Genomic DNA, 72,051 nt, shown 5'->3' on the forward strand with positions numbered 1-72,051 from the left:
TTTAATACTTAAATCATTGGGTGTTCACATAAACCCTTAAATTATTACAGAACATATTGTAATCGATAATGTCCGATGGATGTTTTAATATCTGTACGTTTATTTTTTTTTAAATTTATGTTGCTCGAACTCAGACATTCAAATACACACAATTACTATGGGTATAGATTTAAAGATTGAATTCGTAAATAAATGGTGCTACATATAGAGTAGATATTATTTTAATTAATAAAAGTTAATTCTCAATAAACACCTTAATATTTTGTACATTATTTGGTATATTTTTTCAAGCTATGACAATAGTTATGCACTCTAATTAGTATACATAGAAATTCATGGTATTAATAATGCGAGAAATTTTAATATATGCATTAGCATGGTTAAAAACACAATTACCCCTTAAAATCTTTTCTACATTCTTTTCATTATATTTATGCAAGGTATAATTTTTGTAAATTAAAAAAAATTTATTCAATGTATATCATTTTAATACACTAAATCAAATAATGCATAAAGATAATCTCTACATAATTAATATCAGCATAACTAATATTACTAACATTACTAAGACACCCTATTCAACATTATTCTTATACATCCTATCAAACACCATCACAAGCCAAGAATGCAAAAAATCATTCAACCACTCCTTCCGTCCCTTTTTAGTTGTCATGTTGCACTTTTCGAAAGTCAATTTGACTATTTTTCAAAGGTACATTTAATTACATTAGTTCGATATTTTAATCTAAAAATTTAGATATTCAAAAACTTTACGAAAAGTACTAAAAATTACAAGTTTTTGCATATCAATATGATAAAAAAAATACATAATTAAATATTGATCAAAGTTTTTATTGTTTGACTCTAAAAAAGTAAATCATGACAACTAAAAGAGAACGGAGAGAGTATATGTCATGCATCCATTAATGTGATATAAATATTTGCGGCCTGAGAGGAGTTGGTCTTTAAAATTAAAAATGCTATAATGAGAATCAAACCCGGAGACAACAGATGCAATGTAACTTTGAGCACCCACAAACAACCACTACACCAATCAACTACTTGTTGCTTGAGTGCTCACTGGTTAAATTTAAACCATTTGTAATTTCTATTAGTTCAATACAAAATTAATGAATGTTCCAAACACCCCAAAGCTTCAATGTGGATCCGCCCCTACGATTAAATATTTACTTAAGATAAATAGAAAAATCACCCAGTTTCAAGTTGAAAGGGAAGTGGTCCTTCAAATCCAGGAAGATACTTGACAGACAAACCAGCTAGAGCAGGCTGTAGGCATATGATCTCAAATGCAACTATTAAGATGAGAATTGGGAACCAACACATCTTTTTACAGCGACGGATTTAGAATATTCGTTGCGAGTTTATCAGAATTCAGTATCAATCACTACTGAATTAACAAATTTTAAATTTTGAATTCGCGTTTAATTTTGGAATAAAAAATTATTTTCTGTCAAATAGATTGTGAAAACAAGAGCAGTTATATATGTGGATAATATAATGTGTAGCACCAATCATATGATGTTACGTGGATATTTTTGGCCATTTATTTACTAACCTAAAAGTTGGTCCATCTGAACAGGTTTATTTAACACGTTTTTTTTTAAGTAAACTAGTTTTGAATTTATCATTATTATAAATCATAATGTTATACATAAATATAAATATAAATTTGACATAAAATCATTATTTCTGATAAATTAGATAATATATTATCTTAAAATTGTAACATAATTTTTTTTTATAAATAACACGATTAGTAATTTTTACAATTCGTCAACTTACATTTAGCTACAAAAATTCATTGATACAAAATAAGAGATTTCATACATTGGCAAGGATGAAGAACAATTTATTCAAATCAAGGAAAAAATAAATCTGAAGTACATTTATACAAATCAAGCAAAACAATTATATAAAGTAATAGATGAGTTTTTTTATATATATAAAATAAAAATATTTGGGGAAGCAAGTTTTAAAACTTTAAAAAGAAACCAACGGTTATATATATCTTGACCAAAAAATAGATTAAGAGCAGATTTTGAAATTTAAAAATTAATTTCTCAAAAACTAGATAATTTCTATAGACAAATAGGTATTTGACCAAAAAAAAATTAAAATGCTTTCAAAATTTATTGTCAAACGAATCCTAAAATTTGGAGAAAAAAAATCTCGAATATTATAGCTTGTATGGAATAATATGCTAGATGAAATTAGCAAACTAGTCAAAATCACTAACATAATTATTAAAAACATCTACACTTTAAAATAATTATTAAAAATGTCATAATGTCATTATTTTAGCAATATAATATATCCTAAAATAATTAATTTACTATTCTTTAATTTCTCAAATTAGTTACCTAGTTTAACTCTACTACCTGTTAAAAGTTTTTTTAAAAAAAAGACTCACATTCTAATATTCTCTCTAGGTTTTTACCCCAAATTTCTCCACTCTCTCTACTGTTTCCACCATTGTGTATTACGATTTTTAATTTGATATTCTGATTGATGCGATTCGTATGTGGTTGATCACTATACAGGTGCTCATGGATATATTACCTCTTTATTATTGAACGGAACGTCATTTGTGCATGGGTGGGAAGAGAGGTTTTTCATATCCACAGTGTTACTCATACATTCATAGGGGTGGTTTTGTTGATAATCCGTAAGAAATTTCTTCGACTCGTAAGATTTCAACATCTGGCAATTCTTTGTGCAAATTGGGATATAATATCCTATTTTGCTCTCTCCTACGTTTTATCTGGAGTCGGACCTGCTCCATAACTTCTCTGCTCATCGGGCTCAGGCGGTTTCCCTGTCGGGTTCCAGATCTCCACCGCCGCTTTAGAAAGCGTGAAGACAAAACACATTGTAAGGAAACAATTTCTATCACTTCCTCTCTAAAGTACATATTCGTTCTTTTGATAACTCGGTTAGTTGATAGTACAAATCTCAAAGGGAGTTGAAGAGAGATTTATCCAATGCTCAAAATTCACTAGCTAAACTAATTCAATTCTTGTAATAATAGGCTTATCATGGAAAATGGATATTATCAGGGATGACAAATGAAGTGGGACAATTGAAGGGCAAATTCACATAAACTCGCAAAGATTCCAACCCATCCTATCCCACATCGCTTCACATAGTACAATTATTATTTTCGCCCCACTCAGTGGCGTAGCCACATGGTAGTCACGGTGTCCAATTGGACACCTTTTGTCGGAAAAAAATATTGTATATACAAGTAAAAATGATACACGAAATGATTAAATAACATATTTTTGGACACCCTTAACACAACAAGTTATTTTAGCCTAGTGGTTTCACCTCCTTGGAATGAGGTAGTGCTCGTGTGTTCAAATCTCACTAGTTCTACTTTTTGAAAAGAGCTTTTATTGTGCTATTTCTAGACACCTTGGCTCCGCCACTGGCCCACTCCACCTCATACCACATGAATATTATCATTTGTCAACTTCATTTCCTTTCATGTTTTTTTTTTTTGAAGCCTTTCAAATTAAATTAAAAAATAAAGTGACAGTACGTGATTTCAAATTATTTTTTATTTAATCCATAAAAACTTTTTTTAGTAAAAATCATTCTAGTTTTGATAAATTCTTAATGTTGAAAGAGGCCCAAAAATTCTATATCTTTATTCATGTTTATAAATATTATATAAATATATAAAATAAAAACAAACATATGATATATCTATAATTATAAATATAAAATAATTACTATTAATTATGCTGTTTTGTTTTTCATGGATTTGATTGAGGTAACTATGAATAGAAGTGGTAGGCAAATAATCGAATTTGCACTTTTATTTTAATTTTACCTCCAACTTGAATGCACTTTTATTCTAGTTTTAGCCCCCACTTGAATTTTTTTTTCAAAAAAAATAAAAATTGTATGAATTTTCTTTCAAGACTTCTTTTGACACATCTCAATTTTATTTTATTTTTGTTTTTACCCGGTGTCTGAATCCCACATTGGAGCTTCACTTTCTTTTTTTTTTCCACCGAAAGAGGTCCATAGTTTTTCGATGTTTCAATTTGGGAAAAAAGATCAACTTCAACCAAAAATGGCAGCAAGAAGATTCGTGTTCAATGAGTCCAATATTTTGGCACGGGTTTCTGGTACAGGATGTGTCTCCACGATTGATTTGTATACCATGCATTTTACATATATACTAACAGTTGATATGAATATCATATTTGGTATGGAGATATACATTAATGATCGGCTCAGATATCACGCCGGTACATTAATAATAGTTGGCTCGGATACTACACCAATACACTAACAGTTTGTGTGTACCAAATTTACTTCTTTGTAGTGGGATGGTTACATGTTTGTCCATGAATGGCTAGATTTGTCTTTGAATGATGGGATAGTTCTTATGCAGACCAATTTTGCATGTGAATGATGTTGTAAGGATCTTTGATGGTTTAGGTTACTTGAAAGGTGTGATGAATCATGTATGACTTGTTATGATGATGTTGTTCACGTTTATTATGAATATCAACTAAGAGTGAAGACTTGGAGTTCATGCTATGTTACACTTGTGATTATAATTATATGTTATCTGTTTTGCTAAGTTGTGGTTACTAGGTCAAATTGATGACCAAGGGTCTAGTGCATAGTTTAAAAATTGGAACTAATGTAGTTGTTCAGTATTTAGAACATATCTGATAAGGAGGGATTTGAGTCAAGATGGTTTAGTAGAAATCTTGCATGCGGTCTACTAAGAGGGCTCAAGGATTAGGGTGATGACATGAGAACTTGAGGAAGAGTAATAGGTCGGTTAACAGAGTTAGGGGCGGATTTCTATTTGAAAAATCTCTATGTGATAGAAGGCCCAAAATTTGACGAGCACAAACACACTATAAGTTTAATGCTTCGCTAGTCAAAGATAGTATAGTATAAAAATCGTTTCCACAGGGATTGGTACAAATAATAATTCAATCAAATCTTGCTAATTATTATTCAGGTGATCAAAAGAAAAGAGTTGATTGTGGTTATGCACCACTTTTATAGACTAAATGATAATTAAAATCAATTGGTAAACTATGAAGATTAATATCAATACTAAAAGATAGGGTACAAGACTAACAAGTGCATAATGATAGTTAGGATTTGATTCATTCATTTACCACATCTAAAGTTCTATCGATTCTCTCGAATTCGATAGCTTATTAGAGTATCCTTTAAGCCTTAGATTTTTCTTCCGAATAAATCTCAAGTTAAAGAATAAACCAATTATACCCAAGTGATTCTAATATGCAAAAACATGTTAATGATTGTTCTTAAGGAAGTAACGTCCTTCGACTATTTTTCCTTTAGATTTAATCAATAATTATCAAGAAGCTCCTTCGATTACTTCAGAGAAAATATATTGATTCAATCCAACCAAACTATGCAACAATATTCACCAAGATACTCCTCTTTCGATTAATTAAAATAATGAACCAGGTTGCAATTTAATTCCAATTTTCATAACAAGTTCAAGCATAAGAATGAAAGTCAAAATCCCAACAGATTCATCAATACAACATGTTTGTCAAATACCCTATAAGAATCTACTCCATGGATGAGATTAAGTTTACTAAGAACAAAAGAGAAAAAGAAAACATAGTCATCAAACTTTGAATCCCAACTTCCGTTTTGGATTCGAGTAGTGTACCGCGGCTTCCCCTTCCTCTTGCTCGTCGTTGCTCTTTCCTCCTGGTGCTCTCCCTGCCTTGGGGAAAGCTCCCACCTCATATAGCATAGGGTTTCTTCTTTTCCAAATTCCAAATACACCCTTACTTTTATGTTTTCACGCCGCAACTCCACGCAGGCGCGCTATGCAGGCACTTGGACGCGCGAATGACGCGCGGAGAACCAGTATGCAGCTCAAAATTCACGCAGGCGCGCGAAAAAGCTGTTACTCCAATTTTTGCTCATTTTTCTCTGATCATGTTCAAAACTTGAATTGACCACCTTATATACATGAAAAGTATACCATAAATTGCAAAATTCACATTAAAACTTGTCTAAACTTTCTCATTTTATTCTCCCATCAAATACCCCCACACTTGGGCTGTTGCTCGTCCCGAGCAATTTTGAACATACTTGACCCCTTCTAGACCTTGACAAAACTCACTAGAAATAGTAATTGACTTCAACCATCTCTATTGGCGCATGCAATGCTCATCGTTAAATGACTTGGTTTTGCTTCCTTCTTTTGCAACAAGTATTTTAAAGCTGAGTGATCAGTGTGAACGACCACCTTGCTTCCTATCAGGTATGATCTGAATTTGTCGAAAGCAAAAACCACCGCAAACAGTTCCTTCTCAGTGGTTGCATAGTTCACCTGTGCATTATTTAGAGTTCGACTGGCATAGAAAATTGGTCTAAACAATTTGTCTCTCTTTTGTCCCAACACTGCACCCACAGCAAAATCACTAGCATCACACATAAGCTCAAATGGCTGACTCCAATCAGGAGTAACCATTATAGGGGCACTCGTGAGCTTCTCCTTTACTAGGTTAAATGCCCTTAGACAATCAGTTGTGAACAAAAACTTAGTATCTTTGGTGAGCAAGGTAGTTATGGGCTTAGATATACTAGAGAAGTTTTGAATAAATCTCCTATAGAATCCTGCATGACCCAGAAAACTTCGTATGCTCTTCACAGATGTTGGTGGTGGTAGTTTAGAAATAATCTCCACCTTGGCTTTGTCTACTTCTATGCCATCAGCCGAAACCTTGTGCCCCAACACAATTCCTTCTCTAACCATAAAGTGACACTTTTCCCAATTTAGAACCAAGTGAGTCTCCTCACAACGCCTTAAAACAGCTTCAAGATTCATTAGGCAATTGTCAAAATCTTCACCAAACAATGTGAAATCATCCATAAAGACCTGTAAGCATTTCCCATTCAATTCAGCAAATATAGACATCATGCACCTCTGGAATGTTGATGGTGCATTGCACAAACCAAAAGGCATTCTTCTATATGCAAATATTCCTGACGGGCATGTAAAAGTGGTCTTTTCCATATCTTCAGGTGCAATGGGTATTTGATTGTAGCCAGAGTACCCATCAAGAAAACAATAAAATCCTTGGCCAGCTACCTTCTCCAACATTTGATCAATGAAAGGAAGTGGGAAATGGTCTTTCCTAGTTGCATTATTCAGCCTTCTATAATCTACACACATTCTCCACCCAGTGACAGTTCTGGTCGGGATCAATTCATTATCATCATTCTTCACTACAGTCATTCCTCCTTTCTTTGGTACCATATGAATTGGGCTGATCCAAGAGCTATCAGAAATTGGGAATATAATTCCCCCATCTAGAAGTTTAAGAACTTCTTTTTGTACTACTTCTTCCATTTTCTCATTCAGCTTGCGTTGTGGTTGTACCACTGGCTTGCTATTTTCCTCCAACAGGATTTTGTTCATGCATAATGCGGGGCTAATCCCCTGAATATTTGCAATAGACCACCCGATAGCCTTCTTGTATCTTCTCAACATATATATCAGCTTTCTTTCCTGTTCTTCTGTAAGATAGATTGAAACAATTACTGGAAAACTGTCAAATTCAAGAAATACATACTTCAAGTGAGTGGGCAACACTTTGAGCTCTGGAGTAGATGTTTGCTTCTCTCTCAAAAGTTCATTTTCAGTGTCTTTTGGAAAGGATTCTCGTTCCCTTGCTTCTTCATTATTCGATTCAGTGATGCATCCCTCCAATGTCTCCTCCATAAAGTTTTCATTCTTATATTCTTCAGCCAGATCAGTCAATATATCTACTTTGAAACAGGAGTAGACATTTTCCTCCTCTTGAGGAAATTTCATCATCTTTTTCATATTGAAAACTACTTTTTCTTCTCCAACTCTGAGCATCAATTGTCCTTCATATACATCAAGTATTGCTCTACCAGTAGCCAGAAATGGTCTCCCAAGAATTAACGGAACCTCCTTATTTTCTTCCATGTCCACCACTATGAAATCCACTAGGAACACAAACTTGTCCACTCTAACTAAAACATCTTCAATTATTCCTTCAGGAATGATTGTAGATTGATCTGCCAACTGTAAGGAAACAGGGATGGACTTAATTATTCCAATTTCTCCTTCGAGTTTCTTGAAAATTGACAGCGGCATGAGGTTTATAGAGGCTCCTGAGTCGCATAATGACTTCTCAAACCTAACATTTCCTATAGCACAAGGAATAGTGAAACTACCCGGATCACCACATTTCTGAGGTAGTTTATTTTGAAGGATGGCACTACACTGAGCATTAAGCTTGACTACTGATGTTTCCTCCAATTTTCTCTTGCTAGATAGAATTTCCTTTAGGAACTTTGCATATGCAGGCATTTGCGTGACAACCTCCGTAAATGGTATATTCACATGTAGTTGTTTTAGCATCTCAAGGAACTTTTCGAAACATTTATCAAGCTTTTCTCGTTTCATTTTCTGAGGAAAAGGCAATGGAGACATATGTTTTGTATCCCCATCAACTTTCGACTTGTCCTTATCTTTCTTGGTTTCATGAGATTCTTTTGTCTCCACTTGGCTTTCCCTTGACTTCTCTTTTGGACTCTGACAATTTTCACTCAACATCTTCCCAGAACGCAATGTTACAGCCTTCAAATCTTTTGGATTCCTCACTGTGTCACTTGGTAGAGTTCCTGGAGTTCTTTCAGAAATCTGATTTGCAATCTGTCCCACTTGCTTCTCCAAATTGCGAATAGAAGCACTTTGATTTTCAAACTTCTCATCTACCTTGGTGATGAAACTTTTAAACATCTCCTCCAAATTTGATTGGTTTCCTTGTTGTCCCTGTTGAGGTTGATATTGTGGTCGCTGATAATTCTGATACCCCTGGGGTGCTTGTCCTTGTCCTCTCGCATTGTTCTGTTGCCAAGCATTCAAACTACCATTCGGTGCACTCCATGAGAATCCAGGATGTTTTTGCCCCATTGCATTGAAATTGTTCCCTCTATTATAGTTTCCAACAACATTAACCTCTTCTTCCGCCAGTGGAACTTGTTGACATTCATGAGTAGGATGTCCTCCTGCACAAAAATCGCAGATTATTGATTGTGTCATTTGAGCCTGCGCAAGAGTCAGCTGCTTCACATCCTTTGCAATCGATGCAATTTGCGCTTGCAAGGTAGTGTATGTATCTACTTGATGCACCCCTGCACTCTTCTTTCTTTCAGAATTCTCTACAACCCACTGATTAGCATCCTCTGCAAGTTCATCAAGAATTTCAATTGCTTCTTCAGCTGTCTTCTTCATGATTGGTCCTCCCACTGCGTTATTTAATATCCTCCGTGACGTAGGCGATAACCCTTCCCAGAAATTTGTCAACTGCAACCATGGCTCTATTCCGTTATGTGGACACTTCCTCAACAATTCTTTAAATCTTTCCCATGCTTCAAACACTGTTTCTGACTCTAGTTGACTGAAATTGCTGATCTCCTTCCTCATTCTAGCTGTTTTTGCTGGTGAGAAATACTTATCAAAAAACTTTGTCGTCATTTCATTCCAGGTGCGGATTGATCCTGCAGGTAAACTTCGTAGCCAGATCTTAGCATCATCCTTCAAAGAGAAAGGAAATGCCCTTAAGTATATAGCATCGTCTGAAGCTCCATTGTAGTGAAAAGTGTTCATAATTTCATCGAAATCCATCAGATGACTGGTTGGATCCTCATTCTGCTTCCCTCTGAAAACACAGTTATTTTGTATTGCTTGGAGAACACTATGTTTGATTTCAAAGTTATTTGCAGCAACTGGAGGACATCTTACACTGGACTGCATCCCATTGTAATTTGGCTTAGCATAGTCTCCTAGCAATCTCCCCGCCCTTCCATTATTTTGATCCATTTGATCTTCCACTTCAACAGGAAGGCGGTGGATTCGTCGGTTAACAACCCCAGGATTTTCAGCATCATCTTCAATCCCCAATCGATTCAGGTTATCCGGATTGACTGGGTCATTCAAACCTCTATTACCAATATTTATATCACCCACTGTATTAAACCCTTGAGGCTGCTGTGAAACCCTTTCTGCAAGTTCCTTCTTAAGCAAGCGTAAAGTTTTTTCCAACTCTGGATTGTATTCGATAACTTCTTTTGAGGAAGATCGTGTCATGCACCAAAGTTGTGGTTAATCCCTATTGCCTGCAATAATATGAACTTGAGATATTAACTAAACAAACAATTAAAATAAACCTGAATTAATACACAAAACTCTATGAAAACTACTTGTTGCCAATCCCCGGCAGCGGCGCCAAAATTTGACGAGCACAAACACACTATAAGTTTAATGCTTCGCTAGTCAAAGATAGTATAGTATAAAGATAGGGTACAAGACTAACAAGTGCATAATGATAGTTAGGATTTGATTCATTCATTTACCACATCTAAAGTTCTATCGATTCTCTCGAATTCGATAGCTTATTAGAGTATCCTTTAAGCCTTAGATTTTTCTTCCGAATAAATCTCAAGTTAAAGAATAAACCAATTATACCCAAGTGATTCTAATATGCAAAAACATGTTAATGATTGTTCTTAAGGAAGTAACGTCCTTCGACTATTTTTCCTTTAGATTTAATCAATAATTATCAAGAAGCTCCTTCGATTACTTCAGAGAAAATATATTGATTCAATCCAACCAAACTATGCAACAATATTCACCAAGATACTCCTCTTTCGATTAATTAAAATAATGAACCAGGTTGCAATTTAATTCCAATTTTCATAACAAGTTCAAGCATAAGAATGAAAGTCAAAATCCCAACAGATTCATCAATACAACATGTTTGTCAAATACCCTATAAGAATCTACTCCATGGATGAGATTAAGTTTACTAAGAACAAAAGAGAAAAAGAAAACATAGTCATCAAACTTTGAATCCCAACTTCCGTTTTGGATTCGAGTAGTGTACCGCGGCTTCCCCTTCCTCTTGCTCGTCGTTGCTCTTTCCTCCTGGTGCTCTCCCTGCCTTGGGGAAAGCTCCCACCTCATATAGCATAGGGTTTCTTCTTTTCCAAATTCCAAATACACCCTTACTTTTATGTTTTCACGCCGCAACTCCACGCAGGCGCGCTATGCAGGCACTTGGACGCGCGAATGACGCGCGGAGAACCAGTATGCAGCTCAAAATTCACGCAGGCGCGCGAAAAAGCTGTTACTCCAATTTTTGCTCATTTTTCTCTGATCATGTTCAAAACTTGAATTGACCACCTTATATACATGAAAAGTATACCATAAATTGCAAAATTCACATTAAAACTTGTCTAAACTTTCTCATTTTATTCTCCCATCAATAGAAGGTTAGGTTTGATCTGATATGAGAGTGAAATGATCTAGACGACGGAGTTGACAATGAAAGAAGGTGGGGTGACTTGAGATAGAGCCTATGAATTTTAAGATAGTTTGATTGTAACATATAATTGTAGTAAAAAACTTTATCCTAAAATAAAAGGATTGATCAAAAAATAAATAAATTTTATTATTGTATTGAAGGGCAAACATAAGCTAGTCCACTCATAATATGAACATATTTGGAATCAAATTTATTCTAGTTCTTTTTTAGTTGAGAGGTAATGTAACGACCCGCTAGGTCGTTTATATTCATGTTGAGACTATTGTATGGGCTATGTCCCAAGAGTTTATTCTAAAAGTTGTATTTAGGTTCTAGAAGTTGCTAGGAGTTGAAGATCTTGGTGAGTCCTCATAGCTTCGAGGACAAAACCCACATTTCCTTTGTCTTTTATATTCATGTTGAGACTATTGTATGGGCTATGTCCCAAGAGTTTATTCTAGCTAAAAGTTGTATTAGATGGTTTGAGACAAAGAGTATAGAAAGACTTCCGCTTGCTTTATGAAAATGTTTTCGATTGTATGGTTTTAAAGAAGTTTTAAATTATCCATACTTTTTCTAATTTCTTATGTTAAGATGATGCAACGGGCTTGTATGAGACCCCTTCGGGGTCGAGTACGCCGTGTTACATCTAGGGGGTACCCTTGGATCGTAACAAAAGTTTCTTAAGTTTAACCTATGAATGAACATGATGAGACATAGGAAATTGGACGAGTCATAGATGGGTTTCGTAGAGGCAATCAAGACTTGGTAAAAAAATTGGGTTAAAAGAGAGGTCTATGGATGGAGTCTATAGACAATAGAAAGATTTATGGTCCATAGAATGGTGTTGTAGGAAGTTGGACAATTTTAGGCCCCAGTAACTCCACCTACAGTTGACCACTACAGTCCGTAGGAATTTCTACGGCCCGTAGGTCCAAACCGTAGGGTCCTCTGGTAGTTAGTTATTAAGGGTATTTAGGTCTTTTCCTATGCATTTAATACCTATACTATGTCGTTTTGACCCTAATTTTGAGACCTATATCTACCCTTCAACTCTAAAATCTACCCAAACCCTCTCATTCTCACAAATTCCCAAACCCCATTCAAGTTCATCCCCTCCAAATTCTCTCAAGTCTCAAGCAAGAAAACTAGGGTTCAAGCTTCAAGTCTCATTTTTCCTACATTTATCTTGTGCTTTGATCATCAAGGTATATAAGGTTTCACCATTGGATTTCATTCATCCAATGGGTCCCAATGGTTTTTAAGTTTCCAATTCAATTTCTCCTAAATTGCTTAGGGTTTCATGTGATCTTCATAGGTCTTGGTTGATGTTGATTTAATTGTTCAATTTCCATCTTTCTATGCATGAATTGATTAATCTACATGACTTCTAATTGATTTCTATAAGACTCATGCACTATTCATGATTTTGACTATGAATTTATAAAGATATGCATTTATGAAGATATGAACATTATGAAGTTATGAATACGATCCATGAAAGTTTATACGTGATTTACAAAAATGGATTTTATGATCTATGGCTACTTCTAAGACAAGAATCAATGAAATTGTGAAAGGTTTTCTCACATGCTTATGAAATCATGATTTGGTGAAAGTTTTTCTGACCCGTGCATGATTTATGATTTAAGGAGCTACTCTATGATCATTTAAGCTGGGATTAGTAACTTAATTATTCCATGTACGATGATATATTTATGAATATGATTATTCCTTTGGGATTTTACTTAGCACCGAGAGAACATTGACATGGAGGCTCTCCCGTTAGTAAAGGTCGAGTCTCTAGAAGTAACTCTTTGTCCCTAACTATGTGCCCCCATTATTTTTGTCTTAGAAAGACATAGCTAGCAGATCAACCTAAGCTAGAAGTTTATGGTCCTTACCTTGGAAAGTAGGACATCTCTTTCCGGTGTGGAAGCAAGACACCAGATTCCACATTATAGCTCACGTGGTCTATGTCGGTTAATGATAAATTTCCCACAAAAAGATCTAAGTTACTTCAACAATTTGTATGAGGCGTTCACTAGGATTTTAAGATGACTTGATCATGTTCATGAGTTATGATTCTTCCTTAAAGGTTTTACTATGTTTAGCTTGATCATGCTTATCATATTTTTCTTTATGTCCCCTTATATTCATGTTTTATGTTTTTATACATATCCCTCATACTTAGTACATTTCATGTACTAATGTATAATTGTGCCTATATTGTTTAATAATGTAGGGTTAGATGCTTCTCATTCTCATGCTCGTGGCTAGTGGATTGCTTTATGGATCGAAGACTTGGTGATTCCTTATGTTCCGAGGACCATGTCACCTTTACTATGCTTTTCTCATGTCTTTAGTTTTCAGATGTTGTACGTTGTGTATGGGTTACATCCTGACAACTTCTTTTGATGTATTAGATTGACTTGTCAAGACAATGTGTAGACTTCCGCTCTTATGTTAAACTCATCTTGATATGAGATTTTTTACCTTTAATTCTAATGTTTTCTGTTATATTATGTTGTATGTATATAAAGTGGCTTTTGTAGGGCTTCTCGGGGTCTTATACGTCATGTCATGTCTAGGTGTACTTTAGGTCGTGACAGTTCAAACTTATATTGTTCATACTTTATGAATATATGTCGCGGCGTCTCACATAAATTATGTTTATGATTCCTTCCCTCAAAATATTTTAAGAGTTCCCTTTTTAAGTCTTACAGAGGCCAGTGGAGGCTAAGTCCACCACCTTGTTTATGTTGTTCTGGTATGTACTAATTCTTACACTCTTAGCTCAAGCTTCTAAATTCCTTGTTGTTGTTGTTTGCTAGACCACATATTGTTGGTAAAAATTTAGTATATGCTATTATATATAAATCAAATAGCCCAATGAAAACTTAGTTGATTCTATTCACATGTCTATACTAGATTTAATCTTTATTCAAGGATGAATTATTTCAAGGGAGAGATATTGTAACATCTTGCACCTCTACTCTCAGAATATGAATCGATCATCGTAAGTATATGAGCTTGAACCAGGTGATGTCCTAATTACTCATGTGTTTTAAGGTTCTTTACCAAGTGTATAAAAATTATCGAAAATGATGTAGGGTCATAAGGGACCTCTAACATCAAGCCAAGTTCAAAGCATTCCTACCGTCTAACTTGTTCCCATTAGTTCATAGATACGCTCAAATTATACCTCCTTAAAGAAGTATAAGCGATCGTTGTCAAATAAAGAACCCAACTTGTAGGTTGGGGTCGATCCCACGAGGAATAAGGCTTAGACTTAACTTTAACTTACGATTATATTCATTTAGTCAACGTATTTCAGAGACAAGTAAGTAAATCGGGGGTGTTTGTGTAACAAATAATTGATTGTTGTTTAGAGAGCAAGTGAGCAAAATTCGAACTTCAGTTGTTATCAATGAGAAATTAGGGTGTATGTGTTCCCCATAAGCTCATAACGCGGTAATCCTAGTAATAGTAATCCTTTCCTAGTGTATCATATGCAAAGTGGTAAGTTATGTATCCCTAAGTGCTTAGTCCGCCAAATAGAGAATTTCACCCCACACCTTGGTCCGGCTATGAGTGTATAATTTACTAACCATTACCATTACCTCAAATTAGACATCACATTAATGTATGACTTAGTTTTCACCCTCGCACCAATTGACAATAGACTATAAGATAGCATCACAATAAATCTCCATTGATAATTCTTTTCATATTAACTACCTCCTTGGTCCGACAAGTAGCAACAAGGCGAGTTGTAACGTTGGCCACCGTTAAAAAGACTTCTAAACAAAAGAATTATCAATGCATGCAACAACACTATTCAAGAATTAGTTAGTTACTATTCATATTTTGTTAATCGCTCATGGTTCCTACAACCCTAGTTGTGGATTTAGTTACCCATGCTAACAAGAACATAATTCATATTTTTAGAAGAAAAATTCATGAACTTACGTAATGAGTAGAAGAAACCCGTAATCTCCAATTGAAATTGAAAGCAAGAATCTCTATAAACCGAATTTAGGAAATCAAATTGCTAGAGTTTGCAAGTTAATTCCCAAGAAAATACCAAGAACTAAGAGTTAACAACAATGTCTAACCTCCAAAAACGAGGTTTACATACCCTATTTATAGAAAACATTATCCTAAACAAAATGGAAACGAATAAGGAAATAAACTATTGGATGCGGCTTTAATCGACCAGACTGACCTATGGACCATAGATCGACCTACGGTCCGTAGGTCTCTTTCGTAGCTCAGGACTTAGAATTTTTCCACAGAGGTTGGAACCTTCAACTTTCAGATGCAAACGACGGTTGTGCAGAGTCCCCTTCCGTGGCTCCACACTTAGAACTTCTCATCAGGTACTGGAACTCAAAATCTCTGATACAAACGACAGATGTGCAGGACGGCCCGTGGGTCGACCTAAGGTCTGTCAATGGCCTCTGTTTCCACACTTGGTCAAGACTTCCCTAATGCTCCATCTACGCCACCCACCTAAGGAGCGTGACTGGACCTACGATCTGTAGGTCACTTCCGTAGGTGGCTCCTTCTGCAAAATTTCAGTTGTTGTCTCTCTTAACCTCGTCCAAGCCTATTTCCTATAATTATAACACAAACACATTAATTATAATACAAAATGGCCCTAAACACACACAACTCTTAAGTGAAATGTATTAAAAATAATGTAAACTCACGGTATATCAACACCCTCAACTTAAATTCGTTGTTTGTCCTCAAGCGACGCACTAAACTCTAAACGACACTTGTGTAGAAGCAAACATACAAACTCAAGCAATCACATGGCTATTTCAATCCATCCCACTCTTTCAGTGCAAATATTTTCTCTTAGACTCAACAAGCTAACTCATGCGGATCAAGATATGACAAAGATTGACCAAAAGACACACAACATACACTGTTTCACTATCACCAGGGTACCAACTTTTCGACAATGTAACTAGTTCCCTTACTTCAAACGAAATCCCTTTTTCACACAATGAATAAAATTTTGAATACAAGGGTTCATTCAACACTCTCGCTCAGAAGTAACTTCAAGTACAGTTAGTGCTCAATACCATAGGCTTGCCCTTATTTTCACTTCTTAGACTCTCCAAACTAGTTGCTAGGATCACTATAGGTCTTTCTTCGCTTGTAACGTAGGCTCAGGGTCAGGTGTGGTACATTTGGGTACTTTTTAGTGACTTTCTACCCTACTTGACATTATATTGGCTATTTACCTCTTCCTTGACCTATCTTTGGCATCTTTTCATTTCACTTTCTTTCCCTTAACTATTTGCAACATGGATGTGACTTTTGACTTTATGACTCTTATTTCTCACTTTCTTCTTTTTCTTTCACTTCATTTTTCTTTGATTTCTTTCAACACTTATCTTTTGATTCTTTTTGCACAAAGTCACATCCACTTTCTTTTTTCCTCTTTTCAACACACAACTCTTTTCATACCCTTTTTTCATTTGGTTTCCTCTTTCATAGCCACCCTCAACTTATGCATTTTGCATTAGTTGAGGTACACAATGTCCGATGTCAAACCAAGGCCAAGATCAAGGTCACTTTTGACTCAACCACCCTCAATTTAGGCTTTTGGCCTAAGTCAAGGTGCACATGCCCAAGAAGGGACCGGGGCCAAGACAATATTTTAAGGGAAGGTGAGTTAGGTGAATCAAAAGAAATGGTCAATTTTAGGCTCAAATATTTGGATCATAAGGGAATAATGCTACCATTTGGTTAGATCATTTTAGGATTAAGTGGACTAATTTGAACAATGGCCTATGATCACTTCCCAACTTCTAGCCTAGATTATCCTAGCAGGACCAACGGGGCAAGTTCTAGATTGGCACAAAATTGTCTGAACATTCAACTATCGTGTCACACTCTTGGCACCTTGTTTCATTATCAAATTATCAAATTGCCCAGTTCAAGTTTTTAGCTTAAGTCATGAGGTCAAATCGATTCTTATCATGCCACATTTGGATCCAACACATTCAACTCATCAAGACCATAGATTCAGTACAATTCAACATTTTTTGACAGGGATCATTTTTATCATGCTTTTCTTTCATGCCATCATTCTTTTATTTGTCACTACTCCTACACATACATTCATACACATGCCGGTTCAACAGAAATTAAGACAGTCTCTTGGGGGAAAAAAACCCAAGCAAGAAAACCCCAAGAGAGGATTATGAGTTGGGTTACTCAGACTTCACCCTATCACTCACAATCCATTTACCCCACCCCCAATAAAATAGAGTGCAATTGTCCCCAATGCACAAAAAGTAAAGAATAAAGGATCGGGTGAAGCAAACCTGTGGCGCATAGCGCCGAAGACCTATCAACAAGTGGGTGGGTCCGTTTTCCCGAAGCCCGCTGGATTAAAAATTGGGTCACCCTCAGTAGTGCCCGCATCAGTCTCAACACCCTCAATAGTGTTAACATCTACCCTCACCACACCATCAGTGGTGCTCACACTACTAGAGGCACCAACACCAATCTCTCTAATCCTCTGCTGCCGCAACTCCTCATCAATGATAGATGCCCTCCGAGCGGCCTTAGTCTTCTATTAACGACGAACCACACTATAAAACGTTATTCTTTTGGAATTTTGAAATTAAATTAACCACGTAGAATAACTTAACTTAATGTGGCTGCAGAAACTGTTAAGTATTAAACTAACTATTGCTTGACGTAAAATATATTACCTCAAAATGCTTGTCTCCACCATAGCTTTGTCCATAATCAAAGGAGGAATCCTGTTTGAATAATTTAAGTCATAGTTAAAAAATGATATGAAAATTATAGATATTTTTTAAGATAAAGACACTTACATTTAAAGTAACTTGAATCGAAGGTTGACAATACTTCTTTAGAAGAGTTTCATCATTAGTAAACTCAATAACCTTATAGACATCATCCTTTTTGCTAATGTTTGATTCCTCAATCATAACCTTGAACATGAGTTTTTTCTCAATTAAATCATCAAGCTCACTTGGATAAGAACATTCAACATTTTCAAGTAATCCTTCATTTAACTCTTTCGCGGGCTTTTCTATTAGTTGAAAAACCTCTCTATTCAAAAACAATAATGATATAAATGCAGTTCCATCCGTAACATACATTTGAAGATTGTACCTGAAAATTTAATAATTGGGTTACAATATATTAATTGAAATTTAAATTTGTTAACTGTTTATACAAACCTGTGAATAATAGATATTACTTCTTTATTGCATTTTGAACAATAATATCTGTTTTCCACTTGGTCCACCACTGTAAGACATTTCTTGCAAGCCGAGTGTGACCATCCATGATCAATTTTCAAATAAACAACTTTTGCAGCAATCCAATAGGCAGATTCCTTTGCACACATCAAATTTAGTTTAATATACCAATTAGAAAAAGTAAATAAAGTAATTAATCAATAATATATTAAACTCACTTCAGTGCATTGAATTAAATCACTAAGAAATTTAAAAGGCACAATTCCTTTAGACAACTCATCCCAAATATATTGTTGTGGATTTGTCTGAAATATCATCTCAAATTTTGGACCACATGATGCAACTAATCTGCAAGATTATTCAAAACATATAAGTTGTATAAATTTAGAAAAAAAACAACTTTTGATAGATAATATAAATATGTCGTCTAACCTGTTTTTAAAATCAGTAGGCTGAGGCAGATTAGAATTTATCCAAAGTTTCGTTTCATCCCAACAACTATGAACATAGTAGTTTTCTGTTGATTTTTTTATGCAATGTTAGTCAATTTTTATACACATCAATGATAATTTAAATTATCAACTTCATTATTTTACGATGATCGTACCTCTTAGTTTGCGAACCTGCATTAATTGCATAACAACAATCAATGGTTCATCAGCAGATTCACACAAATGAGGTTGAATTTGATACGCATGTTTGCCCCATAAAATTGTTGAAAGCCTATTTTTTCTGTGTTAGTAGATTGTTAGTAACTTCTATCTAATCAATATACAACAAACATGAAAATTTAAAAAAGTGGTGCAAGTTTGGATAAAATAAGATTAACCATTAATGAAAAAGCTTACTTATCATCTTCTAGTACAACTTTAAATAACCGCTTATCATTATCTCCTTCCTTGTTGGTTTTAAATGGTTTATAAGAGACAACCTGTCCAACAACATCTATAGATAATATAGATTAGTACAATTTTATGCAAAACAAATTATGAATTGAGTAATAGTGAGTGATCGATTACCGAATAGTTCAGTCTCATCCATGTTCTCTTGATTTGTCAATTGATCAAAAGTGCGCAAATTAAAAATATTCATATGAAATAATGAATCATGTAATTCCGTCACAATTGTGTTCTTTGTAAATATTAGGCTGTGCTTGTGTTTTGTACTCTTTCTTCCAAAGTAGTTTGCAGCTACAACAAAATATTCCATCTGATATAAACCAAGTTCCTGAATCTTATCCTTGAAACACTTAATTATAAACTTTCCAATTGATGCATGTATACGATCGCCCTAAATTGAAACAAATTTCTTAGTTATGTTGATATATAATATGCATAGCATTAAAGTAATAATAATATGTCGAGAGATTGAATATTGTGAAATAGGTAAAACAATTATAAAAGTTACCTTTTCATCTTGCAAAATCAACTGTAAAGATAAAGGTAATTTTGGCATGTATTTATCCGGCACCATCCAGTACATTCGAATAACACGGACTTTCAAAATCCATTGCATCGATTTGTTTGAGATTTCTGAGATTGTATTAAACTGTAAAACCATGTTTGTTTTCGGTGTTATTTTTCACGTGATAAACAATATATAATAAATCAAACGTATAGTAAGAAATAGTTTTTAAGTCATTATAAGATTGTGTTAAAGTGGATAGTTAATATGTAGTAAAGAAACTTTTTTTATCGCATGCAATAATTTTAAATCTATAAAGGTACCATCAAAACATATTATTCATATTGTGATTTTCTTTAATCTTTTAAAATATTGAAAACCGATAGATTGAAAGTAATAAAATTTGTGTAGAATTGTGACTTTAATGTTTTTTGAGATAATTTCTATTTAAATTTAAATCACAAAAACAAATTTCATTTTAGGTGCTTAGAATCAATAAGAAATATTTAGTTGGATACTAATATTGTAAAATAACAAAAAATTAAAGAATTTTATTATATCTACAATGTGATTTTTAATAAGTAATATTTTTTTTTTGAAAAAAAAAACTTATTAATGATTATCTTAAACTTATGGAGTAGTAGGTATTTAATAGGTAGTTTTTAAATTGTTTATTTAAATTGATATTTTAAAATAAGAATAGATAAATATTAATTTAATGAAATAATACCAAAAAACAATTAACCCCGTAGAATAACATAACTTAAAATATGTTACCTTAAAATGTTTGTCTCCACCATAGCTTTGTCCATAATCAAAGGAGGAATCCTGTTTGGATAATTTAAGTCATAGTTAAAAAATGATATGAAAATTATAGATATTTTTTTAAGATAAAGACACTTACATTTAAAGTGACTTGAATCGAAGGTTGACAATACTTCTTTAGAAGAGTTTCATCATTAGTAAACTCAATAACCTTATAGACATCATCATTTTTGCTAATGTTTGATTCCTTATTCCTAACCTTGAACATGAGTTTTTTCTCAATTAAATCATCAAGCTCACTTGGATAAGAACATTCAACATTTTCAAGTAATCCTTCATTTAACTCTTTTGCAGGCTTTCCTATTAGTTGTAAAGCTTCTCTATTCCCAAGCAATAATGATATAATTGCAGTTCCATCCGTAACATACATTTGAAGATCGTACCTGAAAATTTTAATATATTGTGTTACAGAATAGTATAATTGAAATTTAAATTTGTTACTGTTTATACAAACCTGTGAATAATAGATATTACTTCTTCATTGCATTTTGAACAATAATATATGTTTTCCTCTTGGTCCACCTCTGTGAAACATTTGTTGCATGCCAAGTATGACCATCCATGATCAAGTTTCAAATAAACAACTTTTGCAGCAATCCAATAGGCAGATTCCTTTGCACACATCAAATTTAGTTTAATATACCAATTAGAAAAAGTAAATAAAGTAATTAATCAATAATATATTAAACTCACTTCAGTGCATTGAATTAAATCACTAAGAAATTTAAAAGGCACAATTCCTTTAGACAACTCATCCCAAATATATTGTTGTGGATTTGTCTGAAATATCCTCTCAAATTTTGGACCACATGATGCAACTAATCTGCAAGATTATTCAAAACATATAAGTTGTATAAATTTAGAAAAAAAAAACTTTTGATAGATAATATAAATATGTCGTCTAACCTGTTTTTAAAATCAGTAGGCTGAGGCAGATTAGAATTTATCCAAAGTTTCGTTTCATCCCAACAACTATGAACATAGTAGTTTTCTGTTGATTTTTTTCTTCAATGTTAGTCAATTTTTATATACATCAATGATAATTTGAATTATCAACTTCATTTATTTTACGATGATCGTACCTCTTATTTTGTGACCCATCATTAATTGCAAAACAACAATCAATGGTTCATCTGCAGACTCACACAAATGAGGTTGAATTTGATACGCATGTTTGCTCCATAAAATTGTTGAAAGCCTATCTTTCCTGTGTTAGTAGATTGTTAGTGACTTATATCTAATGAATATACAATAAACATAATAAATTTAAAGAAATGATGATAAAATAAGATTAAACATTAATGACAAAGCTTACTTATCATCTTCTAGTATAACTTTAAAAAAACAATCATCATTATCTTCTTCCTTGCTGAATTTATATGGTTTATAAGAGACAACCTGTCCAACAACATCTATAGATAATATAGATTAGTACAATTTTATGCAAAACAAATTATGAATTGAGTAATAGTGAGTGATCGATTACCGAATAGTTCAGTCTCATCCATGTTCTCTTGATTTGTCAATTGATCAAAAGTGCGCAAATTAAAAATATTCATATGAAATAATGAATCATGTAATTCCGTCACAATTGTGTTCTTTGTAAATATTAGTCTGTGCTTGTGTTTTGAACTCTTTAATTTTGCGCAATTTGCAGCTACAACAAAGTATTCCATCTGATATAAACCAAGTTCCTGAATCTTATCCTTGAAACACTTAATTATAAACTTTCCAATTGATGCATGTATACGATCGCCCTAAATTGAAACAAATTTCTTAGTTATGTTGATATATAATATGCATAGCATTAAAGTAATAATAATATGTCGAGAGATTGAATATTGTTAAATAGGTAAAGCAATTATAAAAGTGTTACCTTTTCATCTTGCAAAATCAACTCTAAAGAAAAAGGTAATTTTGACTTGTGTTTATCCGGCACTATCAACATTCGAATAACACGAACTTTCAAAATCCATTGCATTGATTTGCTTGAGATTTCTGATATTGTATTAAACTGTAAAACCATGTTAGTTTTTGGTGCTATTCAGAATAATGTCATAATTTGACGTGATAAACAATATATAATAAATCAAACGTGTAGTAAGAAATAGTTTTTAAGTCATTATAAAATTGTGTTAAAGTGGATAGTTAATAAGTAGTGATGAAACTTTTTTTTATCGCATGCAATAATTTTAAATCTATAAAGGTACCATCAAATCATATTATTTATATTGTGATTTTCTTTAATTTTTTAAAATATTGAAAACTGATAGATTGAAAGTAATACAATTTGTGTAGAATTGTGACTTTAATGTTTTTTATGAGATAATTTCTATTTAAATTTTAATAATAATAAACAAATTTCAGTTTCGGTGCTTAGAATCAATAAGAAATATTTAGTTGGATATTAATATTGTAAAATTAAAAAAAATCAAAGAATTTTATTATATCTATAATGTGATTTTTAATAAGTAATATTTTATTTTATAAGAAAAACGTATTAATGATTATTTTAAACTTGTTAAGTTGTAGGTGTTTAATAGGTAGCTTTTAAATTGTTTATTTATTTTGAAATGGTAAAATAAGAATAGATAAATATTAATTTAATGAAATAATACCAAAATAGAACTTAGTAATTGTTTATAAATAGTTAAAGTTCACATAAGTAGTAGTGGTAGTTTAATTGGAACTTGTAAAATTGTCTAATATATAATTCAGATTGTTATTAACCAATTTTTGTTTGACATAAAACAAAAAAAGAATAATATTTGTGGTGATGACACGTTTTATTTATTCTATTTAAAAATTGGGTGCTGACTGCTAACCTTCGTCATTTTTTTTAAAAAAAATATAAAATTGTTATACATTTTAAGAAATATTTAAACAAATTGAAAAATGAGAATTTATTATTTGATGACATTCGACTTTTATTAAAAAAAAGTCTGACAATTAAAATTTAATAAATTGATATTTTAAAAAATTATTTTTTGAGATTATTTGTGGTGCTGATACGTTTTATTTATTTAAAATTATTAAATCACAATTTCTAGGGTGCTGACTGCTGACCTTCGTCATTTTAAAAAAAATATATAAAATTGTTATACGTTTTAAGAAATATTTAAACAAATTGAAAAATGAGAATTTATTATTTGATGACATTCGACTTTTATTAAAAAAAAGTCTGACAATTAAAATTTAATAAATTGATATTTTAAAAAATTATTTTTTGAGATTATTTGTGGTGCTGATACGTTTTATTTATTTAAAATTATTAAATCACAATTTCTAGGGTGCTGACTGCTGACCTTCGTCATTTTAAAAAAAATATATAAAATTGTTATACGTTTTAAGAAATATTTAAACAAATTGAAAAATGAGAATTTATTATTTGATGACATTCGACTTTTATTAAAAAAAAGTCTGATAATTAAAATTTAATAAATTTATTTTTAAAAATTAATTTTTGAGATTATTTGTGGTGCTGACACGTTTTATTTATTTAAAATTATTAAATCACAATTTTTAGGGTGTTGACATTTGGAAATTTTTAGCAAATTACAGTTTTGTAATATTCTAATCAAATTGTATTAACCTACTCCATCGTTACTAAAAACATATGCAGTAAAGGTATACAAATCTCAATCTTCACAGGGTTAGGATGGTATGTGAGTGCATTAATTATGAATTAAGGTCATACACTGCTTCTATCACAAAGTAAGTTTAAAGTGTCCTTACCAAAAACTACGGTCAACTTCAAACGATCATCTCTCTCAACCTATAATAAATTAAGTGGTCCATGACATATCAAATTAAAGGTCTATGAGTTTGTTTCCAACTTCACCAAGTTTACATCATTTCAAATTCGGATTAAAATGTTATGATTATTTTACCAAAAATTGTTCGTGCTAAAAAGTTGAGGCCGTTATAGTGAGAATCAAGGTGCTTTAGCAAGCCACAGAAGCAGGCTCCATGAAATTAAAATCTATTTTCAGACCTAATGTAACACCTCAAATGTTCTAACCCAAATCAAACCTTGAAAATTTTCTGCATTCTGGTGCAACAGAAGGCATTTATGGCCAGTATAAGTATCTATGTACCGTAGAAGAATTCGTGGAACTAGGCCCTAGAAAGTTGGTTCTCAAGTCTAAGTTTCAAGAACCGAAAAATGGATTGTATAAGCTTCTACGGTCCGTAAAAGGCCTTGTGGAATCAAGTCCTGAAATACCTTTCTAGTAGCAGGACAGCCCGTCAAAGTTCCTATAGGGCATAGAATGGTTCCGTAGACCCCAACTTCAGAAATCAAGAAAACTCAGCATGTTCCTACGAGAGGGTTTACGATCCGTAGACTATTGTATGGACCATAGATGGCCTTCCGTAGAAGACTTCTATCTGCTTTTTAAAAGGGGCTATTTTAGTCTTTTCCACACTTTCCAAACCTAAACCCCAACGTTTTTACACCTAATTAAGGCTATAAGAATCTCCTTTGCACAAAATTGAGTTGAAAGTTTCCTTACTGATTGAGTTTCGATATAAGATTTTACTTGGGTCAAATTCAAATAACCATATCTCTTAAGATATTAAGGACCTGTTTGGCCATAGATTTCCCAAGTAATATTTGGGGAAAATTTTGGCAAACAGTGTTTGTCCATACAATTTGCCATTATTTGGCAAATATTTTTTGGCAAATATCCCAAATTCCCAAATACTAGTTTTTTCTAGTATTTGGGTCAAATCTCATTATTTGGGATCTTTTAAAAATTGTAATTTTACACCAAACTTTTATCTTTTATAAAAACACCCTCTATAGTAGTTGTTTGCGTTGTATTACATAATTTTTTACGTGAACACCAAAGTAGTGATGAAATATTCAATGAATATGAAAGTGATGATATCGTTGTTGATGAAAATGATGAACAATCGGCTCAGGGTAACAAAGTCATGTGCTTTGTCTACTTCACGATGTATGGAATGATGATTGTTGCACTCACTCCAAACTACCACATTGATCCAGTGTCATGGACACTACTTGTTATTTGTTGCAACGAAGATCCAATTGACTTGTAATACAAACTTATGGTTAGTTTTGATAATTTTAAAAACTTATGGATATAAATCATATTTTTCTAAAAAAGTGAAATATATTTCCCAAATACTATGGCCAAACACATGATAAAATTTCGTCCAAATTTTCACCCAAATAATATTTGCCAAGAATATTTAAAAATCAAATACTATGGTCAAACACATGGTGAAATTTCACCCAAATTTTCACTCAAATAATATTTGCCAAAAATATTTGAAAATCTATGGTCAAACGCTAGCTAAGAGTTAGGTGGCCCATAACCTATCAAGTTAAAGTTATTTCAGTCTTCTTTCCAACACCACCAAGTTTCCATAATTTAAAGTTTGGAGTAAAGAGTTATGATCATTGTACTAATTTGATGTGTGCAGTGACGTTTTGGCCGGTGAAAAAACACTAAAAAGCGTTGTTTTTGTCTTCTTACCCCTAGGAAAATCCTAAATGAATTTCTTGACTTCTAAAAGGACCTAAACAATTAGATTTTCGTCTCTTAATTCCCTATTCTCTTCTCTCTCAAACCTCAAGGCAAAACCCTAAATAAAATCAAAGCATAATACTTTCAAGCAAGATTCTTTCAAGTCTTATTCAAGATTCTTTTTCAAGGTTAGTCCTTCTCCAATGATTTCAAACATTCCAACTCAAAATCCTTCATACATTAATAGAAAGCATAATTATTGGTCATAGGATTTTCAAGAAACTAATTCAAGAATCTCAAGAAAGGTTTTCTTGATCGTTCTTCTTCATGTTATGGTTCTTCTTCAAGATTTATGGAGCTTTTAAGGTATTCAAGGCTACTCATTGATGGACTAAGTTCGTCCCTATGTCCTACATCTAAATTCAATCAGTAGAAAGTTCAATCTAGGGTTTTGCCCTCAGTTTCATGAAATTCTTGATATGAGTTATGTTCTTGTTCCGGGTTCTAAATTCTCATTTATGAGATTGCAATATTTTATGCATTGCGATTCTTGAATTGTTGTTCATGTTTGTATTTCTACATGAATCCTATTTATTGAGTTTTTGCTAACAATATTCGAACCAGTATTTTCCATGCATTGATTTTGAAATTTAAATAAAGTCCAAGAGTAATTTTAAAGCATCATTGAAAAGGGTTTTAAAGGAACATAAATGGTTCCAAATTTTTTATTTTACATTCACAAAAGAGGCACTATTTCGAAAAGAGCATAAATTGTTTTCTAAAAAACATTTCTGTAAAGTAAAGTAAAGGTCATTTCCCTAAAAAGGGTTATTGAGCATAATTGATATTGACTAATTTGGGAATAGTAATGAGCACCGATTTAGGTAAGAGTACATTTTAACTCAAGCCTAATGAACTACGTAGCCAATATAGGATAGAATTGTACCGACTTTTAGGCTACTCTCCACTGCCTCTTAGAAGGCACATTCAATGGATCCATAGTTTATAGTTGTTGTCCTATACCCCGGCAAAGTATATAATGACTTTGGACATGTGGACAGGACGTTGTATCATCGCTAGGCTCAAAGTGATGGTTGTCGATTAGAGAAACTCCCCAAAAAAGTATATTACATTATTTTTATGTTGCTTCTATTGCATATCTTATATTGTAAAGTTTAAATGACTTTACATCATGTTCAGGCTACACTTTCAATCTCTTTTAGTTCAGTTATTTATTTTATTCAGCCTTAGTACATACCGTACATTCAATGTACTGATGTCATTCGACTTGTATCATTTCATGATGCAGATTCAGGTACTTAGGATCATCAATACGCGTTCCGTTGAGATTACTTCATTTGTTCGTCAGATTCTGGTAAGACCTTATTACTTTTGGAGGACTCCAGTTTATTGTTTGGTTTTAGAAGTACTTTGAGGTGTCACGGGTCTTGTCCTGTCACCTATCTTTAGACAGTAAAGGCTTCATGGACAGACTAAGTTAGATAGTTTTAGTACTTTCTTAGATGTTTTTGTTAAACGTTTACTATTTATATTAAGTATTTTTCAAATAATGGTTTTAAGTTCTCTAATTTTAAATGCCCATCTATTAAAGCTTCCACATATTCTATTGAGTCATATGTATCATAGTTAGCCAGGCCAAGGGGTTTTTTGGGGATCAACAATGGTTCTCGAGTGTTGGTCACCTCTAGGGTGTAGATCCGGGGAATGACAAACTTGATATTAGAGCGTATAGTTTAAGAAACACCTTAGATAGTTGTTTTTTGGCTGGAATTATAAAGAAATATTTGGAGCACAAGTTAATAATATGTTTGTATGAATACTTTACCGGAAAAATCTAAAAACCTGGAAAAAAAAATCGAGGTTTATTAGTTTGGTTTATAAATTTAAAAATTTTACACAAAAGGTTTGGTTTGATATTTGAAAAACCCAAACCTATCCGGTCATGTACACCCTAAAATCACTCCTCCAAGTTTACTCTAGAAGATATCAAATTAAAAATATTGCCTTCACACTAACACAAGTGATCTCGACTAAATAATTTAGTCAAATAAAAAAGACTCACATTATCTTCTTCAACATTTTTTTAGAATCAATAATGGGGTTTTAAGATTTCTAAAGTACTAAATCTCTGGTTAACGATAAACCACACTATAAAATGTTATTTTTTTTATGGGAGTTCCAAAATAAATTAACCACATAGAATAGCAGTGGTTGCAAACATTGTTAATAATTAAACTAAATGAAACTTGGCTTATGATATATTACCTCAAAATGTTTATCTCTATCAGAGCTTTGTCCATAATCAAAGGATGAATCCTGTTTGAACAATTAATTAGTCATAATTATAAAATTTTATGAAGATTATTTTTTAAAAAAAAAATTGTGATAAAGACACTTACATTCAAAATGTCTTGAATCGAAGGATGACAATATGTCTTTAGAAGAGTTTCATCATCAGTAAACCTAACAACTTCATAAGAGAGATCCTTTCCTTTAATGTTTAATTCCTTATTCCTAACCTTGAACATGAATTTTTTCTCAATTAAATCATCAAGCTCGCTTGGATAAGAGCATTCAACATCTTCAAGTAATCCTTCATTTAATTCTTTTGCGGACTTTCCTACTAGTTGTAAAGCCTCTCTATTCAAAAGAAATAATGATATAAATGCAGTTCCATCCATAACATACATTTGAAGATTGTACCTGAAAATCATAATATATTTGTGTTACAGAATATTAATTGAAATTAAAATTAAAATTTATTAATTGTTTATACAAACCTGTGAATAACATATTTTACTTCCTTATTGCATTCTGAACAATAATATTTATTTCCCTCTTGGTCCACCCGTGTAAAACATATGTTGCAAGCCAAGTATGACCATCCATGATCAAGTTTCAAACAAACAATTTTTGCAGCAATCCAATAGGCAGATTCCTTTAAAAGAATAATAATGCAATTTAATATACAAATTAGAAATTGTAAATAAAGCAATGCATCAATATTATATTATACGTACTTTTGTGCATTCAATTAAATCACTAAGAAATTTAAAAGGCACAATTCCTTTCGACAACTCATCCGAAATATGTTGTGAATTTGTCTGAAAAATTCTCTCATGTTTCGAACCAGATGATGCAACTAATCTGCAAAATTACTCAAAACATATAAGTTGTATAAATTAATTGCAAAAAAATTATATGATACATAATATGAAGATGATGTCAAACCTATTTTTAAAATCAGTAGGCTGAGGTAGATTAGGATTTATCCAAAGTTTGGATTGCCGACAACTATGAACATAGTAGTTTTCTGTTGATTGTTTGTTAACCATGTCAGTCAAGTTTTATTCGTAATAAGAATAATAATAATAACCTGAATTATTTATTTTACAATGATCATACCTCTAAATTTGAAAGCCTTCACTAATTGCAAAACAATAATCAATGGTTCATTTGCAGATCCACATAGATGAGGTCGGATTTGATCTGTCAATTCATCAAATAGAGTTGTGCAAAGCCTATTTTTTCTGTGTTAGTCAATTATATTATTAGTAATTAGTATATTATGAACATAATAAATTTAAAGAAGTGGTGATAAAATGAAATTAATAATTAATTATAAGGCTTACTTATCATCTTCTAATACAACTGTCATATTACAACGGGTGTTCTCTGCTTTTTCGTCTATTTGAATTGGTCCATAAGTGACAACCTGCCCAATAACATCTATATAAATAATATAGATTAGTATAATTATATTGTAAATGAAACATATTATGAATTGAATAATAGTAAGTAATTACCGAATAGTACAGCCTCATCCACATTATGTTGAGTTGTCAATTGATCAAAAGTGCGCAAATTAAAGATATTCATATGAAATAATGCATCGGATATTTCTGTCACAATTGTATTTTGTGTAAATATCAGCCTGTGTTTGTGTGTCGAAGTGGTGAAATTGGCTACAATAAAGTTGTTCATCTCATATAAACCAAGTTCCTGAATCTTGTCCTTCAAATACTTAACTGCAGACCCTACAATTGATGCAGATATATGATCACCCTACATAAATTTTTTGTTATGTTAATATACAATTTCTTAATATTAAAGTTATAATAATATGTCGAGAAATTGAATAACGTTAAATAATCAATTATAGAAATTACCTTTTCATCTTGCAAAACCAACTGTATTGAAAGAGGTATTCCTGACTTGTATCTATTTGATAGCCACATTCGAACAACACGAACTTTCAAAATACATTGTGTCGATTTGCTTGAAATTTCTGAGATTGTAATTAACTATAAAGCCATAATAGTTTTTGGTGTTAGGCAAAACACTGTTAAGTTTTAACATGATAAGTGATATATATATGACATAATAAACGATATATATAAATTCTATGTGCAATGAAAAACAATTTTTGAGTGATTATAAAATTGTGTTAAAGTGGATGGTAATTGCGTAGTCATGGAACCGTTTTTTTTTTTGTAATCACATGTAATTATAATAAATTTATAGAGAAACTCTTAAAACGTACTCCCTCTGTCTCAATTTATGTGACTTATTTTCCTTTTTAGTCAGTCTCAAAAAGATTGACACATTTTTATATTAAGTAACAATTTAACTATAAAATGTCTCTTTACCCCTTAATGAAATGATTTACAGTCACACAAATTTCTATCATTCATTTTGGACCACAAATTTTAAAAGTTTTCATTTCTTTCTTAAACACCGTACCGAGTCAAACTACCTTACATAAAATGGGATGGAGGGAGTATTATTTAAGTCGTGGTCTTCTTTAATTTTTAAAAAATATTAAAAACTGATAGATTGAAAGTAATATCATTCATGTAGAATTGTGGCATTAATGCTTTTTTAGAGATAATTTTATTTGAATTGTAATAAAAAAATAAAAATCAATCTAAGTGCTTAGAATCAAATAAGAATTATTAGTTGAATATTAATACTGTAAAATAGCAGAAATTTGAAAGAATTTATTATATTTAGGCTGTAATTTTAAAATAATATTTTATTTTTAAAAAAGTGATTAATGATTAGTTTATGAACTTGTTAAGTAGTAAGTGTTTAATGAGTAATTTTTAAATTGTACATTTTTATTTAAATATTAAATTTTGAAATAAGCACAAACAAATATCAATTTAACTAAATAATAACAAAAAAGGCATTAATTGTTTATAAAGAATTTAAGTTCACATAAATAGTGATGGTAGTGTAATTGAAACTTTTAAAACTGTCTAATAAATTTTATATTGTCATTAACCAATTTTTAGTTAAGGAAATAAAATCAAAAAAGAGAAATATTTGTGGTGATGACATGTTTTATTTATTTTTAAAATATTGAATTTTAAATTTTTTGAATGCTGATATTTGTCAAAAAAAAAAATCCAAAATATAAAATGTAAATTTTTAAAACAAAATTTGAACAAACTGAAAATCCGAGAATTTATCATTTGATGACACGTGACTTTTATTAAAACAAATTTGATTATTAATATCTAATAAATTGATATTTTTAAAAATGAAATTTTAAGAATATTTGTGGTGCGGACACATTTTATTTATTTATAAATATTAAATCATAATTTATTGTGGTGTTGACATTTTAAATTATTTCGAAAAAAATACATTTTTGTAAAAAATATAAACAATCTAAACGTGAGATAATTTATTGGTTTCTGACGTGTTGTTTTCCTTTTTTTTAAAATCACATTTATAACTCAGTAGAGACAATTCTATTTGAAAGTATAAATGTGATTATTTTTTTTTAAAAAAAAAAAGTATCGTGAGCAGTGTTTTACCTAGTTTTGTCAGTAGTGAGAGGTGACAGATAATTAGTCAAAATATGCAAAAGATGATTCTAATATTAAATAAAATCACATTTATAATATTTCAAAAAAAACTGAACCTTGAAGATTAATTGTGATTCGACAAGTGGCACTTTTGCCTCACCTATAATATAATTATATTATTTCATATTATTAATTTATTTTGAAAATTTTAAAGAATCATCATAAGTAAAATGGTCCAGACAATATCGTTGTTAAGAAAAATAAAAGAAGATGGGAGTAAGACTAAATACTACTCTTCCCGTCCCTAATTACATGTTCACTTTTGAATTGATACATTTATTAAGAAAACAATTATTGACATAGTGAGTTTACCATTTTTTCTCTATTAATTATAAAGTAGATAAATTAAAAACTTAAGATTTTTAAAAAATTCTACTTTTTTAAAATTAATTAATTAAGGGTATAATAGGTAAAAAAAATTATCGTTTCTTGATTTGTCAAAATGGACAAGTAATTAGAGACAACTATGGAAAAAAAAAAGATAAGTAATTAGGATTTAGGGAGGGAGGGAGTACTAGTTAACATACCTTAGGAGTAATTTGAACTTGAAGGTCATAATTTCCCCAACTTTCTTGGTCCTGTTGAATTTTATTTGCACTACTGACAACTGTAGGACCACAATTTTTAATTTCGATGAATTTTAGTGTCATTATTTCTCCAATACTGTCAGGAATCTCTTGGAGAACACGGAAGCGATGCAGTATTAGTTGCTCAAGCATAGGAAAATTATCACTATGAGCTTCCCATCTTTTCAGATCTGCGTCTAGAATCGGTAGATATTTTAATTTCCGAAACACAACATTTTCATTTAGTATCCACTCTGTTCCTTTGAATGCATCATACCCTTTAAGCACCTCAAGATTGGGTAAATCAGCCAGCAAGTCCATAACTTCCCATGGTATAAAAGTAAATGATAATGTCACCTTTCTGAGATTAGGAGGAAAAATATCCATAGAGAAACTCATCAGATCGATGTTTGCTCCTGCACATATGATTAGTGTTTCCAGCTTCTTTAGACGTTTGAGAAAAAGAAGAGTAGAAAACCAGTCAGGATGGTCAGAAAAATGTGAAATCTTTAGCTTTCTTAGGTTGGGAGTTGTTTCTATGATTTTCGCAACAAAAGGAGAGTTATGGAGATGAAGTGTTTCCAAGTGGTTGAGTAACAAAGGTTGTTTTCGAGGATTAGAGTGATTGAGTAACAAAGGTTGGTTTTTCGAGGATTAGAGTGATAGTAACAAAGGTTGGTTTTGAGGATTAGATATATATAATGGCCATCGAATATCCACATGTCTTAACCTTGACAATCTCCAAATATCTAGTGGGTGATTCAACACTGCCATTTTAAGACTCATAAGAATTATGGTCTGTAGATTTCTCAATTTGTCTAGTGAAACAACTCCCTTAATTCTTGCAGCAACATATGTCAAATGTACAAGTTGAGGTATTATCCAAGAGAAATCGTAATCAATTAATAATACGTCTAACACCTTAATCAACTTCAACTGTGAAACACAAAAATAAATCCCTTTTGGAAAATATAAACCAGAAGATGGCATTGAAATAAAGGTGCGGGTCATAGTTGTTCTACCACTGCTATGCCTTGTACGATAAACATGCTTCTCTTCATGTTTAGACAGAACAATCACTCGTCGTGGATCATCTATGCCTTCCATGGACATGAGGACATTCCCGTTCATGGCATGCACAACATTTTCAGTATGAGCTTCACTTAGGCATAGTTCGCGCAGAAGATCATGAATTTTGCAAGTTTTCATTCTTCCATTAGCCCTTTGTTTACCCGTCAAAACTAGACTTCTATCAATTAACTCTTCTAGATACTCCTCTGCCACTAGTTCTAACCTTTTATTTCTTCTTTCCTTTATGAATTGCTCAGCAATCCATAGTCTAATCAATTTGGAAACATTAATCTCTCTATCTTGAGGAAAACCTCCCATGTAGAGAAAACAAGCCCTCAAATGTTGGGGCAAGTAACTGTAACTCAGAGAAAGAATTGATTGGCACCGTTCGGATACTGTACCAAAGAATGAGTTCAGATTTTTCTCAACCTTCTTCCAATTATCATGTGTTGGGTCCATTTTTCCAACAAGTCCAGCAACGACAACAACCGAGAGAGGTAAACCTCGACATTGTTGTACAATATGCTTCCCTATTTCTTCTAGGTGAGGAGGACATGGATCTTTTTTGAATAATTTTTCTGTGAATAGACTCCAACCATCTTCTAGACTTAGAAAAGACTTCCTATGAGGTGGAAAATCAGGACAGCTGACATAATCAGCAACATACTTGAGCCGGGTGGTTATTAGAATTCGACTTTTTTTGTCATCATTTGGAAATATTCTTTTCATTTTTTTCCATGCCTCGTTACTCCAAATATCATCTATGACAATTAGAAATCTCCTACCCTTAAGACCTCTATACACATTGACCATTAGTTGATCATCACTCATCATTTCTTGATTGCTTCCAGTAATTGAATAGACAAGTTCAAGAAGCATTTGTCTCTTATTGTATTCATTGGAGACAGTGACCCATGCATGTCTATCAAATCGAGAACGAATATATGAATCATCATAAACTTTTCTGGCAAGAGTTGTCTTACCTATACCGCCCATACCAAAAATTGGTATGACAGTTAACTCGTTTCTTTGGGAAATGAGGCGATCAAATATGGTGTTGAAGTCATCCTCCATCCCAATAATGGTATTCTCCTCAACTCTACCTTTTTCTGCTGAGAATGAAGTTATTTCTAATTCTGGAGATTTGTTTCCATGGTTGTTAAACTCGATCAACATCACCTCTTTATTGAGAGAATCAACATCTTTTTCCACTTTTAGCAACTCTTCGTTGAAGAATTTCGCAGCCCCTTCTCTCTTCTCTGTGCAATCTGCTAGAATGATGTTTCTTAGACTTGAATCAACTTTATCTTCTGCTTCATATATCACATCCCTGATCCTCTTTTCTATAAACTTAAGAGTTTCAATATCTTTGGGTTATTTCTAATTCTGGAGATTTGTTTCCATGGTTGTTAAACTCGATCAACATCACCTCTTTGTTGAGAAAATAAATTTGTTCTTCCACTTTCAACAATTCTTTATAAAAGGATTTACAAGCTTTTTCCCGCTTGTCCTCACGGATTGCTAGAATGATCCTTCTTAGACTTGTATCAACTCTATCTTCTGCTTTGTATACTACACTTGTGATCTTCTTTTCTATCACCTTGAAATTGAAACTCGATAAATTAATATACATATAGCATCATAGCAGGATTTAGATAATTATACTAGTGAATTTACATACCTTAAGAGTTACAATATCTTTGGCTTCCTTTGTCTTATCCTCAAGGAAATCTTGTAGATCAGACAGAGTTTGATAGACAGATTGAATATGTTGTTGTGTACAACATTGACAAACCAAAGATTGATTAGGTTTCAAGAGTTCGTTCAATGTATAGTTAAGTGAAGAAATAGCAGCATAAGCCATTTCTCTTGCAGAGCAGAAAGAGTTTGATAGACAGAATAACAATTATTGCAATTTGCTGGAATAACTAAAATATAGAGCCTTTGCATATTTAATCCATCTCTCTGCTTTGTCATTATTAGGCTAAGATGCTTTGTCCAAATGATTTACTCCCCATGTCCCTTACTTTTCTTTTTAGTCAGTCTAAAAAAAATACGTTTTTATATTTAATAACAATTTAACTTCAATATATTCATATAAAATGATTTCTAGCCACATAAATATCTATGACTTATTTTGGACCATAAATTTCAAAAATCTTTAATTTTTTCTTAAACTTTGAATCAAGTCAAACTAACTCATATAAATTAAGACACAGCTAACAAATTTTTTTATCTCCACCTTTTTCTAAATGGGGGACAAAGACATAGTGCACTTACCTGTTATCATTTGTTTAATTAAAAGAGATGATGGGTGAGAACATAATCCAATACACTTTACATTAAAAAACAAGAAAATCAAATTGTTTCACTTAATTAATACTACTAGGCATGTGAGATGTTCAGTGAGGGTATTTCTTTTGTATTTTATAATTGTAGGGCACTAAACTTTTATCATTATCTTTAATTAAGTAATTGATGGGTTTGTTGACAAATGACCACAAAATGCAGCCAGTTTAAACTAGCATTAATCAGCCTAAGTTTAGGGAATTACGGGGTATGTAATTGTGGTGGTGAACGGTTGGAAGTTGGAAAAAATTAATCTTTCTATTAATTATATGCTGAGATTATATTTAAGGGATAAGGCACAACTATTTCTAGACAATGACCGAAATTTCAGAGACACGACTTAACTAAACTAAGGTTCTATTACCTCAATTAACCCTTTTTTTTTTGTAATTTTGTACACCTTTTTGGCTTACGTGGCATCCAAACATCTTCCACGCGTCTCAACTACGTTGTAACACCTCGGGCTACCATCAGTTTAGTTTTGATTTACGTGGCATCCAAACTTCAAACGATCATACCTTTTAGTAAATAAAGAGTTAGGTGGCCCATGACGTATCAAATCGAAGTTCTTTGAGTCCGATTTCCAACGCTGCCAAGTTTGCTAAATTCCGAGCTCCGAGTAAAAAGTTATGGCTGAAGCTTATCTAGTTAAAGCTTTTCATCAGTTTAAGGAAAGGGTATTTTGGTCTTTTCCTTACCCAATAGGCCTACCCACGTTTTTCCTCATCCAAGTTAAGGGTCCTGTTTTATTAGGAAAATATAAATAAAAGAAAAATGACTAGGTTTTCGAAAAATCGATCAAACTTATGATTTAAGAGAAATCGAATTTCCAAAAGAACAGAGTCGCCACTTAATTTTTTTTTATAGTAAAAATCAAGAAAAAACTTAAAGTTTTCAAAAGATTTAAACAGATAAAATCAATTTAAAAATAAGGGTTCGAAGTTCAATGTACATTCCGAGAAGGTGTTAAGCCCTCAGAATACCCGCTAACTTGCGGTTGACCGGCGATTTGACTAAAAATGATTTTGACTAATTTCAAAATTTTAACTAAACAAAAGAACTCATAACGACTTTGACTAATTTTGAGATTTTAACTAAGTAAAAGAACACATTTATTTTAACTATTTTTAAAATTTTAACTAAGTAAATGAACTCATTTATGACTATTTTTTATTTATATATTTATTATTATTTTTATTATTATTATTCTCATTATTATTATTGTTGTACAATTATCTTAAGGAGGATAGAACTAAAGGGGAATTTTTCTAAAGGGGAATAACCTAAGTGTTGACAATACCAAAATTAAAATAGAAGCTAGGTAATAAGAATATGTATAAATAAATATTTGTGTTTTTTTTTTTATATATATAAAATCGAAATGGCTATCTTTGGGATTTAATTAAATTTAACCATAAAAATAAATAAAACGTTAGTCAATCAACAAATAGATAAACAAATAAATGAAGAGGAATATATTGAATTTGGGCTTTTGCCCAAATTTCCAAATCTGCAAAAAAAGAAGTAATAATTCATTGGGCTTTGGCCCTTTTCCCATCTTCCTTGATCATGATAAGCACAAAGTGTATATTCGAGGTATACACCATGTACACCGCTAATTCTCGAACTCCCGGACCTGTAATTTTATTTGAACTTCGTGTTTTTGCACTTTTCACCTGTAGTTCTCACGTTTTTCCCTGTATATGATATTTTCTGACCGTATATCGATGTATATAGCAGGTATATCAGCCTGTTTTCGGCTTTTCCGGAGCTTGAAGATTTAATTTCCGGCATTGTCCTACTTCTTTTGACCTGTACACCAGCTATTTGGACTCGACAGAGAAATAAGTGGATGTGGGCCTTTACGGCCCACCCGAAATATGGGGGAGAAGATAGGAGTCCAAGAGGACTCGGATAGTATCACATGCCACAAAAATGATAAGGATTAGTATTCTTCATATGTCTCAAAATTGTAACTAAGTAAATAATTTAAAATTCTCATGTAATCGACATACACTCAAAGTAAGCTACGCTAAGCAAGAATCTAGATGACTTTAATGAAAATTGCTAACTATCCTATAGTCAGTAGCTTGAGTAACTTGGAAAGAAAACACTCCTAATACCTTTTGGACTCTTAAAACAAGATTTAGGAACAAACATAGCAGGTAGTGTTTAGCCCAAAATAAATAATAAAATAAAATAAATCTTACAGGAATGAGAGGTCTCAACAAATATGGCAAAGAAGGTAACATACGTGACTTAAAATTTGGGCAAAATAAGCTAAAAGTCAATTATTCAAATAGCAATCCATTGCTGATTCTAACTCTTTTTTCTTTTTTCTTTTTTTTTTTCTTTTTTAAAGTGGTCATCCATATTTTCTCAAGAAGCTACCAAACGGCAAGCATGAAAATTGACACGATAGCGAGGCAAAGTTTTCGAAGTAAAATCCATAAAGAAATCAAGACAAATAATATCGAGTTATAAGGTGCGGGATGGAATAACTAGCAACACGGTATTAAGGAAATCTCGAACTAAACTAATTCCTTATTTTAATCAGTTATGCCATAAAAATAAAAATAAAGCGAGAAAAACATGGAACAAACTTGAGGGGAGCAAATATGCATTTCAAATATTATTATGTTTTGAAACTTAACCCGACAAGTAAGCTATAACATCAAAGGTTTCCATGAAAGTGAAAAGAGATATGTAAAACTAGGCTGGTATAAAACCAAATGCCGACCTCCAAACACACGCACAAGAGAAACGGAACTATAGTAGAAAGCAAATCCTCGGAAGAAAGAACGAATATGACTTCACCTTTGGAAAGTGTAGTATTGATGCTCAGTCCACATTTAAGCATAACATAAGAAACATGAACCCCTTTTAAGACAGCCCAACGAAATCATTATAAACATTTAGCTTCAAACTAGAATAAGCAGACAGCAAATACACTCAACAAAACTATGGAAACATGCTGAAAACGAGGAGGAATAAAAACCAAATAGGTGGTTACACTTTCGCAATACAAAATAGGACGGCCATTGAGTTTAATCAAGAAGAAAATGACCACTTATGCTCTCCGATCAACAGCTACGACAACATATAACTTCATACTAAAAGATTATAAGATTTTCCCTCATCTCAAAGGAAGAACAGAGAACATTAGTAGTAGTAAAATGAATGGAACTTTCAATATTCAGATGCTCAAGCAAAAGACAACAAATATAGATTCGACGGTATCCGAATAACGGATTTAGAAAGGCAAGATGAACCCCAAACAAATAACAGAGAAATGACAACATTGACCACGACACGATATGACTTTAGAATCAGCATTAAGAATGAAAACAGAGCTCATTTGAGACAAACAAAGCTTATTAAGACGCCAAAACTCAAACAACAAAAGAGCATAACTAAAGCTAACAACATTGTATCGAAATGGCAAAGGCGAAGAGAGTATTGTGAAGGGAAGAAGTATTATCTCTCTATGGGCAGCAACTGGACAAGCAACGAGCAGAGTGACTTCACCACCCAGCGACTTCGGAAAACTTTGAAACTTTCGATAAATTTTCAGCAGCCCCCAAAGAAACGACAATCCGAAATATATTTATTGTGTATCCTTTGTAACTCGATATCCCTTTTTTATATCAATTTCTCCCCCTCTCTCTGACGTTTTTTTTTCTTCCTCCACCAATGAACAGAAAAGATCTTATATAAGGAGAAATTAGGGTAGATTTTTTTTTGGGGGGGGGAGATCCGATGAAAAATCGAATTCAAAGGCCCACAAATTTGAATTCCAAAAACCTTTCACAAATCAGGGGAGGCACCCTTTTTTCTGAAAATTTCGCCCATTCTGAAAGAGGGAAGGGCAATAGACGCCTTGGATCGATCTCCCGTCCTTGAGGCGCGACGTGGAGCGATCTCACGGTGCCAGGATAAATTTCGCGTGCTGGCAGGTGCTTTTTCGCTGGTGCTGCAGCGAGGAAGAAATTGTGGTGCAGTGAACTCGCATGAGGGATTGATGAAGTTGTTGTCGTTTACTGAGAATGAGAGGTTGTTTCTGGGTTTCTCTTTGGACTAAGGGAAAAGAGGAAAATGGGCCGGGTTACGGGTATTGGTGTTGGGCTGTTGTAGTTGTTCGTATTATTGTTGTTATGGAAAAAAGGTGATCTGGGCGGTTGGGTATTGTATTGTTATATGTTGGTGGGCTGGGAATAATTGGACAAAATTGGGGGTTGCTGATTGCCATTATATTGGGCTGCAAGTGATACAAGATTGGGCCAAAAAATGATATAAAATTGGAGATGAGGCTTGGCCAATATGGCAATTGAGAAAATTGCAATCATGGCCGATGGAAGTTAAGGCCTTAGCCAAATTGATCAAGTTTAGTAAGCTTGGCTAATCATTAAAATTAATATAAATTAATTAACGAGCTTCTACATTTTAAACAAAACAAAATAATTAATTTGAACATAAACTAACCGATTTCAATACTCAAAATTATAACTATAAATTATACTAGACTAAATTAATAAAGTATTTACTAAACAATGTAGAAACCTTTTGATATGATTTTCAAATATTTATAAAATATACTAATTATGTATATAATTATATGAAATATATTTGTTATTCGAAATACTATAAAAACCGATTGAGATTACTTAAAATCCTTGAAACTATTTGGAACTTTATAAAGCTAATTATTCTAAATCGTTTGAGAATCAAGAAGCTCAAAAAACTAATTATTATCGGGGGAGGATCAAAATTGGGTGTCAACAGGTCCAATCAGACGCTAACTTAAGTTTTACATTCCTAAACACTTAAAATTCTAGGGAGAAGTTTCAAGCAGAAGAAAAGAGGGTTTTCAAGCGTTCATTCAAGGGTTGAGGATTTTGCCAAGAACAATCGTTCTTTCAAGGTATGTGAGGTTTGTCATAGTGATGGATTTGTTCGTCCTCACTCCAATCATGTATTTCTTTTATTTATTTGTCCATGAAATCGCTTATGTAAAGATTCTTGAAGAGTTATTGAGTTTTAGCTCATTATTTAGCAATGGAGGTTTTGAGTTCTTGAGGTGAGGATCTTGCGAATGAGTGGTGTTTCTTGATAGAAATTTGAGTGAGATTTCAATGAATTTGTGTTAGGTTTATGAACCAAAGAGAGTTTGGAAGAAACCAATCGATTCTAGATGAGTTAGAACCCGAAATTGAACAAGAAAATTCGTCGGCTTTCTGGGTTTGGGTTTGGGCAATGTGCCACCAAAGCGCCAGGAGAGCTGGCGCTTACAGTGTGCCCCAAAGTACTCATGGTACTCTTGGGGATGGCGCGACGCGCCATTGATGCGCCAGGGTCGCCTGGCCTTTTTATTCTCCATTCTTCATCTCGTATGTGTTCCTTTGAATCGTCTCTTTGTTCTCTTCTTGATATTAACTCTTAAAGTCTTCATTTATCCTTGAGAGACCCTACATATCCTAATCTCATGTCTTCATTTACATTCCAAATTAACGTAAGATAAGAGGAAAGTTTGAAGGCTCTATTTCATAAAAACTTAAAAGCTTCAAATGTTATATATATACATATGTTGATTATTAGGCTTGAAAGATAAGTTCATGAGTGCATGTTTTAAGAATGCAAATACATCTAAATGTTTTGAAAAGTACTTCAATAAAGTAAAAAGTCCCTTCTTTTAAATGAGTGGATTGAGCATAAAGTTATATTGATTATTTTGGGAGTAGTATCGAGTACCTAATTGGATTAGAGTCTTTTATAACTCGAAAGTCCTATAAAACTACATAGCTAGCATACGATAAGAAAGTATTGATTCTTCATGCGGTTCCTCACTGCTTCTGAGAAGGCCTATTAGATGGATCCATAGTCACATTATCATCCCATACCCCGGCAAGGTATAGGATGGCCCTTGCAACGTGGGCGAAACGTTGTATCATTGCTAGTCTCATAGAAATGGTTGTTATTAGAGAAACTCCCCAAAAGTAATGTATATATATTTTTCCACATTTCTTTTATTGCATACCTTATTGTAAAGCTTAAATGGTTTTCACCCCATATTCATGTATTGATCTAATTATGTTGCTTTCGGTCATTCATATCAGTTAATTGTTTACTCTAGCCATATCACTTACTAGTACATTCAATGTACTAACGTCATTCGACCTGCATCTTATTATGATGTAGATACAGGTGCTCGAGATCATCAACAAGTGTTTCGTTGAGATCAGTATTAACTAGCAGACACTATTTGGTGAGGCCTCTTTGCTTTCAGGAGACTCCATTTTCATTCAGCTTAGTACTATTGGAGGTGCCGTGGGTCTTGTCCCGACATATATCTTACATTGTTAGAGACTTAATAGACATATTAGATGCTTCCATCATTTTCTCAGGATATTTATTTAACTTATGACTTATGTTAAGTATTTGCAAGACAGTATTTGAAGACTTTTCTTGAATGTCTAAATGTTCATCTATTTTAAGCTTCCGCGTATTATTTAGAGTCATGTAAGTCATGTAGCCAGGCTAGGGGATCGCTTAGGGATCAAAAATGATTCTTGAGTTCCAATTACGTCTAGGGTGTAGGCCCGGGTCGTGACAAACTTGGTATCAGAGCACAAGGTTCAAGAGTCCTAGGGTGTCTATGAAGTTGTGTCTGTAGAGTTATTGGTATTGGTGTGAAGCGCGCCACATCTATAATTAGGAGGCTACAACATTTAGGAAACATTTCACTCTTTCTTACTCTTTGTCGTGCGATAGAGTTCAACTCTATGAAAATTTCTTCTAACTCATGCTTACGCGTATCTTTCAGATCATGCCTCCACAAAGAGCTGTTTGAGGACGTCCTGCTAGGAGGAATGTTAATCCTCAAGATCAATAAGTTCCCAATGCACCAGAAGTGCAACCCCCTCAGGGATATGTCACCAATGCCGAGTTTATGAATGCAATTCAGATGTTGACTCAAATGGTGACAGTACATGTTGGTTGCCAAGAAGCCGGATATCATGATGGGAATGATGCATCCAGAGTCCAAGAATTTTTTAGAATAAGTCCCCCGGAGTTCACTGAGTCAAAGCTCAATGAGGATCCAAAAAACTTTGTAGATGAACTTCGGAAGATGTTTGAGGTCATGCATGTTGCGGATGTTTAGCGTGTGCAGTTGGCTACATACAAGCTCAAAGATATTGCTAGGATATGGTATGATCAGTGGAAAAAAATAGGGTAACAGGGGCACCACCATTGCGTTGGGCTGTGTTCAAGGATGCTTTATTGGGGCGCTTCTTTTTATGAGAGATAAATGAAGCCAATATAAGAGAGTTCCTTAATTTGAAGCAGGAATCTATGGGTGTACAAGAGTACAACCTCAAGTTCACTCAACTATCCTGCTATGCTCCGGAGATGGTGGCATATATGAGGAGAAAAATGAGCTTGTTCGTGTCTGAACTATCACACTTATCGAGTAAAGAAGGTAAGACGGCTATGTTAATATGAGACATGGACATAGTCTGGCTTATGATTCATGTGCAGCAGGTTGAGGAGACAAGTAGAAGGACATGGAAGAGTTCTGTAGCAAGAGATATAAGACAACAAGTCATGAGTCTGGCCAGCAGAAAATCGAGAATATAAACCGATCAATATTTCATTAGAGATTATCTAGACCCGCTCCATCGTCAACTAGTGCACCTGCACCAAGGAAGAGAAATGATTATAGAAACCAGAACTTTCAGAATTTTAGAGTTCAAGGTTCTCAGTCGCAGGGCAATGTAGCACAAGGGTTCACTCGCAACCCACTTTGTGGTAAGTGTGGTAAGCTCCATCCCGGAGAATGTCGTGTTAGTACTAATGTTTGCTACAAGCGTGGAAGGATGGGTCACTTTTCCAGGGAATGCCCTAAGAACATGCAGGGTAATGGTAATGGGGGAAATAGAGCCCAATCTTCTACAGCGGCTCCGATAGACAGAGCTACTCCAAGAGGAGCTACTTCAGGGACAGGTGTAGGAGCAAACCATTTGTATGCTATAACCAGTCTCCAAGAGTATGAGAATTCACCAGATGTATCAAAGTCTTTACTTTTGATATATATATGCATTACGTGATCCAGGTCCGAGTCTATCTTTTATGACTTCGTATATAACTATGAGGTTTGATATTTTTCTCAAACGACTTTTTGAGCCCTTCAGTGTTTCCACACCTGTTGGTGAGTATATTCTAGCATAAGAGTTTATCGTAATTGTACCATCTCTGTCAATCATAAGGACACTATGGTTGACTTAGTCGAGCTAGACATGGTGGACTTTGATGTTATTCTAGGTATGGACTGGCTTCATGCTTGTTATGCTTCAGTTGATTATAGAACTCGAGTAGTCAAGTTTCAGTTTCCTAAGGGTCGTTTCATTTCATACCTTAAGACCAGAAAGTTGGTCTCTAAGGGGTGCATCTATCACTTAGTCTGAATTTATGACTCTAGTGTTGAGACACCGCCTATTCAGTCAGTTCCAGTTGTGAGTGAATTTTCTGCTTTTATCTTATTCTTGCTTTATCTTTCCATTTTTCTTTTGTTTCGTTGGATTGAGGCTAACTTGTCTTGATGGGAATAGACAAGTGTCATCACGTCCATTTTTGGATCATGACACAAACCGATAACCAATAAACGACTGCTCATGAGTAAACAAAACATTATTCATAGCAATCAGAATATATGATTGGACAAGCAATAAGTGAGAACACAAAGACAATGTACTTACCTTTATCATTTGCTTAATAATCAAAAGAAATGATGGATTTCTATTGACAAATGAGCACACAGTCCAATACACTTTACATTACACAAGAAGAAAATCAAATTGTTTCACTTTAATTAATTTAATGCTACTATAGATATGAGATGCTCAGTGGGGGTATTTCTTTTGTATTTTATAATTGTGAAACAAAGTGTAGTGCACTAAACTTTTATCATTATCAAAATTAAACAATTGATAGGTTTGTTGACAGATGATGACACAATGCAGCCAGTTTACATTACTATTAATCATCCTAAGAAGATTTACTAAAATGATAATTAATCTGAATTTTGAAAAAATTTCTTTAATGGTTTGGTTGAAAAATACACATATAACTACAACAAAAAAGGAATTTAGCGGCAATAATAAAGGTCATTAGTGGCAATAACAATCACTGGTAAAGCATTTACCGGCCATTTGCATTTGGCCATTATTGCTGGGTCGCTAAAGCCTTTCACGGCCATGCAGACGAATGCTGGTAAAGGTATATTATATTGCCGCAAGAAACGCAAGCTATAATGGCAATTGTTTGTGGCCATTATGATGGCTACTAAATGCAATGTAAGGATGGCTAATTATGTTCTGTTAGCGACCATTTTTTTAGTCACTAATTCATTTAATTTATATATTACTATATAAGAAGAGTGAATAAGTTTTCACCACAAGGCAACATGTGTTCCAATAAGAATCACTATTAATATCCAATATATTTATATGTGGGCCCCACTACCTTCCACTTAAATACTACATATTATATATTAATTATTATACTCTAAATGACTTAAATACTCCATATTATATATTATTACAATAATTAACAATTATTTGACACTTTAGCAATATAATTGACATTTGATCAATATAGCTAATTTTATAACCTAAATATATTGTGAATAGATTCATGTTCTATAAATCATTTTTGAATGATTAAAGAATACTCAAAATTATGAAAATTGACATCATGAGAAGTCAAATCTATATCTCTCGAGTTAAAAAAATGTGTACTAATACATACTCTAAAAAGAAGTTTTCTAATTCAAAAAATTATATAATTTGAGCTTTCATAAATATGTTTTTCGAAAAAAAAGAAACTTTTAAATCTAGTACTTTTATCAAAATTGATTAATTATTTAAGGGAAACAAAAGATATTCTATTTACTTTTTTTTTTACCCCTCCTCCCACCCTCCTGGAGCTCCCACATTTTCTTTCTTAGTGGCTCGAACTTACAACCTTAAGGTTGAAAGTGAGGGGTGTCTACTAATCCGAGTAACTCCTTGTCAAAAATAATTACCTTTTTTGTTTATTCATATTATAATTATTTTCTATGTTCTATTCATTTATAATTATTAGCTATGTTCTATTCGTATTATAATTATTATCTATGTTCTAAGACACTCCACAAGAAATGAGTGCTGATTTTATTAAAAAAAAAATATTGAGAGTTTTATACTGATTGTGATGATTAGTGGTTATTGTAATTTGTATGTTAGTACTAGACACAGGTGCATGTGCTAGCACGGACTCAATATTTATTATTATTTTTATCTTAATTTATGTGATATAGATCAATTAAATTTTAATATAATTTTTAGATATTTTAAATTGTTAATTATTTGATTTATAGTACTGTAATTTTTAAATAATATATGTTACTCTACTTGTTTTAATTTATGTGATACGGATAAATTTTCTAGAATCAATTTAATTGTTTTTATGTCTTTTAATTTTTATAATTTTTTAATTATGATCTATATTACTTTTACGTTATTTTAAAAAATATATGTTACTCGTCTATCCATATTTATGTGACGCTGATATGAGGGTCAATCGAACTTTTTATATGTCTTTTAAATATTTTAAGTTGTTAATCATTGTGATTTATAGTATCTTTTCAATGTAAATTTTATATAATATGGATTAGCTTATTTGTTTCAATTTCGAGAGTCAATCAATTTTTTATAAGACTTTTAGATATTTAAGTTGATAACTATTGCAATTTATAGTACCTTTACGCAATATTCAATTATATATTTTACTTCTTTTATTTCAATTTATATATAAAGATGAGATTTCGAGTCAACTACTATTTATAAGGTTTTTAGACATTTAAGTTGCTAATTGTTATGATTTATAATACTTTTATGTAATTTTTAGATGATATTCCTTCGTTCATCTTTACTTGTCCACTATACTAAAAATAGTTGTCCAACAATACTTGTCCTGTTTGAAAAATCAAAAGATAATTTATCATTTTGTGTCTATTTTACCCTTGCTATTAAATTTAAATATATTCAAAAAAGTAATATTACTATTATTTATTGTTTCTTAAGGTGTGTGACAAATCAATAACCATATATATATATAAAAGAGAAACATAGACAAGGTGATGTGACACATCTCTATGACTTCCATTCCTATTTATCTTTTTTCTCTTTTTTTTGGACATTTTTTAATTTTTCTCCTCATTTTTAATATAATTATTATTTGTACATAATTAATGTTTTGTTGTAAATATATTATATTAAAGTGGATGTCCATAAATTCAAGATATATTTATGTGTAATAATACTCACACCTCTACCATCTCCTCATTTATCTACTTCACCCTTTAATATTCCCCACATTCTCAATAATTAATATCATGTTTATTGCTATCTTTTTGTATTCCTCTTATAACACTATAAATAGAGGTCTTGAGGATGTGTTATGCACTTGAAGATTTAGAAAACACGTGAATATACTTGGAAGAATAAGAATATTCTCTCTTGTCTCTCTACATTTCTTGTCTATTTTCTCACTTATATTATTACTCTTTTTAGTTTTGTTTCACTACATCTTTTCATTCTTGAAAAGTTTAAATGTTATATTAATTGTATTTACCTTCACAAAAATAAATGTATTGAAAAGTATATCTAATTGTATGTCACATCTTTCCATTCTTGAAAAGTATTTCATTTCAATATTCATTGATCTCTTTGTATAATAATAAAACATTGAGGTTTGACATATATCATATTCGTTCTAAGGAATAAAATTCTTCAAATAAATCAAAAATATCATAAAGTGACACAAAGGGAAGTTCAGTTGTTACGCATTTTTAGCTTTAGTATAGTATAAATCAAAAATACAATGTAGTGACACAAAGGGAAATTAAGTTATGCATTTTTAGCTTTAGTATAATATATAATTGTAGAAGTAATTTAGCTTTTTTTATATATTTTTTTCCTCATCATCTATTATTAGATCTCTGTTTAAAAAATCTCTATTGTGATGTCCTTTTTGTTCTTGTGAATACAATTCATTCACATATAATCGGAATTACAAATTAATGCATTGAACATTTCAATCAAGTTTGATATTTTAATGAATGAAAATTCTCAATTATATTCTTAAAAATTAGATGATATGATCACAACAAATATTTGAAAGAAAAATACTTGAAATATCTACCTATAGATTTTTTATCGCTTGCCTGCAAATAATTTCTTTAATTCAATATAGTACATTTTCACTGAAAGACTAAAAGTGCTTAAGAAAATTAATTATTAGAAAAAAAAAATATACACAAGAAAAAAAAATCACCACAAATATATGACACTCACATTTCAACTAATTAAATATCTAGAAGAATCATAGTTAGATATAAAATTCAATTGAGAGAAAAAAAGAAGAAGAAACAGAATTTCATGCATATGAGTTTTCTTAGACGTTCATGGTATTTAAGTATGATTATAGGAATTGTTAGAATAGTTATATTTTGTAAGGCTTAAATGTGTTTTCATTGCTCCATACTTATTAAGATATGTAATGTTTCTATTGTCTTTGGAAGGAAAAAATTAAGCATTAATGAAGCATATATAGCTTGCCCGACCCATTAGCCTTTTCTATAAATTCTCAAATAGATTGAACATATTATTTTCTTTTAGTATTACTTTGTGCATTTATGAATCTTGAAAACTTTAAAAACTTCATAACTTGATTTAAAAAAATTGAATATCATTATATTTATACCTACTCACCAAATGAATATCAACATTTAACAAAAAATATTATTTAGTAGAAAAACGGATGGAAGTTATTTTTGTGTTTATATTCTTTTTTTTTTTGGACGATACAATGAGATGTGTTTTTAAAGAAATTTTCTGATATTATGTTTTCATTTAATTATTTCTTTAGTAGCAAAGACTAATTAAATAAATAGATAACTTAGTAAAGAAATATATATTCAAAGGTCTGTTAACAAGCTATTTTTATACGTATTTTTTCATGTTTACTTAAAACAAAATGTCGATAATGTTTTTATGTAACTTTTGGTTTAGAATTAAACTTAAGTTTTGAAAAAGACTTTTATGTATATTATAATTTCTTCTATTTAGATTATACGTTTGAAACAAATATTAAAAATAAAATTGATTATATTGTTTGATGATTTTAATATTCGAGTATTAGAAAGAAAGAAAAAATAAATCATGAATTTGGTGGGCTTTTGTCCATATATAATTTGAAATTAAATATTTTTCATTTTACTAGATATTTTTAAAATCAGAGTTATGTTTTGTTATATTTTTTTCACAAATGAGACAAAATAACATTTTATTTGAAATTCTAAACATGGAGGTTTAATTTGATTTTTTCATAGTCAAAATTAATTTTTAAATAAAGTAAAAATTATTTCAAAAAAAGACGGGTGATATAATTTATTTCTCCGCGCGAAGCGCAAATAAGTTCACTAGTTGTCAAATGTAAGTAGATTTAGAGGCAATTAGAATGGCTAGTAAAAGCCAATATCTTTAAAGACAATTGTTTTGAGACAAGTATAATGGCTACAATAACCTTGTGGAAATATTTTAATTTTCTTTTTTAGCGTCTATTTTTATACCTCGTATATTAAATTAAATTGACGTGTATGGAGATAAATAATGACAACATTCATCAAAAAATAATCTAAGCAACAAAATATATTACTAATTAATCATAAAAATATAATATATCTAATTAAATCTTACTTATCACTAATAAAAAAAACATTATAACACAATAGTTTTAAAAATAAACTTATATTATTTGAACTAAATAACTAATGTTAATATAAAACCAATTCTATCGAATTGTATTTTACAACTAATTTTTACTACTCTTCAATTAAGGGGTCAGGTTTGTAAATTATTAATACCTTATACCACTTGCCCAATATTTATTAAAAATACGTTAGTGGGTTTTATAATTTTAAGTACCTAATTAACCTAGAAAAGAAAAATAAAGCGAGAAGCAGAACTTACCTTGCGGTTGCGAGAGGAAACCACCGAACGTCAGTTTGATCAGGTAAACATAGGAATAATTCTTAATCTTAAATTTCTAATGTATTGACATCCTACTGGGATTAGTGAAATTTGGTTGGATAAGAGAATTGAGTTTTGTTTTAATCAATGGCTTCTAGTTTTTTTAGATTAATTAAGGGTCTTGAAAGTTTTTACTCTTTTGTTGATGATTTCTAATAGAGAGTTGTTACTAGTAATCTAGTATATTGTTAATTAGAAAGGGTAAGAACGGAAGTTTTGTTAATTTGGACTTGAAAATTTAGATTTCTGTAGATTAATTCTTTGGTCTCTTTTGTTAATATTATAAAATTGGATGGAGAATTTTTTTTTTTAAAATAAAATAAAAAGAGAAGAGTAGCAGCATAGTAGGATTGGAAAATTGAGGCAATTAGGTTGTAGCCATTATATGTTGATGATTAATTAATACTTGGTGTAATGATTGGAGAGGGTGCGGCAATGTTAATGTATAAATGTTCTGCTAAGTTTAAATGTTTAGAACAAAAAAAAAACGATATAGTTTTCCTGCTAATTCGTAGATACAGATTTCCTTCAATAGGAAATAAAATATCATTTCTCCACTCTTTTAAGAATGGTTGTTGTCTTGAGAAGAAGTATTGGGTGTACTGTACAATAGGAACATTAATAAGTTCATACGAGGCTTAACCCTAGGCTTGTTGCCGGAAAATTTAGAGATAATATTCCCGTTAATGAAAAAGAAAGAAAAGATCCTGAAGTCTCTGATGAAACGAAGAAGAAGAAAGAAATGAGACAGCTGGCAGTACATGTGCCTTGTTCTGATAAAATGAAAGAGAAGCATAAGCTGTATCATTTAGAAGATTCTAGAAAGGGTATAGGTGTAATTGATATGTAAATAATTTCCTTTTTTACTTTTTTATTATTTGAATTTGTTAGAGTTAGTTAGGATTTGGATTCCTTTTTTATGATAGGATAAAAATGAACAACTTGTATAAATAGGGAGGCTACTGTGGATGAATACACAGAAGAGAATTTTTCTAATGCTTATTTCTTTCTTTAAGTTTTTCATGGTATCAGAGCCACTCTAGATTCATATTGTTTCTATTTATTTTTTACTCATCTAAGAATCATTTTCTGCTTCCTTCAACTCTAATCAATGGGTGAAGAGACATGAATTTCTTCTAAGAAAACTAGTGAGCAGATAGATGTCTCACACCCTTATTTCCTTTCTCCTTCAGATTCACCTGGCATGAATCTGATCAATACAAGCTTTGATGGTACCAGCTTTGGTAGCTGAAAAAGAGGGGTTCTAATCTCCCTCTCAGCCAAAAATAAGCTTGGTTTTATCAATGGATCCTTCAAAATTCCAGACACAGAGAGTACTTTGTTAGTTCATTGGCCAAGATGTAATGACATGGTTCTCTCCTGGCTTCTTAATGCCTTGAGCAAAGACATAGCTGAGAGTGTTCTTTACTCTCAGACTGCTGTTGAATTATGGGGAGAATTAGAAAAGAGATATAGACAGGCTGATGGAACCAAGTTGTTTAGCTACAAAGGGAACTCATCAATATGACTCAGGGATCTCATAATGTAGCTGGTTATTTCACCAACCTGAAAAAAAGCCTGGGATCAGATGAAGGAATTGAATACTTTCATGATCTGCACCTGTGATTGCAAATGTGGAGCTAAAGGACATAATCACAAAATGAATGAGGATCAAAAGTTGCTACAATTTCTGATGGAGCTCAATGAAGGTTATAGCGCTGCAAGAGGGAATATATTGATGATTAAACCACTTCCAACAGCATCTCAGGCTTATTCTATCGTATTACATGAGGAATCCCAAAAACAGGTACATAATAACAATTCTATGTCTACTGATGCTTCTGCATTTTTTGTGAATCAAAAAGGTGCTCAAAGATGGACACCTCCAAAGAAGCAGTTTGATAGTAAAGCTGGACAACACGAAGGAACCCATGAAGTGAAACAAACGGACTTATTCTGCAGATATTGCAAGAAGACTAATCATATCAAAGCAAACTGCTACAAGCTTATTGGATATCTCCCCATTTTAAGTTTAATGGTCAGAAACAGAAGCAAGAGGGAAACTCAGATTCTTATGCTAATGCAGTCCAAACAGGAGGTGTCCATTCCTCCACAAATCCAAGAGACAACATGTTGAACTTCATCACCAATAAACCTTTTAGCAAGGCACAATGTGAGAAATTGTCCAAAGCTTTCCAGACCATGCAGTGTGATGATCCTAGTGCTGGAAACTCTGAGGCATCTGCTAGTGCAAATCTGGCTGGTACAGCTACTGTTTGTAATATTTTCTTTTCTCTTTTTTCTCAACATCAAACTAGAGATGATGGTAATATCTTTGGTTCTTTATTTTCTCCTTCAAGCAGTAAATTTTGGATCATTGATACTGGGGCTTCACAACATATGACGTTTGATCAAACTCTTTTGCATAACCTTAAATATTTAGACTCTCCAATTTCAGTCACATTTCCTAATTCCTACAAACTCAAAGTGCATGTAGTAGGTAGTGTGCATCTGGCTAGCGACTTAGAGCTCCACAATGTTCTATTTATCCCTTCTTTTAAGAAAAATCTTCTTTATGTTCATAGGCTTTGTGAGCAGTTTGATTGTGACTTAATTTTTTCTAAATTTGGATATGCTATGCAGGTCCCTTCAATGAAGAATGAACCTTTTTTTGGTGAAGCCAATACAAGGCTCTATGTGCTGAGAAGTAACACCTCCCTGCAACATTCTACCTCAGCTTCGATCACTCCAAGTCTGCGCCAGTCTAGTTTATTGTCACAAGTTCAGAGTCATATGTCTAGTTCTTTATCTCAAGAGTAAGTTTCTTCAAGGTTTTCAAGCCATTCTGTCATAAGTCCTGTTTGCAATACTATTTCAGCTATCAATAAAGTTGTTTCTGTTTCCAATGTTTTCTCTTCTTCTAAATTATGGCATTATAGACTTGGGCACTTGCCTTATGCGGCTATGAAACATATTCCTACTGTCTCTTTTACTGAGAAAGATGACTTTCCTTGCGATATATGTCCTATGGCTAGACAAACTAAGCCACCATTCCCTCTTAGTTCTATCTCTTCAACTAGTTGCTTTCAATTACTACATATTGACACTTGGGGGCCTTTTAATACTCCAACTTACAGAGCTGAAAAATATTTTTTGACTATAGTTGATGATTTCTCTAGATGTACTTGGACATTTCTCTTAAGTACCAAATCTGATTCTTTTTCCTCTTTCAAATCTTTTTTATCCTTCATTGATCGACAATTTTCTGTCAAAGTCCAAATCATTAGATCGGACAATGCCTTTGAACTGGGTTCTGGTTTTGAACATAAAGTTTTTCTACAATCTCAAGGAATTTTACATCAAACCACTTGTGTGGATACCCCGCAACACAATGGCATCGTCGAGCGCAAGCATACGCACTTATTAGAGACTTGTCGGGCTCTTCTCTTTCAATTTCATACCCAAAAGAAGTATTGGGGAGACTGTTTGTTGACTGCCACTTATTTACTAAATCGATTCCCTTCTAAAGTTTTACACAATAAATCACCCTACCAAATTCTTTTTGGGAAAGTTCCTGATTATAACTATCTCCGACCCTTTGGATGTTTATGTTTTACCTCTACATTGCCTCGACACAGGGACAAATTGAGCCCTCGTGCTGTTCCTTGTGTTTTTTGGGATACCTTTTTGGGAAGAAAGGGTACAAGACTCTCAATTTGCAGACAAATCAAATCATTATCTCCAGGATTGTCAAGTTCTTTGAGCATATTTTTCCTTTCGCCTATTCAACTCCTCTTCAGAAGCTGTTTCCCGCCTCTTCTTTTCCTAGCACAGACTATTCTCCTCCGCCTACTTCTTCTCCAGTTACCTCTTTTTCTGACTCCATCGCTCCACCTCCATCTCCTACTTCTTTTATACCTACTCCTGTTTCTAATATTTCTCCATCTCAGTCCCCTATTTCTACTGATGCTACTGTGCAGGTTCCTACTCTGGTGTTACCTTCTCCACATGGCCAGGTATTGCACAAATCACAACGAGTACATTCTGCTCCTATATTTCTTTCGGATTATATTTGTAATTCTGCCTCTTCTCTTATTTCTCCTGACGCTCCTTGTCTTCCTCTGCATTCTTTTGCTTTTGCTGCACTTTCCCCTCACAATCAATCTATTCTCACCTCTATTTGCCAAATACAAGAACCACATTCTTATCAACAAGCAGTGTTGCACCCTGGATGGAAGGCTGCAATGACTTAAGAGTTTGCGGCACTAGAAACAAATCATACCTGGGAAGCTGTCCCATTACCTCCTAGAAAAGTTGTTTTGCCTTGCAAATGGGTTTACAAGGTCAAACTAAAGTCTGATGGGATTTTGAAGAGACTCAAGGCGCGACTAGTTATTTGGGGAGATACACATAGGGAAGGCTTGGATTATTTTGAAACTTTCAGTCCTGTTGTCAAGATGACAATCATCCAATGCCTTCTTTCAATAGTTGTTAAAAGGAAGTGGGATTTATTCCAGCTGGATGTCAATAACGCCTTTCTTCATGGTGATTTGGATGAGGAAGTCTACATCAGATTTCCTCCGGGATTGCCTGCTCCTTCTCCATCTACGGTTTGTCGCTTACGTAAATCTATGTATAGTTTGAAGCAGGCATCTCGACAATGGTATGCCAAACTATCTTCTGCTTTGAAGACTAGAGGCTTTACCGCCTCTCGTAATGACTATTCCTTATTTTTCAAAGTTTCTGGTCCTCTCATCGCAATTCTTGTTGTGTACGTTGACGATATTTTGCTCACAGGAAATAATTCTTCTGAATTTCTGCCATTAAAACATTTATGGATTCTGAATTTCAAATAAAAAATTTGGGGCTTGCTCACTATTTTTTAGGCCTGGAGCTTGTTCGTGAGGGGGGTGGATTGGTTGTCACACAAAGGAAATTCACTCTAGAGCTCCTCAAAGAATTTGACTGTCCTGATTCAAGATCTGTTTCCACTCCATTGAATCCCACTCTCAAGCTCACATCAGAATGTGGCAGGCCTCTCCCAAATCCAATAATTTATAGACGACTCATTGGAAAATTAAACTTTTTAACCAATACAAGACCAGATTTGTCTTACATTGTCCAAACCTTGAGTCAATACATGCACTCTCCCTGTTCTGGACATTATGAAGCAACGATGCATACATTAAGATATTTATGCAATGATCCAGGTTTCAAATTATATTTAACATCTGAGCCAATATTTCAACTATTGGCTTATTGCGATTCAGATTGGGCATCTTGCTCAGAAACCAGGAGATCAGTGAGTAGATTCTTCTTAAGTTTAGGAGGATGTCCAATTTCTTGAAAATCAAAAAAACAGCCAGTGGTGGCCCTCTGTTCTGCAGAAGCTGAATATAGATCCATGAGACGTATAGTGGCAGAAATTACATGGATAGTGCAGTTGCTAAATGATTTATCAGCAGAACCCTCTTTGTCGGTACCTCTTTGTTGTGACAGTCAGGCAGCAATACATATAGCAAAATATCCAGTCTTTCACGAGCGCACAAAGCACATCGAACTGGATTGTCATTTTGTTCGATAAAAATTACTGGATGGGCTGATATCACTATCCTATGTCCCTTCTTCATCTCAGCTCGCAGAATTGTTTACCAAATCTCTTGCAGGACCTTTACATTGAGCATTTTTGAGCAAGTTGGGTCTCCGAACTTCGGGTTCCAACTTGAGGAGGGGTGTTGTCGGAAAATTCAGAGATAATATTCCCGTTAATGAAAAAGAGAAAAGAACCTAAAGTCTATGATGAAACGAAGAAGAAGAAGAAGAAGAAGAAGAAGAAGAAAGTAATGAGACAGTTGGCAGTACATGTGCCTTGTTTTGATAAAATGAAAGAGAAGCATGAGCTGTATCATTTAGAAGATTCTAGAAAGGATATAGGTGTAATTGATATGTAAATATTTCCTTTTTTACTTTTTTATTATTTGAATTTGTTAGAGTTAGTTAAGATTTGGATTCCTTTTTTATGATAGGATAAGAATGAACAACTTGTATAAATAGGGAGGCTACTATAGATGAATACACAGAAGAGAATTTTTCTAATGCTTATTTCTTTCTTTAAGTTTTTCAAGGCTTGAGATTTAGGAAATTTATTATATATTGGATAAGTTTTAGTATAGGATAAACATATAGTAATATAGGTGTCTATGGACTTGCTTGCTTACGAATATTACATATTTGATAGATTGGGAACATTCTGAAGCTTTACGAAAGGGAAAGGCGAAATCTTGAGGATTTGTGACACGTGTTCGGCATTCAAGGTATGTTAAGACTTTTAGACTTCGTTGAGGGACGTTTTCTAATTAAAGTTTAAAACTGGAATAGACAATGGGTAAGGGTGAAAGATGAGGGTCTCGTACCAATGGTGTGACAGACATTGATATGAGTACCGGTGTTATAAAGAGAAAGTTTATTACTATAGAATGCGGATTGTAATCCGAGAATGCCAAAGCATATGGGCATTAGCTGACGTATTATTGACTTGAATTCTTTTTGTGTGATTGTGTTTCTTTATTGAACCCGTATATCTGTGATAGTTGAGGTGGTTATATATTATGTTGATATTTTATTGATTGAGATGCATCATTATCCCCTTTTATTGAAATCATATTGTGCACATGCATTGACATGAGATTGAGTATAACTTGGGCACGTGGAGATCGTCCGTGCGGAAATTGTTTGATTTTATGATAGTGCATTGAGATCGTCCGCACAGACACATGGAGATCGTCCGTGTCGGTATATGGACCTTGCGAGTCCCCCATGAGTCATGAACTTTTGATGTATTTTCGAGGAGTATCATGTATTAACGATTGAGAGAGTACTTGATAGCTGAGGCATATCATTTCATGGTGTCATACTGCATTGCATCTCATGACATCATTCATTCTTGTTGATTGTGTGTTTTATTAGTGGTGGACAGTACGTGATATTTGATTACCTCTATTTGATGAAACTTGACGGGTAAGTATAACATAGACTTGTATAAGTAAAGGACTGGTTTTCTGATATAAACTTTTGTCTCTACTTCTTCGTTGTCAGTCTATGAAATATACTGGGTACACGTGGTTTCGTACTCATACTACACCTGTTGCACTCTTTGTGGTGCAAATTCAATTCCGAATACAAGCACATCTCGTGGAGCTTTTTAAGCCCGAGCTTGAAGTATCTTGGAGTTGTGGTGAGCTGCTTGGCTGTTCCGTGGCCCACACCTCCCTTTATCTTTTATTTATTCTGTTGTTTTAGTATTCAGACAGGATATCCCTTATGTTTCAGACTTGCACCATATTTAGAAGCTCTTGTACTTATAACACCAATTTTTGGATGGTATTTTAGCTTTCCGCATTTCGTATTTATGAAGGACTTAGTGTTGGAGATATTCTACTTGTTGTTTACCTTTTTACATCAGTACTTAATTAAATTGGTAAAATTATTGGATTGGCTTATCTATCGATGAGGAACATAGGTGCCATTACGACTTATGAATTTGGATCGTGACAGGTAAATTATGAACCAATCTACAAGTGATAAGGGTATGTTTGGACTTTGTGACCATAATGAAAATAAGGGCAATTTTGTTCATTTTTTAGTTGAGGTGTATTTTTGGTCTTTTTTTTCTTAAAAATATAATAGATTCAATTTTAAAATCCTCGACAGTTGAAGCCGAAATTTAAATTCATAAATCCACCTATAATTAGAACTATTTAAATATTGCTTAAAGTATCATAAGGTAAGTTGCTCACATTTTTTATTTTTTATTTTAAAAAAAGATGCTCACTTGCCTTTCAACAACAGGTAATGCTTCATACCAAACTTAATATGATAATTTCAAAACCAAAGTTCTTTATAACTTCTCATAATCAATTAAATAGAATTCATGGTATAAAAATAATATTATCAATAAATATATTTTAAATCATAGTGATTCATAGGATAACCAACGCTTTAACATGGCAAGACTTTCCACAGGTTTATACTCTGGGGTAGTATGCCCTGCTCCCTGTATTCAAAAGGCATTAATAGAATGACAATTAAAAGTTATTTAAACAAGTGAACTAGAGTGTATATATATATAAGTTCGTAGTTAAAAATGAAGGTAAGTTAATAGATAATATTTCCTAGGAACCATTTGGCTATAAAAATAATTAATTTTTTTTGGAATAACTTTTATTTTATTTGAATCAATTTATGATCATAAAAATCTAAATTAAATTTGAAACTGTATTTTAAATTTAAAAAACAGCTTATAATTTGTTTTCCAACTTATATTTCACTTTCAAAGTTATATTTAAATACATTCAAATATGAACATTATCTCAAATACTTTTCTTTTTTTGCAAATTGTATAACTAAATACAACTTTTTCTTCAACTCCCACTCCATAAATTCCCAACAAAATAAAACATATTCAAAATCTATAGCCCAATGCTTATTTAATCATTTGTTAATTAACATATAAATACATATCCATGAAAGATGCATATTCTGTATTTATTGGTTTGATACCAACACCATATGCAAGCAAATTTTCATTATGAAAAGTATTGCTCCTTTCATTTTAATTTGCATGTTTGATTTTGATTTGATACGCAAATTAAGAAAAGAATTAAGAAAACTTTTGAATTCTTGCTATTTTAAATTAAAGATATGCATAATATATCAATTTTTCTTTGATCTTATGTTCTTAAACATGACTTGCAAAAATTTGATATAAATAGTTGTAAAAAAAAAAAAAACTAAAAAGAAAAGTAAAACAAACAAATTAAAACATAAACCCTTCGGGGTGGCCCAGTGGTTTGGGCTTGGGACTTCCATATTGGAGGTCTCAAGTTTGAAACCCCTTGCCAGCGAAAGCAAGGGGTTTGCCTTCTGGGTCGAGCTCGTCGCACCGGGCTTGCCTAGTGCGGGTTACCTCTTCTATGTGGTTTGCGAGCTATTGCATAGGAGCGAGGGTTTTACCCTGTGCGCACCCAAAGGGTAGTTGGTCGGGCTCGTCGCACCGGGCTTGCCTAGTGCGGGTTACCTCTCCTATGTGGTTTTGTGAGCTATTGCATAGGAGCGGGGGTTTACCCTGTGCGCACCCAAAGGGTAGCGGCTACGGGTTTTCCTTGTCATAAAAAAAAATAAAAAATTAAAACATATTTCATAGTTTCTTACCTTAACTGTCACGAATGTCATTTGATTGGAGTAACTTCTTGTATACCTATATGCAACAATCAAACTTAATTAATATTTTTTCAATTTATTCTTTTTCTTAAAATTAATTAAGGAATAATCGAAGAAAAAAATATTTAGGTTAGAAATTCACCCTGCAACTTGACCATCAACAATCCATGGCTTCCAATCATCAATAATTGAATAGTTTAGTGATTTAATCCATACTTGACTTGAAATAAATGGGACAACCAAATCGTGATCACCACTACTCCAAAAAAAAAAAAAAAAGTTTTTATGATACTATGGTAAAATTGAATAATCATTATTCCTTATAAAAAATAGTTTAGTAATTTTACTGCAATAATATAATATTAAGTAGTTATTAATGAAATTAACCTCAAAAATAAGTTTAGAAATTATTATAAAGTTAATTTATTAGCTATAAAATAAAATAATCTAAGTAAATACCTGTAAATAAGAGATCTAAAACCATTACGACTAAGATTTGCATGATATGGTATAGTATTGTTGATAATTGTTCCAAAAGACAAGTTCCTCCTGCATTCTTCCCATGCTCCAATAGTTTTCTAAATTTGATTTAATTTTGATATTTTAATAAATAATATCTAAGTTTCAATTTGATTTTTTTTTATTATTTCTTATTAAAATTACATACCTTTCGAACATGAAGAGCATCTCTTACATTATTATCGTTGGCCCAAATCAAAGAGAGGTCATGCCATTCTTTCTACAAAAATAATTACGGGGAAATAAATTGTTAGATATTTGTTCTGATTTTCATATCATAATATATAATAGAGATAAGTGTCAAAAACACATCTAAACTATACCCATTTTTGAGTTTCATACTTAAACTATTGAGAGTGTGAATTTCATACCTAAATTATCACTTTTTAGTTTGAGAAGCACACTTATCTCTTTTATACCACTCTCATCATGATGTGTGTAATACGTACACTCTTTCTTTTATTTCGAAAAATTGTCACATCACACTCCACATGGACTAAACATTCAACCTTGACAAAAATTAAATAAATTATTAGTATTAGTTAAAATTAAAAATTAAAAAATTATTATCCAAATAAATAATATTTCTTTTATAAAATAAAATATAAAATATTTTTCTTATCCCACTCCATCACTTCCTCTCACCCCCCTCCCCCTCCGCCCAATTTTTTTAGTTTTTTTTTATTTAAATTTCTTTTATAAAAGTATTTAATTTTTTTTACTTCATGGAGGAGGTGGTGGAGTGGTGGAGTGGTGGAGTGGGGTAAGAAAAATAAGTTAAATTTTTTTAAAAGAAAATTATTTTTTTTATGGATAGTAATACTTTAATCTTTAATTTTTAATTAATATTAATAGTTTATTATTTAATTTTTGTCAAGGTGAAATATTTATCCGTGTGGAATGACATGTGTCAAGGTTTTTTCAAATAAAAGAGAGAGTGCATTACACACACCACTGAGTTGTGTTTCTCAAACTAAAAAGTGATAGTTTAAGTATGAAACTCACACTCTCGATAATTTAGGTATGAAACTAAAAAGAGAGAGGATAGTTTAGGTGTGTTTTTGACACTTATCTCTATATAATAACAAGAAAAAAAAATCTAAATTTGTCTATGTATCTGAATTTGTTCAATTGTCTTGTTTTTCCAAGATAAACAATATTTTTTGTAGTACGTTACCCAATATTATTCTTGCATTAGCGAATTGTCTCATATTTGTCATTACAATTAGCAGAGTTTCAACGTGAAATATATGAATTTCATGTGTAAGGTTCAAATTTATCCAACTTATGACTATAATTTCGAATTATTCTCAAGTTGAAGTTACGTTAGGATTCAAGGTAAAAACAAGATTGTTTCCTCGTGGCAAGATAAAGTAAAAAAAATAATTGATAGTAACTTACTCGACATTTAACTTGAGGATATGTAGCAGAATTTTTGAGCTTTAGAACATTTTCAGTCAACCATCTTCTTGAATCATTTGATACAAGTTCACAAGGGGACTCTAGGATATTATATTGATAAATATCCTTAGTCAACTGCATTAATATATTAATGGTTTTTAATTATTAACTTGACAATTAAAATTATTTATTAAAAAAATGAGTGAGAGCTTACCCAATTGAAAGTATGCATGTCCCTTGAACAAAGTGGGTTGGTTGGACCATTATGTATCGACTCTTCTTCACAATTAGTCACTAATGACTGTTAATGGAAATTAAATTACACTTAATTAGAGAGGCATTTGAAGAAATAAAATAATTTAATGTGATACTTAGGTAATAATTTAACTTTAGTCATATGTGTCTTAACTTCAGACATATATGACTTATGATGTCTGAAGTTCAGACACATATGACTAAAGTTCAATTATTTTTACCTAAAATCAGACATTTTTATCTCAATATATAATTGAATTTCTATCATTTTTATCTTAAATCACCATATCTAAAATTATTTTGAAGTACTCATACCTTGTATAGTTCATCAGGAATTAGGCCCATCCCATGAGCAAAAGGTATCCTATAGTAATCTTGTCCAGCAAATGTGAATGGATTGCCCAAAATATATCCCTGCAAATACCATTTAATTTATTGGACATAAACGCATAATAAATTTTCTGTTACTATAACTAAAAGTTGCAGATATTTTTTCCACCAGAAAATCTTTTTTAGTATTAAGCTATATAATTCAGGTTGATTTTTACATAAAGTTATGTAACTTCACTCACTATAATAATAAAGTCACAAAAATAGTTTTTTATTATCATATTAAAGTAATAAAGGTTCATTATATGTGAAATCAACTCTGAATAAAATTATTAAAAATGAGATAGCTTTATTTAACTAATTTCCATAAAAAATCTACATATAATTAAATTCACCTAATTTCCATCAAAATGTACATATAATTAAATTCGCCTAAATAAAAGATACATGTATGATTACCAACCTTAAGATTGATCCATGGCTTGATTCCCCTATCAATACCTGCATTGTATAATTTGTATCAACAATATATTAAATTTTCAATATAATAAAAAACTATATATTATAATAATAAGGGAAAAGGGTCTAATATACCTCTCAACTTTGTCATTTAGATATGATAAACCCTCGTTATAAAAGTGGCTCATATATACCCTTACCGTTATGCAAATTGCTTACATATACCTCTATCGTTACAAAAAGAGCTCACATATACGGATATACCCATCATTTAACGGAAGTAAAAAAAAAATAGTTTTTAATTTATTCTTTTGACTTCTATTTTTTAAGAAATTCATGTAAGGGTATATATGATCTTTCTAGCAAAGTTCAAGATATATATTTTAATTTTTTTTCATACATAAATTATTTTTTACTTCTTTGATTATCATTATTTGAGTTTCTTATTCTTATTTTATTTTTTTCTTTCATTCTTTAGTGTAAAGGAGAAAATTTAAAACTATTTTTTTTGCTATATTATAATTTAAAATTATTTTTTCGGCTAGATTGTACTTTAGTTTTTGTATTTGTAAAAAAAATGAGGCATCTATAATAAATTTTACAAGAAAATTAGTGAAACATAAATAAATTTGACTATCAAAATAATAAATTTAAATTAGTCGTTGAAACAAAAAAGTCAAAAACTTACATATGAGGAGGATCAATATACCCCATATGGATCATATTTTTAAAAATAATAATAAATTAAAATAAATTTCTTCACTTCTGTAAGAAGAAAAGGATATATATGAGTCACTTTCATAACAAATGATATATCAGATCTAAATGATAAAGTTGGGAATACATCAGACCATTTTCCTTAATAATAATTACAAACGAATTATTTATTAATTACCATTTGATATTACTTGAGTAACAATAGGAACTGTAATTCCACTATATGAGTCTCCAGCAACATAAAAAGGATTATTGAGATATTCTTGATGCTCAATTAACCACTGTAAAATACTTAAAGAAAATTGGTGACTTAAACAAATAGATTTAAATATTATCATAATACGTGATAATTATGCACATATAATATTATTAATAATAAAAATAAAAATAATATTTTTTCATGACTTACCTTACGAAGAAATTCATAAGCATGATTAGCTGATTGTAAATCATCTGAGTAATTTGCTTTTTGTGTTGTTGCATAGGAAAATCCAGTTCCCACTGGCAAATCCACAAAAATCATGCTTGCCACCTATAATTCAATTAAACAATTAGGGGCATTTTTAGATATACCATATATAGGAGTTCGTGTCGGTACGAGTTTGATATATGTTATTGTATTTGTCTAAATTTATGTGGCAGAAATTGTAACGACCGGTTTCCATCATTATAGAAAAGTCATCGGGGAAAAAATTTGGACCGAAAAACTTTTTGGTAGTATCTTAAAATTTCTCAACCTAGTCCAGATTTGGACGAAATCGGAGTCAGTGAGGTCTAGGGAAATCTAGTAACAAACGGGAGATCAAATTATGAATTTGATCATATGAGTAGATAGCGAAGACGTTAAGGAACCCGTATGACTTTACGGAATTGAATTCGGGCGAGTAGAACTCCCGAAATTGATCTTAGCGTGAACGAGTATTCTCTGACTATTGTGGGATGAAGGTGAGTTGTGAAATAGGGGTTTGGGAATTCTTTAATTAGCACTCTGTTCCGTGCAAGCCTCTATGGCGGGATTTGTGCCGCTAGGGCGGGGACACTGCAGCGGGGTGAGGACCATTGTGGCGGGACAGACGCGACTTAAGTCGAAAATAAACCCCAAAAACGTCATTATTCTGCACTTTTTGACTTTGAGAGCTAAGGAACGACCCCAGGTGTTTTCTTGAAAGTTTTTCACCATTCTTGAGGCTAAAGGTAAGGTTTTCACTCCCCGAATCCATTTTTCAATCCGTAGAACTTAGTTTCTTGGGTAATTATCGATGGGGGAGGGTTTTGATCTGGGATTTATGGTGGAAAAAATCCTAATCTGGGTATGGGGATCAAGGGTTAGACCTAGGGTTGATGTTACCGATTATAATCTGGATAATTAGATTTTGTTTATTGATCCTTGTATTATTATGATTGTTTGTAGACTAAGAACAAGCGGGAAGAATCCGAAAAGGGAAGAATCAAGTTTCTTAGGGGATTCAAGCTTTGTTCGAGGTAGGTGATGATTGTGATTTCATGTTTGTGTGATATATGTTTGTAATTGCTTCATTATATTGCATGTATGTATGTGAATGTTGCATTATTGATCACACCTTATGTAAATGAGTATGAACGAATAACTATATGTCATAAATCACCTCTTAATTGTATGATTGTGAAGAATTTACATTGTGATTGTGATTGTGGTATGTTGAATGGATCGGGTGTTACGTTTAAATACACTAACTGGGATCGGATGTCACATACCGGCATAAATATTGGAACGGGTGTCACGATCCGACACACTAACTTGGAACGGGTGCCACGATTCGGTACACTAACAGTTTGGGTGTGGGTTTCATGAGAGGGTCATTGACTTGTTATATTGATGTAATTGAGAATGTGGAATTGCACGTTGTTCATAAGTGATATTTGATATTGTATATGTTCGGTGTATGCATGTTTATGATGTTGTAATTACTTACTTATGTTGCACTAATTGGGATAGCCGCGTGATCCTACCAGTACACTGTGGTTGTGTACTGATATTGCACTTGCTCTATCTTTATTGAGTACAGGGCATCTTCAACAGACCTCGTTTAGAAGAGCAGTGATCGTCATCGAATTCAAGGGTGAGTCAGCTCTTCCGAGCTGCCTTGAGTTCTCCTTTTGTTTAGTCCATCTTTTCGGATTTAGACTAGTTCATTAGATATTCCTATGTTTAGCTTGGGTTGTACCCATTCCTTAGACTTATGATCCTTGTTAGATTTTTGGTACATTGACTTTCAGGTTTTACAAAATTATTTTCCACATTGTTTTGTTAGTCATTGTAAGATCTTTTGAGAGTTTATGGGAACTCTATTTTACTCTTGCATTTAACCCTGCTTCTGTATCTTTAAATGTTTTAGTTTTCGTAAATTTGGTTAGTTGAGTTGTAGTAATGGTTCTCCCACCGGAGGGTTAGTGTGGGTCTTCTGTATCTTTAAATGTTTTAGTTTTCGTAAATTTGGTTAGTTGAGTTGTAGTAATGGTTCTCCCACCGGAGGTTTAGTGTGGGTGTCAATCACGACGGTCTGGATCGTGATAGAGATGAAATTAGGAGACTCAATTAATTTTTTATATATGTTTAACTTGTTAATTATTGTGATTTATAGTTTTTTTTTAATTTGGAAAAACTATCTTATTAGACGTACATCAATATTGTATATACTAATTATACCTATACTTTTGAATAATTACATATCTTACCACTAGTTAAGAGTTTTCGATAATATGTTGAGAAAGATACACCAATACACATGTATTGCTGCCACTAGATATACTAAAATAGGGAGGGAGACGAACGAGATAGAGGGAGATAGATTCATGTATCCCATATATATACAAATCACGGTAGATACATACTAGATACATGTATCTGATGTGATCCACATGTACCTAAGATACCAGATACATAGGAGAGTGACGAGTGAGATGAGAGGAAGGAGAGCGAGATATGTCTATGTATCTCATATACATGCATATTCACTTGAATACAATGTATTTTAAAAAAATTATACCTAATTTGACTCAGATTCATGTATCTGAACGCACACAGATCTAATAAAATTCATAATATTGCAAATTAGAGTATATCTAAATAATTTACTCCTAAACTAATGAGATTTCGTAAGTTTTCCTTTTTATTTCTATTTCTGACCTTTGTGTATGCATGTGGATTTAAAGACAACGTTGGCAAGCTCCCATTATAAGCTCTAGTGTCCAATGTGATGGGTCCTGCAAATTTTAGCAAAAAATTTGAATAATATCTAACATCTTAAAAACATAATTGAGTGACGTCATAAAAAACTAATTAGTACAATTTGCAATTTGTAACCCTTTTTTTTTTGCTTTAGTATATGATTGTAGTTTACATATATAAATATATAGGTAAATACTACTCATTTATTTTTCCTATCTTATAAAAATTGGTTAAACACTTATTTCTGCTAATAAATTAATGCTAATAAGTTATTAGCATCATGTTAAAAATATTATTCTAATAAATAAATAAGTATGGATTATGATTTGTTAAAAATAAACAAAATGAAAAACTTCTTTCAGCTTAATTTAAAAGTTGAAATAAAAACTTCTACGTATAACTATTCAAAAACACTTATTTCTTTGCAAAAAATTTATTGTAAACACCTGTAATATATTTTTAGCCGATGGCCAAAAAAGGAGAAAAGCCTAAAAGAAAACCAATTCTTATAATATAAGGATAAAGTTAGATGAATAATTTACCAAATTCAAAAAAAATCCCACTCAATGGAGAGCAACCGGGACCTCCCGTAAACCAATAAATAAGTGGATCGACTTTAGGATTAGATTGCGACTTTATAAAATAATAGAAGAGTTGCACCTCATCTGCTTCACCTACTCCTATATACCTGATCAAGTAATTTGAGAATAGTCAATATTTTGCGAGTTTCATATATACATTATTGAATATTAAAGTATCCCATGAAGATATATAACAGATCAAATAAACATCAAACTCCAAAAACTTTTCTAAAGAGTTTCAAGTAGTAATACGTATAAAAAAAAGCGTTCTAACTCCTAAATAATTGGGTGTTCACATAAACCCCTAAATTATCACAGAACATATATATTGTAACCAATAAAACTTATTTTTCATTTTCATCTCTCAAGCGCCTCGTAATCTCAAACATTTTACCATATATAGGAAAGGAAAAGTACATTATAGCTTTAGTCCATTTGGGACTATATATATATATATATATCCCCTTGTGGGGATTGTATTTCTCCACTACCATTCATTGTGTCCAATGGATGCTTTAATATCTGTATGTTTATTTTTTTTAAAAATTATGTTGCTCGAACTCAAACATTCAAATGCACACAATTACTATGGGTATAGATTTAAAGATTGAATTCGTAAATAAATGGTGTTACATATAGAGTAGATATTCTTTTAATTAATAAAAGTTAGTTCTCAATAAACACTTAAAATTTTGTACATTATTTGGTATATTTTTTCAACCTATGATATTAGTTATGCATTCTAATTAGTATGAAGATATGTCTAGTTGATACATAGAAATTCATAGTATTAATAATGCAAGAGATTTTAATATATGCATTAGCATGATTAAAAACACAATTTCCCCTTAAAATCTTTTCTACATTCTTTTCATTATATTTATGCAGGGTATAATTTTTGTAAATAAAAAAAATAAAAATTATTCAACGTATATCATTTTAATACACTAAATCAAATAATGTATAAAGATAATTTCTACATAATTAATATCATCATAACTAATATTATCATCATTACTAAAACACCCTATTCAACATTATCCTTATATATCCTAATATCCTATCAAACACCATCACAAGCTAAGAACGCAAAAAAAATCATTCAACCATTCCTTCCGTCCCTTTTTAGTTGTCATGTTCCGCTTTTCGAAAGTCAATTTGACTATTTTTCAAAGTTACATTAAATTACATTAGTTCGATATTTTAATCTAAAAATTTAGATATTCAAAAATTTTACGAAAAGTACTAAAAATTACAATTTTTGCATATCAATATGATAAAAAAATACATAATAAAATATTGATCAAAGTTCTTATCGTTTGACTCTAAAAAAGGAAATAATAACAAATAAAAGGGAACGGAAAGAATATATGTCATGCATCCATTAATTTGATATAAATATCTGCTGCCCGAGAAGAGTTGGTCTTTAACATTAAAAATGTTAAAATGAGAATCAAACCCGGAGACAACAGATGCAATTTAACTAACAACCACTGCACCAATCAACTACTTGTTGCTTGAGTGCTCACTGGTTAAATTTATATCATTTGTTTATATTTTTATTAATTAAATACAAAATTAATGAATGCTCCAAACACCTGAAAGCTTCGATGTAGATCCGCCCCTACGATTAAATATTTACTTAAGATAAATAAATAAAATTACCCGGTTTCAAGTTGAAAGGGAAGTGGTCTTTCAAATCCAGGAAGATACTTGACAGACAAACCAGCTAGAGCAGGCTGTAGGCATATGATCTCAAATGCAACTATTAAGATGAGAATTGGAAGCCAGCACATCTTTTTACAGTGACGGATTCAGAATATTCGTCGCGCGTTTATTGGAATTCAGTAAGCACTACTGAATTAACAAATTTTGAATTTTGGATCTGTTTCTAATTTTCCAATATAAAATTCGTCTCTGTCAAATAGATTGTGAAAACAAGAGCAGTTATATGTGGATAAGTATCATTCTTTAATTGTGTAGCACCAATCACATGATGCTACGTGGATATTTATTGGCCATTTCTTTATTATCCTAGAAGTTGGTGCATCTGAAATGGTTTATTTAACACGTTTTTATTAAGTAAGCTAGTTTTGAATTTATCATTATTATAAATCATAATTTTATATATAAATATAAGTTTGACATAAAATCATTATTTTTATGATAAACTAAATAAAATATTATCTTAAAATTATAACATAAATTTTTAGTTTTTTTTTATAAATAACACAATTACTAGTTATTACAATTCGTCAACTTACATTGTAGCTACAAAAATTCATCAGTACAAGATGAGAGATCTCATATATTGGCAAGGATGAAGAAGAATTTATTCAAATCAATCAAAATAAATCTGGAGTACATTTATACAAATCAAGCAAAGCAATTATAAAGTAATAGATGGTTTATATCCTTAAAAAGAAACCAACGGTTATATATATATATATATATATTACCTTAAAAGCATGAACTCCTAACTTGAATGTTAAATTACTATAACATTCCTAACTTAGGTTGTGACTTTTTCGATGAACTATGACTTTTTTGATAAGTTGTGACTTTTTTCAAAGGGTTGTGATTTTTCAATGAGTTATGACTTTTCCAAAGAGTTGTGACTTTTTCAATAAGATGTGACTTTTCCAAAGGGCTGTGATTTGTTGGAAAGGTCAGGACTTTTCAGATAAGACACAAAAAGCACTTGTTCATACTATCTTTTGTTGATTATAAATAGAGGGGTTTCCTCTCATTTTTCAACCACAATTTTTTTTAATCTTCTACTCTTCTTCTTCTTGCATTTTAAAAAATTTCGTGTGATTTATTGTCGTTGAGTGAGTTCAAAGTTTAGCGGAATATGAGGTACCACTATTCTGATGAAGTAAATTGTTCTATTCTAAGAGAGTATATTCTTTAACCTCGTGTACTTGAGGAAATAATTATGATGATATAGTAATTATGTCTTTGCTTAGTATATACATTAGTATGTAATGTTCTAATATATGAAGTTAACATTATATAGTCTAAATTCATTTATTTTTGTTAATACTTCTCTTGTGATGTAGATATATGCTTTTGAATATCTTTTTCAAAAATTATTAAACTTTTCAAGAGCTACAGAATTGTCACGATTTGTTGTTTGATGCTCAATACAAAGAATGACTTTATTTATCAATGTTACTTATGTGATTTAGATTGTCAGGAAGTTTGCTTCAAAATAGTTATTACTATATAAACATTGCCCTTTTGTTTTATTGATTTACTATTTCTTAATATTTAAGTATTTTCGACGAAGAAAAGTTTATATGACTTGTAATAACGCCAGTTGAAATTTGTATTAGTTTAATTTTTATTGTAGTCTAAATTCATTTGTTTTTGTTAACAATTACTCTTAGAGAAAACAACCAAATACCTCCCTCAACCTATTACGCAACTCTCAACTACACATCAATACTTTACAAAGGTCCTATTACCCCCTAGAAGTATTTTGAATAGAGATATTAACACCCTTATGTGTTGATGTGGCACAACAAGTTTGTTCACTTTCCTAGAGGCAAGTGTAAGGCAGATAAATAGGTCAAAATTAAATGATTTGACAACTGTCATTTCTTAATTGAATTCAATACAATTAATAAATAAATTTAGTTAATTACAATCACATACTCTCTCTCTAACCATTACCAACCTCTAAAAATTAAACCTCTGCAATTGAATTTTGCCATGACTTCCATGGGCAATTACCTATACAATATTTTTTTTTTCACTTTTAATCCACAATGAACTTTTTCATGACTAACACCTTCAAATCTTTCCTAAAAATAGACAACATAACCAAAAGAAAGAAAATGATAATCCTTTAATTTCTTTCACCTCAATGGAAAATACTTTCAATCCGATATTGAAAAATGATATTACAACTTATGCTAGAGAAATCTTTTCGATTATAGTAGCAGCCCAAATTTCTTGTTAGGAATTGAAAGAGGGTATTAGAATTTGAAATTTGTGAGTTTCTTGATTGGAACTGAAAGTGGGTATTAGAATTTGAAATTTGGTACAAGGAAAAATTACATACTTCAAATACCATAAAAAAAGACAACTAGAGAACCCAGAAGCAGAACTAGACAATAATGGCAATAAGATACCATAATAAAAAGATTCAACATTCATGTTAGTTTATTGAATTCAACAATAACAACTAGATTTTGTGACAAATAAATGATCGAAAAGATAGAAGAAAGACGGAGGATGATGGGTGTGACAGAGATGAAGATGGATTGGAGAAGATGAGAGATTGGGAACAATGGAGAAAAAATAGAATGATTTAGGAAAATGAATAGAATAGTGGAGAAAAAATAAAAAGCATTAAAATTGATGTATTTTGGTGATGATTTTTTTTTAAAAAAAAATTATTCTGAAAAATAGGTGAGTGCATTACACTCAGCAACAAAGATTTAGGGGTGACGTTTTAAGGGTGTCAATAGTTGTGTTTAAAATACTCTAGGGAGTAATAGGACCCCGTGAATTATAAGTGTGTAGTTGAAAATTGGATAATAGGTTGAAGGGGTATTTGACTGCTTTCTCTTACTCTTATGATCGATGTGGATATAGGCTTCTGAATATCTTTTTCCAAAATTACTTAACTTCTCAAGAGTTAGAGAATTGTCATGATTTATTTTTTTGATGCCCAAGATAAAGGAATGATTTTATTTATTAATGTTACTTATGTGATTTAGATTATTAGGAAGTTTGCTTCAAAATAGTTATTACTATATAAACCTTGCCCTTTTGTTTTACTGATTTACTATATATTAATATTTCAGTATTTCAACGAAGAAAAGTTCATATGACTTGTAATAACGCCAGTTGAATTTTGTATTAGTTTAATTTTTATTGTAGTATAAATTCATTTATTTTTGTTTACAATTTCTCTTGTGATGTAGATATACATTTCTGAATATCTTTTCCCAAAATTATTAAACTTCT

The 72,051-nt window shown here is 32.0% G+C and overlaps 4 protein-coding genes across 10 annotated transcripts; all 4 read right to left on the reverse strand.

Annotated features, from left to right (window-relative positions):
* Nucleotides 1–15,367: 15,367 nt before the first annotated feature.
* LOC102594974 (uncharacterized) lies at nucleotides 15,368–33,253 on the reverse strand. Of its 4 annotated transcripts, none has more exons than XM_015307912.1 (30): nucleotides 32,795–33,253; nucleotides 30,561–30,695; nucleotides 30,198–30,456; nucleotides 30,024–30,120; nucleotides 29,797–29,921; nucleotides 29,623–29,704; nucleotides 29,412–29,538; nucleotides 29,172–29,329; nucleotides 28,791–29,094; nucleotides 28,657–28,707; nucleotides 22,752–22,889; nucleotides 22,362–22,632; nucleotides 22,191–22,287; nucleotides 21,958–22,082; nucleotides 21,782–21,866; nucleotides 21,569–21,698; nucleotides 21,330–21,487; nucleotides 20,955–21,258; nucleotides 20,828–20,878; nucleotides 20,054–20,194; nucleotides 19,666–19,936; nucleotides 19,495–19,591; nucleotides 19,254–19,378; nucleotides 19,079–19,163; nucleotides 18,865–18,994; nucleotides 18,626–18,783; nucleotides 18,254–18,557; nucleotides 18,128–18,178; nucleotides 17,735–17,982; nucleotides 15,368–16,006 (listed from the first exon to the last, which is right to left on the reverse strand). In XM_015307912.1, exons 1-29 carry the CDS (start codon nucleotides 33,230–33,232, stop codon nucleotides 17,761–17,763), a joined length of 4,719 nt encoding a protein of 1,572 aa, XP_015163398.1. In that variant the 5' UTR covers nucleotides 33,233–33,253; the 3' UTR covers nucleotides 15,368–16,006; nucleotides 17,735–17,760. The 4 variants fall into 4 exon arrangements, with proteins under 4 accessions (XP_015163398.1, XP_006345613.2, XP_015163399.1 ...); XM_006345551.2 differs by having other exon boundaries at nucleotides 17,735–17,985; XM_015307913.1 differs by lacking the exon at nucleotides 17,735–17,982.
* A 234-nt stretch (nucleotides 33,254–33,487) lies between these two features.
* On the reverse strand, nucleotides 33,488–35,080 carry LOC102595978 (putative late blight resistance protein homolog R1B-17). Its single transcript, XM_006345554.2, has one exon. It carries the CDS (start codon nucleotides 35,078–35,080, stop codon nucleotides 33,488–33,490), a length of 1,593 nt encoding a protein of 530 aa, XP_006345616.1.
* Nucleotides 35,081–35,264: 184 nt separating this feature from the next.
* Nucleotides 35,265–35,818, reverse strand: LOC102596307 (uncharacterized). The gene is made up of 2 exons (XM_006345555.2): nucleotides 35,586–35,818; nucleotides 35,265–35,504 (listed from the first exon to the last, which is right to left on the reverse strand). Exons 1-2 carry the CDS (start codon nucleotides 35,766–35,768, stop codon nucleotides 35,265–35,267), a joined length of 423 nt encoding a protein of 140 aa, XP_006345617.1. The 5' UTR covers nucleotides 35,769–35,818.
* A 22,398-nt stretch (nucleotides 35,819–58,216) lies between these two features.
* LOC102594200 (serine carboxypeptidase-like 2) lies at nucleotides 58,217–68,985 on the reverse strand. Of its 4 annotated transcripts, none has more exons than XM_015307923.1 (14): nucleotides 68,737–68,985; nucleotides 67,033–67,178; nucleotides 66,449–66,525; nucleotides 63,692–63,814; nucleotides 63,461–63,563; nucleotides 62,570–62,607; nucleotides 62,092–62,190; nucleotides 61,736–61,822; nucleotides 61,522–61,656; nucleotides 60,269–60,340; nucleotides 60,061–60,179; nucleotides 59,744–59,857; nucleotides 59,593–59,638; nucleotides 58,217–58,435 (listed from the first exon to the last, which is right to left on the reverse strand). In XM_015307923.1, exons 1-14 carry the CDS (start codon nucleotides 68,865–68,867, stop codon nucleotides 58,352–58,354), a joined length of 1,374 nt encoding a protein of 457 aa, XP_015163409.1. In that variant the 5' UTR covers nucleotides 68,868–68,985; the 3' UTR covers nucleotides 58,217–58,351. The 4 variants fall into 4 exon arrangements, with proteins under 4 accessions (XP_015163409.1, XP_006345531.1, XP_015163410.1 ...); XM_015307925.1 differs by having other exon boundaries at nucleotides 58,349–58,435; nucleotides 59,744–59,772; XM_006345469.2 differs by lacking the exon at nucleotides 60,061–60,179 and having other exon boundaries at nucleotides 59,744–59,772.
* Nucleotides 68,986–72,051: the final 3,066 nt, after the last annotated feature.

Source organism: Solanum tuberosum, unplaced genomic scaffold (genome assembly GCF_000226075.1).
Source record: "Solanum tuberosum cultivar DM 1-3 516 R44 unplaced genomic scaffold, SolTub_3.0 scf00069, whole genome shotgun sequence".
NCBI lineage: Eukaryota > Viridiplantae > Streptophyta > Magnoliopsida > Solanales > Solanaceae > Solanum > Solanum tuberosum.

Bases quoted from the DNA above. Each gene is read 5' to 3' on its own strand.
- LOC102594974 (XM_006345551.2), bottom strand. From the start codon at position 33,232: ATGAGTTTCTCTATGGATATTTTTCCTCCTAATCTCAGAAAGGTGACA. The intron at 20,879-20,954 runs GTAAGTGTCTTT...TTATCCAAACAG, and splicing joins CGATTCAAGTCACTTTAAAT to GATTCCTCCTTTGATTATGG. The intron at 18,784-18,864 runs GTGAGTTTAATA...ATGTGTGCAAAG, and splicing joins ATTTAATTCAATGCACTGAA to GAATCTGCCTATTGGATTGC.
- LOC102595978 (XM_006345554.2), bottom strand. From the start codon at position 35,080: ATGTTGATCGAGTTTAACAACCATGGAAACAAATCTCCAGAATTAGAA.
- LOC102596307 (XM_006345555.2), bottom strand. From the start codon at position 35,768: ATGGCTTATGCTGCTATTTCTTCACTTAACTATACATTGAACGAACTC. The intron at 35,505-35,585 runs GTATGTAAATTC...TTCAATTTCAAG, and splicing joins AAGATATTGTAACTCTTAAG to GTGATAGAAAAGAAGATCAC.
- LOC102594200 (XM_015307923.1), bottom strand. From the start codon at position 68,867: ATGTGCTGGCTTCCAATTCTCATCTTAATAGTTGCATTTGAGATCATA. The intron at 67,179-68,736 runs GTAATTTTATTT...TTACTTGATCAG, and splicing joins CCCTTTCAACTTGAAACCGG to GTATATAGGAGTAGGTGAAG. The intron at 63,815-66,448 runs GTCAGAAATAGA...ATTGAATTATAG, and splicing joins ATCCACATGCATACACAAAG to GTGGCAAGCATGATTTTTGT.